Source organism: Pristiophorus japonicus, chromosome 4 (genome assembly GCF_044704955.1).
Source record: "Pristiophorus japonicus isolate sPriJap1 chromosome 4, sPriJap1.hap1, whole genome shotgun sequence".
Taxonomy (NCBI): domain Eukaryota; kingdom Metazoa; phylum Chordata; class Chondrichthyes; family Pristiophoridae; genus Pristiophorus; species Pristiophorus japonicus.
In genome coordinates, this window is record NC_091980.1 from 133,366,908 (window position 1) to 133,438,242 (window position 71,335).

Sequence of the window (71,335 nt, forward strand, 5' to 3'; positions counted from 1 at the left end):
CTTATTCACCAAGAAACTGCTCACCTGCAGACTGTGGACAGTTTGGGTTCAGCCAGGACCACTTGGCTCCAAACCTCCTTACAGCTTGGTCCAAACAGGGACAAAAGAGCTGAATTACAGAGGTAAGGTGAGAGTGACGGTCCTTGACATCAAAGCAGCATTTGACCGAGTGTGGCATCAAGGAGCCCTAGTACAATTGAAGTCAAAGGGAATCAGGGGTGAAACTCTCCACTAGCTGGAGTCATACCGAGCACAAGAAGATAGTTGTGCTTGTTGGGAGTCAATCATCTCTGTCCCAGGAGTTCCTCAGTGCAGTGTCCTAGGCCCAACCATCTTCAGTTGCTTCATCAATGATATTCCCTGCATCATAAGGTCATAAGTGGGGATGTTCGCTGATGATTGCAGTGTGCAGTTCGATTTGCAACTCCTCAGAAAATGAAGCAGTCTATGCCCACATGCAGCAAGACCTGGAGACATTTGTGCCACACAAATGCCAGGCAATGACTATCTCCAACAAGGGAGTGTCTAATCACCTGCCCTTGACATTCAACAGCATTACCATCACTAATTCCCCCACCATCAACACCTGGGGGTCACCATTAACCAGAACCTTAACTGGACCAGCTGCATAAATGCAGTGGTAACAAAATTGGGGGAGAAGCTGGGTATTCTGCGGCTTGTGTCTCACCTCCTGACTCCCCACAGCCTTTCCACCGTCTACAAGACACAAGTCAGGACTGTGATGGAATACTCTCCACTTGCCTGGATCAGTGCAGCTCCAACAACCCTCGAGAAAGTTGACACCATCAAGGACAAAGCAGCCCGCTTGATGGGCACCCCATCCACCACCTTCAACATTCAGTGCCTCCACTACCGGCGTACCATGGCTGCAATGTGTAACATCTCGAAGATGCACTGCAACAACTCGTCAAGGTTCTTCAGCAACACCTGCCAACCCGCGAGCTCTACCAACCAGAAGGACACGGGCAGCATGAGCATTGGAACAACATCACCTGCAAGTTCCGCTCCAAGTTACACAGCATCCTGACTTGGAAATATATCGCCATTCCTTCATCATCGCTGGGACAAAACCATGGAACTCCATCCCTAATAGCACTGTGGGAGTAGCTTCACCACAAGGACTGCAGCAGTTCAAGAAGGTGTCTCACCACAACATTCTCAAGGGCAATTAATGATGGGCAATAAATGCTGGCCTTGCCAGTGGTGCCCACATTCCGCAACAAATAAAAACGACATTAACATGGAAAGACTAAAGGAGACAATTTAATTGCACCCAGTGCAGTTCTCAGCAAAGTTCTTAATTAACTTGTAAACACTGGATTATTGCAGCTCCAGCAGCAACAACATTTGAATCCATTCATGAACGAGAAGGGGACAAATGGAGATCCAGTAGGATTTGGAAAGGATGATTGCTATTTGTATGAAATGTACAATGGAACAAAATACACATGGATATATTTATGAAGGAGCTGCTGGTATGGGTTATAAATTGATGGAAAAGGCATGCAAGGTGTAGTTGGGGAGGGGAAGAGTTTCAGGAGAGAAGTATCTATTTAACTTGGGAGTTTTCCTTTATGCATTTAAGGAAATACATTTACTCAATCCAGGAGGATTATACATTGTTGGAGTACAGTCCCACATGTATTGTTTGCCCAATTCCTTATTCATGTGGGAGACTAGTCAGTGAGTGTTGGCAAGTTAGTCAACCATGAGATGAGGTGGGAGGGGTCACAGAAACAAGCCCAATACGGTATCCTATGTGTGGTATGATAGAATAGTGGTTATGTTACTGGATAATCCAGAGGCCTGGACTAATGATCCAGAGACAAAGGGCCCAAGTTTCGGGCTGCGCCGTTTCCTGGACGCCCGTTTTTCGCGCCAGAAAGTGCGCCTAAAAAAACTTACCTATTCTCCGGCTCCCTGCAGGTCCTCTGGAGCCGGGCATGGCGCAGCACGAACTGTGGGGGCGGAGCCAGGTCCCTGCGCTGAAAACAGTGCCGGGACCTCTGCACATGCGTGCTACAGTGGGCGCGCATGTGCAGTAGCTGCAGGCGCCCAAAACTGTGGGAGGAGCCCGAAGCACGCAGCCCCTAGCCCTGGCTGAATGGCCTCACTGGGGCTGCGTGAATAAGGCTCCTCCCACCCGACCGGACCCAACCCGACCCTCGCTCGCCGCCCCCCCCTCTGGCGAACCGACCTCCGCACCCCCCCCCCCCCACCCCCCGGACCTCCGTGACTCTCCACCCCGGCCCCCGGATCTCCGCGACTCTCTCTCTCCCCCCCCCGACCTCCGCGACTCTCCCCTCCCCAGACCCCCGCGACTCACCCCCCCCCCCGCACCTCCGCGACTCCCCCCCCCACCCCCAGACCTCCGCGACCCCCCCCGAGACCCGACGCCAGCTACCTGTAAATCCAGGCGGAAGTCTTGGGCCTGGCCATTCAGCCTCCTTCTCTCCCTTTCCCCCCCTCATCTCTCTTTCCTTCCCTCCCTCCCTCCTCTCTCCTTCCCTCCCTCCCTCCTCTCTCCTTCCATCCCTCCCTTCTCTCTCCTTCCCTCCCTCCCTCCCTCCTCTCTCCTTCCCTCCCTCCTCTCTCCTTCCCTCCCTCCCTCCTTTCTCCTTTCCTCCCTCCCTCCTCTCTCCTTCCCTCCCTCCCTCCTCTCTCCTTCCCTCCCTCCATCCTCTCTCCTTCCCTCCCTGCATCCTCTCCCCTTCCCTCCCTCCATCCTCTCTCCTTCCATCCCTCCATCCTCTCTCCCTTCTCCCGCGCTCCCCCCTTCTCCCCCTCCCTCCCCTTCTCCTCACCCCTCCTGTCCTCCTCCTCCCCCTCCTCCTCCCCCACCCCCCCTCCTCCTCCCCCCCTTCCTCCCCCACCCCACCCACCTCTACCGCCACCCCCCACCCCACCCCGCTCTACCTCCCTTCTCCTTCCTCTCCCTCTCACCCCACCCCCCTTCTCCCTCTCCCCCTCCCACCCCCTTCTCCCCCTCCCCTCGCTGTGAGAAACACAGACACTGACAGACAGAGAGTGAGGGACACACACACAGAGAGACAGAGAGATAGAGACACTGACAGAGACACACTGTGGGGGCCGTCCCAGCACGCTGTTGGAGGAGTCCCGGTGCTGCAGTCGGTAAGTAGAAAATGTTTTATTTATTGATTTTTTAAATTTTTTTTATTTTTTATTAATTTTTTTTGATTGATTTATTGGTTGATTTATTGATGTATTTATCATTTATTATTGATGATGACTCTTTATTTGTAAAACTGAAGTGTTTAATGTTTGTAAACTTCCCTTTAAACCCCCCCCCCCATTCCCTACGCCTGATTTGTAACCTACGCCTGATTTTCTAAAGTGTCGACAAGGTTTTTTCGAACGTACAAAAATCTTCACTTACTCCATTCTAAGTTAGTTTGGAGTAAGTTTTCACTGCCTAAACTTTGAAAACAGGCATAAGTGGCTGGACACGCCCTCTTTTGAAAATAAAATTCTGTTCCAAAGTGAAACTATTCTAACTGACTAGAACTGGAGCAAACTAAATGCTGAGAATTCAAATTTCTAAACCAGTTGCTCCAAAAAAACAGGAGCAACTCAGGCTGAAACTTGGCCCCAAAATCCCAGCACAGCAGCTGGGGAATTTAAATTCAGTTAATCAATTAAATACATCTGGTATAAAAAGCTAGGCCTGGTGATCATCTGAATCACTAATCTCCTTTAGGAAAAGTAATAAGAACATAAGAAATAGGAGCAGAAGTAGGCCATACGGCCCCTCGTGCCTGCTCTGCCATTTAATATGATCGTGGCTGATCCGATCATGGACTCAGGTCTACTTCCCTACCCACTCCCCATAACCCCTTATTCCCTTATCGGTTAAGAAACTGCCTATCTCTGTCTTAAATTTATTCAATGACCCAGCTTCCACAGCTCTCTGAGGCAGCAAATTCCATAGATTTACAACCCTCAGAGAGAAGAAATTCCTCCTCATCTCAGTTTTAAATGGGCAGCCCCTTATTCTAAGATTATATCCCCTTACCCGGCAGTAATCTGCCGTTCTTACCCGGTCTGGCCTATATTTGACTCCAGACTCACAGCAATGTAATTCGCTCTTAACTGCCCTCTGAAAAGGCCCAGCAAACCACTCAGTTGTACAAGGCTGCTTACCAACACCTTCAAGGGCAATTAGGGATGGGCAATAAATGCTGGTCTTGAGCTCAGACATTACTCGGGAGCAGCAAAGCAACATTACAGATGGCTCAAGGCTGAGGTCCAACAAAAAACCCGGGACTTAAAGAACAGGTGGTGGATGGAGAAAGCACAGGAGATCTAACAACTGGCCAACAGCCACGATATGCGAGGATTCTTCATCGCAGTCAAGGCCACCTACGGTCCAAACTCCCAAGGCCCCACCCCATTGCTGGCCAAGAATGAGGAAACACTCATCAAGGACACCGAGGCAGTCAGGGCTCGCTGGAAGGAGCACTTCGAAGATCTCCTCAATTGAGACTCTGCCTTTGACTCGAGTGTTCTCGACTCCATCCTGCAGAATGTGACCCGCCACTACCTCAGTGAAACCCCAACGTTGCACGAGGTAGGAAAAGCCATAAAACAGCTCAAGAACTACAAGACTGCAGCAGCGGATGGAATTCCTGCTAAGGCGCTAGAGTATGGCGGAGCGACGACACTGTTGGCGCAAATTCATGACTTCATCTCTCTCATCTGGAGGGAGGAGAGCATGCCGGGAGATCTCAGAGATGCAGTGATCGTGACCATCTTTAAAAAAGGGGACAAGTCCGACTGTGGCAACTACAGAGGAATCTCCCTGCTATCAGCCACTGGGAAAGTCGTTGCTAGAGTCCTCCTCAATCGTCTTCTCCCCATGGCCAAGGAGCTCCTCCCAGAGTCACAGTGCAGATTCCGTCTCCTATGGGGCACAATGGACATGATCTTTGCAGCACGACAACTGCAGGAAAATGCCAGCCCTTATAGATGCCATTTTTCGATCTTACAAAGGCCTTTGACACTGTCAACCACGAGGGTCTATAGAGTGTCCTCCTCCGTTTTGGATGCCTCCAAAAGTTTGTCAAGATCCTTCGTCTGCTCCACGACGACATGCAGACCGTGATCCTTACCAATGGATCCATTACAGACCCAATCCACGTCTGGACCGGGGTCAAGCAAGACTGCGTCATCGCTCCAACGCTTTTTTCAATCTTCCTCGCTGCCATGCTCCACCTCACTGTCAACAAGCTCCCCGCTGGAGTGGAACTAAACTACAGAACCAGTGGGAAGCTGTTTAACCTATGCCGCCTCCAGACCAGGTCCAAGATCACCCCAACCTCTGTCGTTGAGTTACAGTATGCGGACGATGTCTGCGTCTGTGCATGTTCTGAGGCTGAACTCCAGGATATAATCGATTTACTGAAAACATGAAAACATGGGCCTTACGCTAAACATCCATAAGACAAAGTTCCTCCATCAGCCTGTCCTCGCAGCACAGCACTGCCCCACAGTCATCAAGATCAAGAGGCTCTCGAAAACGTGGACCATATCTCGGGAGCCTCGTGTCAACAAAAGCAGACATTGATGCGTAGATTCAACATTACCTCCAGTGCGCCAGTGTAGCCTTCGACCACCTGAGGAAAAGAGTGTTCGAAGACCAGGCCCTCAAATCTACCACCAATCTCATGGTCTACAGGGTTGTAGTAATACCCACCCCTCCTGTATGGATTAGAGACATGAACAATGTACAGAAGACACCTCAAGTCGCTGGAGTTATATCACCAACGATGTCGCCGCAAGATCCTGCAAATCCCCTGGGAGGACAGGCGCACCAAGATCAGTGTCCTCATCCAGGCTAGCATCCCCAGCATTGAAGCGCTGACTACACTCGATCAGCTTCGTTGGGCAGGCCACATAGTTCATGTTAAGTATGGAAGAACTCCACCAGACTGAGTACTGTGAGCTAAAACTGATGTGACCTTAGTCTCTTTAATACAACTCCAGAATGCCTAAGCAGCATGGCACACAACCTTTTATACTCCCTTGCACGAGGTGTGCAGGTGACCCTTGGGCCTCCAACAGTTGCGCCCTCTGGTGGCAAGTCTTTCACAGTTACAATGTTTACATACATAACATCACTCCCCCCGCCCCCCCCTCCCAAAGTCTTTGATACAATTTATTTACAGGGTCCTATGCTCCCTGGTTGATCGTCTGAGTTTAAACTCTAGCATAGGTGAGTTGGTCGGACAATTGCTGCACTGCAGTGCAGCTGGTGTGACAGGACTGATGGGAATGGTGGGTTCATCCTCTTGATTGACAGCGAAGTCGATTGCTGGTTGGGTGTGTATTGGTGGATCGATGATAGTGATGTCCTCTTCAGGTTGTTCCTGGTTGTCGGTGAACCGTAGTTTGGTCTGATCCAAATGCTTTCTGCACATTAGTTCATTCAATAGTTTGACTATAAACACTCTATTCCCCTTCTTAGCCAAGACAGTGCCAGCGACCCATTTAGGACCATGACCATAATTAAGGACAAACACAGGGTCATTAACAGCAATGTCACGCAATACAACCGCGCGATTGTTTTGCCAGTGACGCCGGGTTTCCACATGATCATTTGGATCCGGGTGGACTAGGGAGAGCCTGGTTTTGAGTGCTCTCTTCATTAACAATTCTGCAGGGGGAACTCCAGTGAGCGAGTGGGGTCGCGTCCAGTAGCTGAGCAGAACTCGAGATAAGCGGATCTGCAAGGAGCCTTCCGTCACATGTTTCAAGCTCTGCTTGATAGTTTGGACTGCCCATTCCGCTTGACCGTTGGATGCGGGCTTAAACAGGGCAGACCTGACATCATGATGCCATTGCGGCTCATAAACTCGTTGAATTCTGAGCTGGTGAAATACGGTCCATTGACACTGACAAGGACGTTGGGAAAACCATGGGTAGCGAACATAGCCCGGAGACTTCAATGGCGGCAGTGGATATACATGATTACTCATCATTACTGGATGACATGATTACTCATTCAATCATTTTAGAGTAAGCGTCCACTACAACTAAAAGCATCTTTCTCAGAAAGGGGCCAGCAAAATCTACGTGGATCCTGGACCACAGTTTGGAGGGCCATGACCACAGACTCAATGGAGCCTCCCTTGGTGCATTGCTCAATTGTGAGCATGTGTTGCACTGGTGTACGCATGACTCTAAGTCCGAGTCAATGCTGGGCCACCAAACACTCTACCTGGCTATAGCCTTCATGATGACTATTCCTGGGTGGGTATTGTGTAGGTCGCTTATAAACGTTTCCCTGCCTTTTTTTGGCAAAACTACACAATTACCCCATAAGAGACAATCTGACTGGATGGACATTTCATTTTTGCGTTAGTGAAATGGCTTAATTTCATTTTGCATTTCCCCAGGAATGGCCGACCAGCTCCCATGAGGACGCAACTTTTTACAAGTGATAGCACAGGATCCTGGCTGGTCCAGGTCCTGTTCTGGCGAGCAGTGACGGGCGACCCCTCGCTCTCAAAAGCATCCATGACCAGAAGCAAGTCTGCAGGCTGCGCCATTTCCATCCCGGTAGTGGGTAATGGTTGCCGACTGAGGACATCAGCACAGTTCTCCGTGCCTGGTCTGTGGTGGATAATATAGTCATAGGTGGACAATGTTAGTGCCCATCTTTGGATGCGGGACGAAGCATTGGTGTTTATACCTTTGCTTTCTGAAAACAGTGAAATGAGCGGTTTGTGGTCGGTTTCAAGCTCAAACTGAAGTCCAAATAGGTATTGGTGAATTTTCTTAATCTCGTATACACATACTAACACCTCTTTCTCGACCATACTGTAGGCTCTTTCAGCCTTACACAGAGTTCTAGACGCGTATGCAACCGGTTGAAGTTTGCCCGATACATTAGTTTGCTGTAACACACAGCCGACCCCGTACGAAGATGCATCAAAAGCTAGCACTAATCGTTTACACGGGTCATACAGTACAAGCAACTTATTAAAACAAAGTAGGTTTCTGACCTTCTCAAAGGCTGTCTCTTGAGATTCACCCCAAACCCAGTCGTCACCTTTACGTAGCAACATGTGCAACAGTTCCAGAAAATGCTTAACCCGGGTAGAAAGTTACCAAAATAGTTGAGGAATCCCAGGAAAGAACGCAGCTCCATCACATTCTGTAGTCTGGATGCATTCATGATCGCCTCTGTCTTTGAGTCCGTGGGTCTGATGACGTCTACCGCAATCTTTCTCCCCAATAATTCGACCTCTGGCGCCAGGAAAACACACTTGGAGCATTTCAGCCTGAGTCCCACTCTGTCTAGTCGACGTAGAACCTCTTCCAGGTTGTGGAGGTGTCCGGTGGTGTCACGACCGGTGATCAGGATGTCGTCTTGAAACACAACGGTGCACGGAACAGATTTCAGCAAACTCTCTATGTTCCTCTGGAAGATGGAAGCAGACGAGCAAATCCCAAAAGGGCACCTGTGGTATATAAACAGTTCTTTGTGCGTGTTGATGCACGTCAATCTTTTCGCAGATTCAGCCAGCTCCTGTGTCACGTAGGCGGAGGTTAGGTCCAACTTGGTGAACGACTTCCCCCCCGTAACGTTGCAAACAGGTCATCCGCCTTGCATAGCAGGTACTGGTCTTGTAACGAGACTCGGTTGATCGTTACCTGGTAGCCTCTGCAGATTCTGACCGTGCCATCGCTTTTCAACACTGGAACAATCGGACTGGCTCACTCGTTGAACTCGGCTGATGATATGATTCCCTCTCATTGAAGTCTGTCCAGTTCGATCTCGACTTTCTCCCTCATCATATATGGAACCGCTCGAGCCTTGTGATGAACAGGCCTTACATCGGGGACTAGATGGATCTGCACCTTGGCGCCTGTGAAGTTGCCGATACCTGGTTCGAATAGCGACGGAAACTTGCTCAGCACTTGGGTGCATGAGGCATCATCCACTGAAGATAGTGGGACTGCCTATGATGACGATGAGGGTATAGCAGTTAATTGCCCTTTGCTCACTCAGCTCAACAGGAAGTCTATAGCAGCAGTGGTGCGTTTAGTTTACTGAGCTACCCACAGTAATAACTCTGAATGCAAAGAACACAGATGCATTTAAGGGGAAGCTGGATAAATACATGAGGCAGAAAGGAATAGAAGGATATGCTGATAGGTCTAGATGAAGTGTAGTGGGAGGAGACTCACACGGTGCATAAACAACAGCATGGGCGAGTTGGACCAAATGGCCTTTTTCTGTGCTGTAAATTAGATGTAATTCTTAAAACACGGGCACCTGGGAAGTTTTTCACATCGAGTGAGCTGGAGACTTTGTCAGAAACATGAAGCCGTCAAACCCATCAGCACGCAAACCCCAGCCAACTCGTGGAATTGTGGCTCATCAATCTGTGAAATCTTGTGACATCGATACCCCAAAAGTGCCTTTGAGAGTTGCAAAGACATTAACATGGAATGGATGAAGATGGCAATTTAATTGCACCCAATTCATTTTCTCAACTAAATTTTAAAACTAACTTGTAAACACTGGATTATTAAAGCTGTAGCTGAATCGGGGTGAAGGCGAGAAAGGGAGATCCAGCAGGATTTGGACAGATTAATTGCTATTTGGTATGAAATACAAAATGGGACTAAATATAAATTGATACATTGGGTTGATGAATTGAGGGATTAGGCTTTGGGGTCTGGGGTTTGGGGAGGGGGGAATGCTTTTCAAGATAAATGTGTTTAACTTTTGGGCCTTTTGCTTTGGTCATTTAATGAAATACATTTATTCCTTGCAGAAGGATAATATGTGTTGGAGTACAGTTGCACAAGTATTCCTTCAATACCTTACCCAATTCCTTATTCATGTGTGAATCTAACTTGTGTTAGTAAGTTATTCAACCATGAGGGGAGCGGGTGGAAGAGAATCTGTCCCAGAACCACCACACTCGGGTATCCACACTAACCAATGAAGCTGTGACAGTAAGCTGATGGCAGCTGTTGCTTTCCCTCCTCACCCAATTGTAGTCCCCGGGGTTCAATGCACTCAGACATTACTGGTCTGTACAGCAGTTGGAGCTCTGCCTATAAAGCTTAACAGAAAGTCTACAGCAGCAGTGATCGGTTTAGTTACTGAACAACCTGCAATAATAACTGAACAGAATCGGCAGCAGCTGCTGAATACAAACTGCTAATTCCAGGGCCGATGCAGTTATTAAATAGGATGCTAATCCAGGCCTGAAATGGTGTAACTGTAAATCATTCCCTGTGTTTAACACGTGTTACGGCAACTTGTATTTTGTCGTATGGAGTTTTCATTTATGTAAGAGCAGAGAGAATGTTCACTAGTGGGAACAGGTATTTTTATTCAGCTGTCTTGAGCAAGCTCTGGAGTTCCCTTCCTAAACCTCAGTACCTCCTTTATTACACTTCTTAAAAACCTACCTCTGACCATGCTTTGTCCCTCGTCAATAACGCATGTGGCGGTCAATTGTCTGAACATTATAGATCTTACAACATGGTTCCGAATATCCAACATTACACCAGAGGAAACACAAAATTCTGAGGGGAGAGGATCAACAGCCAGATTTGATGGTTCATGTCGGGACCAACGACATAGGTAGAAAGAGGGATGAGGTCCTGCAGGCAGAGTTTAGGGAGCGAGGAGAGAGATTAAAAAGCAGGACTTCAAAGGTAGTAATCTCCGGATTACTCCTGGTGCCACGAGCCAGTGAGTACAGAAATAGGAGGATAGAGCAGATGAATACGTGGCTTGAGAGATGGTGCAGGAGGGAGGGCTTTGCATTCCTGAGACACTGGGACCGCTTTTGGGGGAGATGGGATCTGTACAAGCCGGACCGGTTGCAGCTCAACAGCGCCGGGACCAATATCCTCGTGGGGCGGGCTGGTGGGTGGGGGATGATGGTTGCTAGTGCTGTTGGAGAGGGTTTAAACTAGCTTGGCAGGGGGATGGGAACCTGAGAATAGAGTCAGTAGGGAGGGGAGTGATAGAGAATTTAAACAGGCTGCATTTAGACAGAATATGAAAAAACACATGAACCATCAAATCTGGCTGTTGATCCTCTCCCCTCAGAATTTTGTGTTTCCTCTGGTGTAATGTTGGATATTCGGAACCATGTTGTAAGATCTATAATGTTCAGACAATTGACCGCCACATTTAGTCATCAATCAACTTGACATTTTCAGACCTTGGGTAGCGAGCCAATTAAAACGTTAAAAGACTTTCAATTGAGCCAATAAGGTCAAAGAAGGCGAGTTCTTTTCTGTAAATTGATCCAGGTATAAATACAGCCATTTTGACCATGTGGTTTCAGTAAGACAAAGGAACTGGCAATCAGCCAGCAGCTTGTTACTCTCTGCCAAGATTAAAAAGTTAAAACTACCATCGGAGTTCGTATTTCAATGGAAATTAAGAGATCTAACAGGGACTAAAGCTAGAATTGGAAAGCAAAAATGTAGAGTTAATTTTAAGGACAGAGGAAACAAGCAGGAAAAAATGGTACAAAAATTTTAAAAGCTCTTGGTCTAAATGCAAATGCACGTAGCATTCATAACAAAATAGATGAGTTGACGGCACAAATAGATACAAATGGGTATGATCTGATAGCTATTACAGAGACGTGGTTGCAAGGTGACCAGGACTGGGAACTAAATATTATGGGGTATTTCACAATTCGGAAGGACAGACAAAAAGCAAAATGAGGTGGGGTAGCACTGTTAATAAAGAATGAGAACAGTGCGTTAGTGAGAAACTATATTGGTTCAGAGAATCACGATGTTGAATCAGTTTGGGTGGAGATAAGGAATAATAAAGTGAAAAAGTCACTGGTCGGCCTAGTCTATAGGCCCCTTAACAGTAGCTACACTGTTGGACGGAATATAAATCTAGAAATAATGGAGGCTTGTAATAAAGGAACGGCAATAATCATGGGCGATTTTAACATTCTTATTAATTGGTCAAAGCAAATTGGCCAGAGTAGCATTGAGGAAGAATTCATAGAGTGTATCCTGGATTGTTTCCTTGAACAGCACGTTGCAGAACCAATCAAAGATCTGTTACTGTGTACCTGAGGCAAGGGTCCAGGGACACCTCGGGCCAGCCCACACTGCGATATGTGTGCACACTTGGCCCCTGCAGCAGAGCTGGTCTCCAGTCGTCTTGGGTAATCCTTGCCACTGGACCAAGACCTAGCTCTGTCAATCCAGTGTGATGGCTGGTGTGCAACGGCCACCACATAGTTAAAGAAGTTCAGGACCTGGAACGTCCATGCACAGGCATCTTCCATGCTTCAAGATGTAGTTTGGGATCTGGAATATTAGGTCCTTCATTGAACACATCCTTTTTTGTTGTGGAAGCAAGTCATCCTCGTTTCAATGCCTTTGATGGTGACTGTGTAATGAGACAGGATTAATAAATGATCTCATAGTAAAGGATCCTCTCGGAAGGAGTGACCATAACATAGTTGAATTTTAAATTCAGTTGGAGGGTGAGAAAGTTGGTTCTCAAACCAGGGTCCTATGCTTAAATGGTATGAGGGCACAGTTAGCTAAAGTGGATTGGGAAAATAAACTAAAGTATGGGACGGTTGATAAGCAGTGGCAGACATTTAAGGAGATATTTCATAACTCGCAACAAAAATATATCCCAATGAGAAGGAAAGACTGTTAGAGAAGGGATCACCATCTGTAGCTAACTAAGGAAATAAGGGCATACAATATGGCCAAAACTAGTGGGAGGCTAGAGGATTGGGAAATTTTTAAAAGCCAGCAAAGAACGACTAAAAAAATGATAAAGAGAGGGAAGATAGATTATGAAAGTAAATTAGCACGAAATATAGAAACAGATAGTAAGAGTTTCTACAGGTACATCAAAAATAAAAGAGTGACGAAAGTATATGTTTCTATGTAAACAATATTAGCTCAGAGGATCAGGATGTTGAATCAGTTTGGGTGGAGATAAGGAATAATAAAGGGAGTGCAGCGAAGGTTCACTAGACAGATTCCCAGGATGGTAGGACTGACATATGAGGAGAGACTGGATCGACTGGGCCTGTATTCACTGGAGCTTAGAAGGATGAGAGGGGATCTCATAAAATTCTGACGGGACTGGACAGGTTAGATGCAGGAAGAATGTTCCCGATGTTGGGGAAGTACAGAGCCATGGGACATAGTCTAAGGATAAGGGGTAAGCCATTTAAGACTGAGATGAGGAGAAACTTCTTCACTCAGAGAGTTGGTTAACCTGTGGAATTCCCTACCGCAGAGAGTTGTTGATGCCAGTTCATTGGATATATTCAAGAGGGAGTTAGATATGGCCCTTACAGCTAAAGGGATCAAGGGGTATGGAGAGAAAGCAGGAAAGGGGTACTGAGGTGAATGATCAGCCATGATCTTATTGAATGGTGGTGCAGGCTCGAAGGGACGAATGGCCTACTCCTGCACCTATTTTCTATGTGCACTAGAGGATGAGACTGGGGAATGAATAATGGAGAACAGGGAAATGGCAGAGACGTTGAACAAATATTTTGTATTGGTCCTCACAGCAGAAGACACTAAAAACATCCCAATAGTACATAATCAACGGGCTATCGGACAGGAGGAACTTAATACAATCATTATCACCAATGAAGTAGTACTCAGAAAATAATGGAACAAAAGGCGGACAGGTCCCCTGGACCTGATGGCTTACATCCTAGGGTCTTAAATGAAGTGCTTGCAGAGATAGTGGTTGTAATCTACCAAAATTCCCTGGATTCTGGGGCGGTACCAGCGGATTGGAAAACCGCAAATTTAATGTCCCTATTTAAAAAAGGAGGCAGACAAAAAGCAGGAAACTATAGACAAATTAGCCTAACATCTGTCGTTGGGAAAATGCAGGAGTCCATTATTAAGGAAGCAGTAACGGGACATTTGGAAAAGCATAATTCAATCAAGCAGAGTCAGCATAGTTTAATGAAAGGCAATTCATGTTTGACAAATTTGCTGCAGTTCTTTGAGGATGTGATGAGCAGGGTGGATAAGGGGGAACCAGTGGATGAGGTGTATTTGGATTTTCAGAAGGCATTCGAAAAGGTGCCACTTAAGACGTTACTGCACAAAATAAAAGCTCACGGGGTTGGGGATAATTAATTAGCATGGATAGAAGATTGGCTAACTAATAGAGAATCAGGAGAAATGGGTCACTTTCCGGTTGGCAAACAGTGATGAGTGAGGTGCCACAGGGAATCGGTGCTGAGTCCTCAACTATTCACAATTTATATTAATGACTTGGATGAAGGGACCGAGTGTAATGTGATCAAGTTTGCTGATGATACAAAGATGGATGGGAAATTGTGAGGAGGACACAAGAAATCTGCAAAGAGATATAGACAGACTAAGTGAATGGGCAAAAATTTGGAAACATAGAAACATAGGGGCCAAGTTTTGGCCTGAGTTGCTCCTGTTTTTTTGGAGCAACTGGTTTAGAATGGAGTATCTTAGAAATTGCAATTCTCGGCATTTAGTTTGCTCCAGTTCTAGTCAGTTAGAACAGTTTCAGTTTGGAACAGAATTTTTTTTAAAGGGGACGTGTCCGGCCACTTACGCCCGTTTTGAAAGTTTAGGCAGTGAAAACTTACTCCAAACTAACTTCGAATGGAGTAAGTGTAGATTTTTGTACGCTCAGAAAAATCTTGTCCACACTTAGAAAATCAGGCGTAGGTTACAAATCAGGCATAGGGAAAGGCGGGGTGGGGGGGGCGGTTTAAAGGGAAGTTTACAAACATTAAACACTTCAGTTTTACAAAAAGAGCCATCATCAATAATAAATGATAAATACATCAATAAATCAACCAATAAATCAATCAAAAAAAATTAATAAAAAATAAAAAAAAGTTTAAAAATCAATAAATAAAACATTTTATACTTATTGACTGCAGCACCGGGAGTCCTTCAACAGCATGCTGGGACGTCCCCGCCCCGTCTCTCTGTCAGTGTCTCTATTTCTCTGTCTGTCTGTCTCTCTCACTTTCTGTCTGTCAGTGTCTGTGTTTCTGACAGCGAGGGGTGCAGGGGAGGGGGGGGAGGGGGAAGAGGGTGAGTGGGGGAGGGGGAGGAGGGGGGGAGGATGGAGTGGGGAGGGGGAGGAGGTGGAGGGGAGTGGAGGGGAGGGGGTGGAGGGGGGGTGAATGGGGAAGGGGGTGGAGGGAGGGGGGAGTAGGAGGGGTGGGAGGAGGGGGGTGAGAGGGGGAGGGGGATGGGGGGAGGAGGGGGGGTGAGAAGGGAGGAAGGGGGGAGAGAAGGGAGGCGGGGGAGAGAAGGGGGGGGATGTCGGTCGGTCGGGGGGGGTGTCGGTCGGTCAGTCGGAGGAGGGGGTCAGGGGTCAGTCGGTCGGTCGGGGCGGGGGGTTGGTCGGTCGGCCGGTCGGGGGGTGGGGGGGAGAGGTCGGGAGCGGAGGTCGGTCGGGGGTTGGGGGGGGGTTGGGAGAGGTCGGTCGGGAGCCGAGGTCGGTCGGTGGGGTGCGGGGAGAGGTCGGTCGGGAGCGGAGGTCGGTCGGGGGGTGGGGGGGAAAGAGGTCGGGAGTGGAGGTCGGTCGTGGGTGGGGGATGTTGGGAGAGGTCGGTCGGGAGCCGAGGTCGGTCGGTGGGGTGGGGGGAAGAGGTCGGTCGGGAGCCGAGGTCGGTCGGTGGGGTGGGGGGAAGAGGTCGGTCGGGAGCCGAGGTCGGTCGGGGGTGGGGGTGGAGAGGTCGGCAGTGGAGGTCGGTCGGGGGTGGGGGTGGAGAGGTCGGCAGTGGAGGTCGGTCGGGAGCGGAGGTCGGTCGGGAGTTGGGGGAGAGATCGGTCGGGAGCGGAAGTCGGTCGGGGGTGGGGGTAGAGAGGTCGGGAGTGGAGATCGGTTGGGAACGGAGGTCGGTCGGGAGGTGGGGGAAGGGGTGGGGGAAGGGGTGGGGAGAGGTCGGTTGGGGGCGGAGGTCGGTCGATCGGTCGGGGAGGGGGGGGTCGGTCGGGGGGGGCGCGGAGGTCAGTCGGTGGGGGAGAGGTCGGTAGCAGAGGTCGGTCGGGGGGGCAGAGGTCGTGAGCGGAGGTCGGTCAGGGGAGGGGGGGGGGAAGAGGTCGGGAGCGGAGGTCGGTTGGGGGGGGGGAAGGTCAGGAGCAGAGGTCGTGGGGGAGGTCGGGAGCGGGGGAAGCGGAGGTTGGGTCGGTGGGGGGGGGTGGTCGGGTGGGGGAGGGGAGTGGGAGTTAGGTCGGGTCCCGGTCCGGAGGAAGCAGGAGCTGGGTGTGGAAGGCAGCCTTATCGACGCAGCCCCAGTGAGGCCATTCGGCCAGGGCTAGGGGCTGCGTGCTTCGGGCCCCTCCCACACAGTTTTGGGCGCCTGGAGCTACTGCACATGCGCGCCCACTGTAGCGCGCCTGTGCAGAGGTCCCAGCACTGTTTTCAGCGCGGGGACCTGGCTCCACCCCCCCGCAGCTTGTGCTGCACCGCGCCCAGCTCCAGAGAGCCTGCAGGGAGCCGGAGAATAGGTAAGTTTTTTTTAGGCGCACTTTGTGGCGCGAAAAACAGCGTCCAGGTCGGGGCTGCGCCGTTCTAGGCGCGGCCCGAAACTTGGGCCCACAGAAAATAGTTGCAGAAGTGGGCCATTCGGCCTTTCGAGCCTGCACCACCATTCAATATGATCATGGCTGATCTTTCAACTTCAGCACCCCATTCCTGCTTTCTCTCCATATTCTTTGATCCCTTTAGCCGTAAGGGCCACATCTAACTCCCTTTTGAATATATCTAACGAACTGGCCTCAACAACTTTCTGTGGTAAAGAATACCACTCGTTCACAATTCTCTGAGTGAAGAAGTTTCTCCTCATCTCGGTCCTAAATGGCTTACCCCTTATCCTTAGACTGTGACCCCTGGTTCTGGACTTCCCCAACATCGGGAACATTCTTCCTGCATCTAACCTGTCCAATCCCCTCTCATTCTTCTAAATTCCAGTGAATATAAGCCTAATCGATCCAGTCTTTCTTCATATGTCAGTCCTGCCATCTGTCTGGTGAACCTTCGCTGCACTCCCTCAATAGCAAGAATGTCCTTCCTCAGATTAGGGGACCCAAACCGTACAAAATATTGAAGGTGTGGCCTCACCAAGGCCCTGTACAACTGCAGTAAAACCTCCCTGCTCCTATACTCAAATCCTCTCACTATGAAGGCCAACATGCCATTTGCGTTCTTCACCACCTGCTGTACCTGCATGCCAACTTTCAATGACTGGTGTACCATGACACCCAGGTCTCATTGCACCTCCCCTTTTTCTAATTTATCACCATTCAGGTAACATTCTGCCTCCCTGTTTTTGCCACCAAGTGGATAACCTCACATTTATTTACATTATACTGCATCTGCTATACATTTGCCCACTCACCTAACCCATCCAAGTCACACTGCAGCCTCTTAGCATCCTCCTCACAGCTCACACTGCCATCCAGCTTAGAGTCATCTGCAATCTTGGAGATATTGTATTCGATTCCTTCATCCAAATCATTAATGTATATTGTAAATAGCTGGGGGCCCAGCACCGAACCTTGCGGTACCCCACTAGTCACTGCCTGCCATTCTGAAAAAGGACCCGTTTATTCCTACTCTTTGCTTCCTGTCAGCCAACCAGTTCGCTATCCACGTCACTACATTATTTCCAATACCATGTGCTTTCATTTTGCACACTAATCTCTTGTATGGGACCTTGTCAAAAGACTTCTGAAAGTCCAAATACACCACATCCACTGGTTTTCCCTTGTCCACTCTACTTATTACATCCTCAAAAATTTCTCGAAGATTTGTCAAGCATGATGGAGTATAATGTGGGAAATGTGAGGTTACCCACTTTGGCAGAAATAATAGAAAAGCAAATTCTAATTTAAATGGAGAAAAATTGCAAAGTGCTGCAGTACAGAGGAAAGGAGTTGGGGGTCTTTGTGCATCAAACACAGAACGTTAGCATGCACGTACAGCAAGTAATCAAAGGGGCTAGAGTATAAAAGCAGAGAAGTCCTGCTACAACTGTACAGGGTGTTTGTTAGGCCACACCTGGAGTACTGCATACAGTTTTAGTCTCCGTATTTAAAAAAAAAGATACTTGCATTGGAGGCTCTACAGAGAAGGTTCACGAGGTTGATTGCGGAGATGAGGGGGGGTCGACTTATGAAGTATAGGCTCAACCTATCTGCATTAGAGTTCAGAAGAATGCAAGGTGATCTTATTGAAACATAAGCTAATGAAGGGGCTTGATGATGAGGTAGATGCAGAGAGAATATTTCCACTCACAGGAAACAAACTATGGGACATAGTCTCAGAATAAGGGGCTGTCCATTTAGATCCATGATGAGGAGGAATTTCTTTTCAGAGGATTGTAAATCTATGGAATTCTCTTCCCCATAGAGCAATAGATACTGGGTCATTGTCTCTCTGCCTTAAAAGATATTTAGACTTTTGAATGATAAAAAGGGAGTAAAGGGTTATGAGGAGCAGGTAGGGAAGTGGAGTGGAGTCCATGATCAGATCAGCAGGCTTGAGGGGCCAAATGGCCTGCTCCAATTTCTTGTATTCTTAAAATTTCAGAATCCCATAACTGTTACACAGCTCAGTGCAATTCTTCATTGATGCAAACCAAGTTAGGTTAATAGAAAATAAGCAACCACTCAAACTTAGACAAATCGCAGTCCAATTTTGAACAGTTTATTTATAGTTATGTTACATTTCACATCAAGAGCCCGGGTAACACAGCTCTTCGTACAAAGCCACAAGCCATCATTCGCTACAGGACAGGGACCCTAATTATATAAATACAAGTACTAAACACAATAAACTTGATCCCTTCAGTCAGTTTAGTCACTCTCCCCCAGCATGTGCTTGTCAAACAGGTACACTCCCAGGCCATTCTCAGGGGCTCCCAGTCTCTTCAGGTTGGTGATGTGATCTCCAAGCTTCTTGATCATCTTCACTTGTTCATCCAAGTAGTGGGTCTCCAAGAAGTCACACAACTGAAAGAGGGAAACTAGTTATGTCCAGCAGCAGATATCAAGGAATGTCAGCTTCCGCTTCAGAGTTTGGATTTTAATCCACTTAAACTGGAGGATAATCAAGTGGTGCAATTGGGATTGATGGAATTACTGCAACATTAGATTAAACTTACTGCACAATTTATGGTATTCATATCCTGGGACATATTTACTAGTCTCTGTCCACAGTAGACCAACTTCCCCCATCCCTTCCCACTGCTAGCCAAAATAAAACAAAGACACAAACAAAGCTATTGGGCATGGAGATCGTTATAATTAGGCTCAAGGACAACAAGGTTCCACAATCTCAGCCCAAATTAAGGCATTAGGAACTTACATGAGGGTCTGTCCTCTCAATGGAGTGTTTGTGCAGATCCAGCAGACTCTGGTTCACATTCTTCTCCATCTGCAGAGCTCTCTGCATCAGCTCCAGACCATTGCTCCACTCATCCTGCTCTGGTTTCTGGAAAGGAAATTCTAACAGTTCATTTACAATGGATTAAATAAACATTTGAAGGAAATTATGGGTGCAATAAAAAGTCTACTGTACCATTAACTCATGTTAGCTTAATGGCAATTTTACATTATATCGCAACCACAGGAATCACGCTGATGAGGCAAATAGCTCAGATATATTTAGGGGAAGCTAGGCAAGTGCATGGGGAGAAAGGATTAGAACGATATGCTGATAGGGGGAGATAACACTCATGTGGAGTATAAACACTAGCAAAGAACAGCTTGGCCAAATGGCCTGTGTGCTGTAAATTGGAACCAATTGCTTCAGTATGTATGGGAACATTCAGTCTAAGGGGAGCCAGACAGCAGGCCACTCCTTTATTGAATCCAACCTTGATGTCCGCCAAGATGATCCGTCCTCCACGGCGATTCTGGAATTCCATCAGTTTCTCAGCATGCTCACGTTCATGTGACTGCTCCTTGAAGAACTCAGCAAAGTGACGCAGGGCAACATCATCCCGGTCAAAGTAGAAGGACTGCAGAGAGATCAGAAGAGTAGTTGGGTATTACATGGCAGATCCATCATCATGGTTATAGTACATAACTTCAAGCTCAATATTTTGCTTTCTTTCAAGGGTTCAAAGTGTGACTGAACTTGTATGTACATTGTCATGGAAACAATCTTTTGATACCCTTACCCAATGACAAATCTTGACCCAACATCAATGCTTGGGGAGAGCGGGGGGGTGAAAGAGAGAAAGAGCTGTAGAAGGATGGGAAAGTAAGTGTTCCAGATTTCCACCACACTTCCAGAAAAGAATACTTCCTGACTTCCCGCCTAAAATGTCTTAGCTGTAATTTTATTACATCCCCTCATTGCAAAGGCAAGGTAGGAAAAGTGCATGCAATGATTTAGAATGAGAATTCTGAATTCCATGCATTGAATGCAAAATGTATTCCAAATAAACTTCAACAAGCAGCTGAAAAGACTCAGGAAAGTGAGACATTTAGATTCAAGATACTCAAAATAGGTGGGCTGGGTACAGCACAGAATTTAGTAAATTCACATTACATCGTCTCCATTGTGAAGTGGCAAAAAAACACAAAACTCACCATAGAGAGATAAACGTAGGAGGAATATAGCTCCATGTTGATCTGCTTGTTGACAGCATCCTCACAGTCTGGTGGTAGCTCTGACGCACTTGAGCAGCCATCTTTATTCTTTTTTACAAATCTAAACTTTGTTGAAACAACAAACTGAAATTTAGCCAACTTCAAACTCCTGTATTTATACTGCTGGATAATCCAGGGCTTGACAGCCTAGAGGATGAGTGACAGTCCTCATTATCCAATCAGAAGTTGCAGCCTCTCAGAGCACCAATCAAGTAATAGGAGGAGGGGAGATGGGCTCCCAGAGCCAGTCAGATCTTTGAAGAATGAGCATCATTGGCTGACAACTCAATGAGGATCTCAATTGTCCGAAACACAGTTCAAATATCCAGAATCACAGCTTTAAATGAATCCTCTACTCTTTAGGCTAATCAATTGGGTAAACTTATAAGTGCCCCTTTATGAGGGGGAATAAACTATGTTACAAATCTGACAAAACTAACATAAAAACTTTTCAAATTATAATTTAATTTCCTGTATGCATTCCAGTCCCTCTGGTGCCCACCGGTCACCGAAAGCCTCAAGCATACTGGCAGATACCGCATGCTCGCTCTCCAAGGACAGAACATAAGAACATAACAAATAAGAGGAGTAGACCATTAGCCCCTCACGCCTGCTCCGCCATTTAATAAGATCATGGTTGATCTGATCTTGGGCTCAGTTCCATTTCCCTGCTCGCTCCCCATAACCCTTGACTCCCTTATCATTCAAAAATCTGTCTATCTCCACCTTAAATATATTCAATGACCCAGCCTCCACTGCTCTCTGGGACAGAGAATTCCACAGATTTACGACCCTCTGAGAGAAGAAATTCCTCCTCATCTCCACTTTAAATGGGCGGCCCCTTATTCTTAAACTATGCCCCCTAGCTTTAAATTCCCCATTGAGTGGAAACATCCTCTCTGCATCTATCTTGTCAAGCCCCCTCAGTGTCTTATATATTCCAATAAGATCATGGTAGACTGGTCATGAAGGTTAAAGCCCATGGGGTACAGGACAAAGTGTCAAGTTGGATCCAAAATTAGCTTGGAGGTAGGAAGCAAAGGGTAATGATTGATGGCTGTTTTTGTGACTGTCGGATGTTTCCAGTGGGATTCCACAAGGCTCAGTACTAGGACCCTTGCTTTTTGTGGTATATATCAATGATTTAGATTTGAATATGATTAAGAAGTTTGCAGACGACACTGAAATTGGCTATGTGGTTGATAATGAAGAGGAAAGTCATGGGCTGCAGGAGGATAGAATCTATTAGTCAGGTGGGCAGAGCAGTGGCAAATGGAATTTAATTCAGAGAAATATAAGATGATGCACTTTAGGAGGACTAATAAGGAAAGGGTATACACATTAAATGGTAGGCCACTTAATAGTGTAGATGAACAAAGGGACCTTGGAGTGCTTGTCCACAGATCCCTGGGAGCAGGCCAGGTGGATAAGATAGTTAAGAAGGCATACGGAATGCTTGCCTTTATTGGCCGAGACATAGAATATAAGAGCAGGGAGGTTATGCTTAAATTGTATAATAATTTGCTTAGGCCACAGCTGGTGTATTGCCGACAGTTCTGGTCGCCGTATTATAGGAAGGACATGATTGCACTAGAGACGTTGCAGAGGAGATTTACTAGGATGCTGCCTGGAATGGAGAATCTTAGTTATGAGGACAGATTGGATAGGCTGGGTTTGTTCTCATTGGAACAGAGGAGGTTGAGAGGAGACCTCATTGAGGTGTACAAAATATTGAGGGGCCTGGACATAGTGGATAGTAAGGGTCTATTTCCATTGGTGGAAGGGTCTATTACGAGGGGGCATAGTTTTAAGGTGCTTGGTGGAAGGTTCAGAGGGGATTTGAGGGGGGCTTCTTTATTCAGAAGGTTGGGGGGATCTGGAACTTGCTGCCTGGAAGAGTGGTGGATGCAGAAATCCTCACCACTTTTAAGAGATGGTTGGATGGGCACTTAAAGTGCACTAATCTACAGGGTTACGGACCGAGAGCTGGTAATTGGGATTAGACTGGATGACCTTTTGTTGGACGGAGCAGATATAATGGTAAATACTGCAGGGAATAGAATACGGCCAGGGTGATCTCCTGGCCTCGGTTCGATCGCCTGGATGGGTCGTAGAGGAATTTTCCCAGATTTTGTCTCCCTAAATTGGCCTGGGTTTTTATCTGGTTTTTGCCTCTCCCAGGAGATCACATGGCTCCGGTTGGGGTGGTGTGTAGAATGTTTTAGTATAAGGGGTGTCACAGTTGTGGTGAGGTGGATTGGTTGGGCTGGGTGCTCTTTGCCTTTCCGTCATTGTTCATAGGCTTATATGTAATCTTTAGGGTTGCTGACCAAGGGCCGTGTGGCTCTTTGTCGGCCGGCGCGGACATAATTGGCCGGAATGGCCTCCTTCTGCGCTGTAAATTTCTATGTTTCTATCACCTCTCATTCTTCTAAACTCCAATGAATATCGGCCCAACCTACTCAAGCTATCTTCATAATTCAACCCCTTCATCTGATCTCTGAGCTCAGAGTGAGGAATGCCTGCAGCTGAATCACATCCGTGTTCAGCATGTTAAATTTGTATAGAACCTTGGCTAGACAACACTTGGAGTACTATACGCATTTTTGGTCTCCACAGAATTATATAGAATCACAGAATAGTACAGCACACAAGGAGACCATTCGGCCCATCGAGGCTGTGCCGGCTCATTCGAAGAGCAATCCAGTTAGTCCCACTCTGAGGTTCTTTCCCCAAAATCCCTGCAATTTTTTCCCCTTCAACTATTTATCTAATTCCCATTTTGAAGGCTACTATTGAATCTGTTTCCGCCACCCTATCAGGCCGTGCATTCCAAATCCTAATCACTCATTGAGTTAAACAGTTTTTCATTATGTCACCTCTGGTTCTTTTGCTAATCACATTAATTCTGTGCCCTCTGGTTCTTGACGCTTCAGCTTTTGGAAACAGTTTCTCTTGATTTAACCTTCATGGTTTTAAACACCTCCACCAAATCGATCAAATCTCATCTTAGCCTTCTCTGCTCTAAGCAGAATATTACAAATAGGATGTAGAGTATTGACGAAGCTGCAAAAATGATTTACAAGAATGGTACCAGAACTGAGACGTTATACCCATTAGGTGTGACTGGACAGGATGGAACTCTTTTCTTTAGAAAAGGGAAGGCGGAAGGGTGACCTGACAGAGATCTTTAAAATTATATAAAGGTGTTTTGATAACATAGGCGTAGATAAAATGTTTCCACTTGTGGGGGAGTCCAAAACTAAGGCCGATCAATATAAGATAGTCACAAATAAATCTAAGAGGGACTTCAAGAGAAACTTCTTGTAAGGGATATAGCAGGCAAAGAGCAGACAGATAGGTAATCAGAACACAATGCTGAAGGTAATGAACTGATCAGTATTAGGCAGGTCTGAGGAATTGGTGATGATAATTGCGTATTGTATGTAACACTTGCTTATGTTGGTATAGCTCACTTATAATGAATTAAAGCTGTATGGGTAATTCATCCTTAACCTTAGTAACACTTAACAAAACAGCCGAAGTCAGCAGTTACAATTTTGATTCGAAGTCTCTGAGAGGAAGAGAAAGGAAAGCCAATATTTTGGAAGAGTTACTTCAGGCGCCATATAGACTATGGCACAGTGCAAATCACGGAACAAACACAATTGACATATGATGGAAGATGGACAATTGCATGTACCACTCAGAGCCAGTCTGATAAGAGACGACAAATCAATGTAACTCCGCTGATAGCAATAGACATATCGATGATTTTGTAGGAGGGTAGCCCCTCTCCAAAACCTGTATAAATTATACTCGAAACCTCTTGTATTTTGAAGGTTCCATGATTGAACTTGCCCTTGCTCGAAATAAAGCCAGTTGAACCTAAGGTTTCATTTGTTTGATTCCGTGGTCGTTATACCGAGGGCGAAGGGCGAGGTGTCGATTACCTATATCAGGTAATCCACCCAGAGGAAGAGAAGTCTTTCTTTTACCCCAACAGAAGGGCAGGTGTCAACTACCTATATCAGGTAGTCCGCCTCGAGGGAGAGAAGTCTTCCTTTTACCCCAACACTTCTTCAGTGGTTAGAATGTGGAACTTGCTATCAAAAGGAATAGTTGAGGCACAGAGCATAGATGCATTTAAGAGGAAGCTGGATAAAGACATGAAGGAGAAAGGATTGGAAGGATATGCTGATAGGGTTAGAAGATGATGGGTGGGAGGAGGCTCATGTGGAATATAAACTCTGGCATGGGCTGAATGGCCTTTTTCTGTACTTTAAATTCTTAAACCACAGGCACCTGTAAAGTTTTTCACATCGAGTGAGTTGAAGAATTTGTTTTGTCTGAAACATGAAGCCGTCAAACCCATCAGCATGCAAACCCAGGTCGGCTTGTAAAATTTTGACTCATCAACGTATGAAATGTGGTAACATCGATACTCCAAAAGTACTATTGAAAGATACAAAGACTACGGTAAGGCTGGCCAGACCCACCAGGGGTGACAGCACAGTGGTATACAATCGGGAGGGAGTGGCCCTGGGCGTCCTCAACATTGAATCCAGAGCCCATTAAGTCTCATGGCTTCAAGTCAAGCATGGGCAAGGAAACCTCCTGCTGATTACCACCAACTTCCCTCCCTCAGCTGATGAATCACTACTGCTCCATGATGAACATCACTTGGAGGAAGCACTGATAGTAGCAAGGGCACAGAATGTACTCTGGTTGGGGGACTTCAATGTCCATCACTAAGAGAGGCTCAGAAGCACCAATACTGACCGAGCTGGCCGAGTCCTGAAGGAATGGTCTGCCAGATTGGGCCTGCGACAGATAGTGAGAGAACCAACAGAAGGGAAATACCTATATGACTTCGTCCTCACCAACCTACCTGTCACAGACACATCTGTCCATGACAGCATTGGTAGCAGTGACCACCACACAGTCCTTGTAGAGAAGTCCCAACTTTACATTGAGAACACCCTCCATCGTGTTGTGTGGCACTACTACCGTGCTAAATGGGATAGATTCACAACATATTTATCACCCCAAATGTGAGTATCTATGAGGTGCTGTGGGCCATCAGTAGCTGCTGATTTGTATTCCACCATAATCTGTAACCTCATGGCCCAGCATATCCCTCACTCTAGCATTACGTTCAACCAAGGGACCAACCCTGGTCAATCAGGAGTGCAGAAGAGCATGCCAGGAATAGCATCAGGCATACCGAAAAATGAGGTGCCAACCTGGGAAAGCTGCAACACAGGACTACATGCAGGCTAAACAGCAGAAGCAGCCTGCTATAGACAGAGCAAAACAATCCCACAATCAACGGATTGTTGATACTGGATTCTTTTCCCTTCAATCTGTTTCAGCGAATTCACTGACACACGAACACTTTTAGTCTTAGCAACATAAGACCTTTATTAGAGAATTAGAGAATCTCCCGGCCAGGACCTGTTAAGATAAAGGGGAACCCACTCGAGTCGAGTTTGTCCACCTCTGTCCTGACAAGCTACGTAACAGTACAAAAGCTCAACACTTATACACTGTTAAAGCAGAACACATTTGAGTGACACTCAGTTTATACAATCATTGGTCGATTTCCCCCATAGCATACCCAATTGCAGGCTAACAACTCTTTGACATAGGGCGGGCCCTATGGATATGTTTACAATTTCGGTCTTAACAGCATTTCCCTATTTCATGGCTGGATATAGCAGCCCCTTGTCTGACTCATGTCTAACTTTTGCTTTTTCGCGTAACTCGTGTTTGACCACAACTCTGAGTCGTCCTTTGTTTGTGTCGACAGGGCAAATATCGCAGCTGGACAATTTCTCTTGGCCATTTTCCCATGATCCCTTACTAACACATTCGCAAACCTTCTATCTACATTCTGATTCCCCCCTTTTATCATTCCATGATAAATCTGGTGATTATTCCAGGAGCATCACATTCAGCCGTTCGCATTCTTGTTTCTCATACTCTTCTTGATTCTCGAGTAAACCTTTAGTTTGTTCAACCAAATTCCGGGAGCTCGTGACTGTAAGAGTTTGCTCCAATTTCGCCATCATCACCTTACAACAGACATTAAAGCAACCAATGATCAAGCAACAGGTAACTATTATTACAACGAGAATGACTGCTCCATGCATTAAATAAGATCCCCAGGATCCTCCAAATAATCAATCCAACCAACCATCTCCTTTCTTTGGGCCCTGCCTAAACTCATCAAGCTGCTTTTTTATGGCATCAATGGCCTGGGTGATATTGTACAATTCGTCCGTGACATGTGTTATACATTTGTCCCCTATAATTGTGCATACTCCTCCTTGTTGGGCCAGCTGATAATCCACGGCATAGCGGGTTTGCTGCGTATACAATCTTAGTTCAGACAGCTCTCTGTTGATGGCATCCAGTCCCTTAGACGTGCTATTTCCCAAAATGGTCAATCCGCAAATAAGGTAGTTCCTATTTTTGGCACTAATTACCCCCGCTGATTCCCCTACAGATAGGGCCCCAAGGAACCCGTAGCCGAGTGATGACCCCAGCGTGATAGGATCCTCCCAATCAGCACAGAACTCCTTGCTGATGGCCCGTGTTACTATCCTTCTCTGGGTATGCCCCCTTTTGGGACATGGGACAGTGAGTGGTCCTATAGTTTCTACTGCAAAGAGGACCGGGAGGGTCGGTGTGGCTGTCTTAAAGGTACCATTAAGGAGGAACACAAATCCTTTCTTAGCTCTATAACACTTTACGTTAGTGTTGCTAACACTCGTGAACTGCTTATACCACCAATTGCTAGGTTCCCTTGAATTTGAGCTTGATCCTACCAATTGGTAAGCATCAAACGGGTATGCCCATGTTTCTGAGCTGACATGAGTTCCGTTACACTGACCGCAGACAACTTGCCTTCCTGCGGTCACATTCAGGCATCTTTGCTCGTTACAGGTACAGGTAAACTGGCCCTTACGCACTCGACAGTGCTGATGGGCACACTGCGTCTGCACACAGGTGGCATTCCCGGGGACCAGGACATATACACAGCCCCACCCGGGTAGCTTGCAATGTCTGAGCATACCGCTCCGTTCTTTCCCTGGGATCCTCTGCACTCAGGATTCATGGAGTCTATTAATTCCACACATCTTCCCGGTATACCCTTTCTATATTCGCCTGTTTGTCCCTCACAGGGTGCATCCGAGGTATCTGCCGTATATAAGTCGTGGGGAGTCCACCCAGGGGTAGCCACGAACAGGGCCTCTACTGATTGGGCTAGTGGGTAACACACAGTTCGATTGCCATGCAATCGGGTATGGGTCTGATAAAATAAGTTATCCTGTAGCCCTTCCAGTTCAGCTAGGATAGTACAAGATAGCACAATTATACCTGCTAGCTTACACATGTTTAGATAATTTTAGACGATACTATACATTAGTTAACAATAGGATAAGGATGGATCAGAAAACAGCTAAGTCTGCTTGTTCCTTTCTCTTGCCGTGTTCTTGCCGTTTTTCTTCCTGCCCCAAGGATGTGGTTTATTCAGCTATGGAGGAGAGGAAGTCTGGAACAGAAACAAGGGTTAGGACGACCAGTGGGAGGCTCATTATGAAGTAATAAGTTTACAGTGGTGCAGGTGAACCCAGGCACTGCTCCCTTCAACCTTAACTGCAGTGGGGGTAGTGAGTAACACCTGAAAAGGCCCCTCCCATTGTGGCTCTAGTCCCTTTCGAATCCATCAGGACATACTTCCCTGGTGCCACAAGAGATGATTCGGGTAACACTGGGAGGTCGAGGTGAGCCTCTCGAACCTGGTTGTGAGCTAGTCGCAGAGCCCGAGTCAGAGAAAGAACATAGGTGGTCATCAGTCGAGCTGGAATACCATATCTAGGAACAATTTCCCTTATTAACACCTTAACAACAGTTTGAGCCTTATTGTCCAGGGTAGGGTAGGCTTCGATCCATTTACTAAACACATCAACTATTACTAACACATATTTGTAACACTGAATTTTTTGCAACTCAATGTAGTCCAACTGCAAAGTCTCAAAGGGGCCCTCTGGTAGAGGCGTCTTACCCCAATTACAGGGGACTCCCTTCCCTGGATTATGCTGTTGGCAAACAAGGCAACGACTACTGATGTTCTGGGCTAGCATCTGGAGTCTAGGGTGCCACCAAGTGGCCAAAAGCGTGTCACTTGTTGTCCTTGCTCCACAATGAGTAGCAAAAATGCATACATTCAATAACCCAGAGAGCCAACTCATCAGACATGCAAGTCTGTTCCGCGGAGTTTAGAAACATTGTCATAAGTACATCCATAATCTTTCCACAACAGTTTATCTTTTTCAGGAGCGTCCTCCTGTGCTTTAATGACATCTTGGATGGTTGGCATTGGTTTTTCCGAGGCTAACTTATCCTTGGCAGGACTTTTAGTTTGACTCATCATTCTAGGCACCACCATTTGTTGTCCACAAGAGGCCTGTATAGCCTCTCGGTCAGCACGGCGGTTTCCTATATTGACCGGAGAGTTTCCGGTAGTGTGGGCAATGCACTTAACAATAGCAATACGTTTAGGGAGCATGAGGGCTTGCAACAAATCAGATACTAGTTGCTTATGGGATATCTCGTTTCCCTGTGAGGTCAGGAATCCCCTATTTTTCCATAACTGTCCGAAATCATGGGCTACCCCAAAGGCATACCTAGAATCGGTATAGATATTGACTGAGGTCTTTGGCCAAGATACAGGCTCGGGTGAGGGCGAATAGTTCAGCTTGTTGGGCAGAATAGGCGGTTTCAAAGGCGGCAGATTCCAAGACTTGATCCTCCTGGTTTACTATGGTGTATCCTGAGATTCATGTACCTTCTGGATTAATAGAAGAACTTCTGTCAACATACATAATATAGTCTGGGTCTTCCATTGGTACGTCAACTAAATCTTCCCTGACCGATGAGGCCTCCTGAATTAAAGATAAACAATCATGACTGGGTTCTTCCTCATCTTGGGGTGGCTCAGTAAGAAAACAGGCTGGATTAATGGCAGTACAGTGCCGAAAAGTCAGCTTAGGATTATTCAGTAGGTAGATCTCATATCTGCTTTGACTGGCCATGGTAAGGTGTTGAGTCTGCAGTTGGCCCAGGAGGGCGGCTACGGAGTGGGAGGTGTTAAGATAACCGTAGCACAGTCTTTCAGGATTGTACAATACAGTTGAAAGGGCCGGTCATGGAGGGGCCGGCTCAAAGCCAGAGCTTGCAGCAGGGCTGTCTTTAGTTCCTTAAAGGCTTGAACGTTTGTGGCTTCTATTTCAAAGCTGCCTTCTTTAGTTGTGTACGGTGTGAGGTGCTTAGTCATCAGGGCAACGTTAGGGATCCAGGATCTACAGTAATTGATCATCCCCCACCACTGTCGCATTTGTTTAGCCGTGCTAGGGACTGGAAACCAGCAAATCGGTTCGTCATCCGGGGAGGTTCTCTGTACAATCAAGTTACGTAATCGGGGGAATGGTTGGCCAAAGGGGTTGTTCTGGGAGAAGTTAGTGTAAGATCCCCGTCCTCTTCCCCCCTTGCTCCCCTCCTCTTCCTCTTTCGTGCCGACAGGAGGGACACTCTCTACTCCAATTTCCTTCTTGCCCACAATTAAAGCATTCATCTCGTCTCTCCCATCCTCGGCCTCTTCCCATACCGGGCCGGGGACAATAGGGTGGTCCGTAATTAGCAGGGCCCGGGCCATTCGGGTGTTGGGTATATCCGTATCCTTGGTTATCCACCCAACCCTTTACACAGTACTGTGGTTCCATCTGGTATCCCCTCAGGTTGGACCAGGGTCCTCTCCGTGGGGGTTCTTCCTTTCTAGTCACATTCGGTTTTGACCCGGGTCAGGGGTGTGCCTCCTCCTTCCCCTCCTTTCTTCTCCTGCCAATAATATTTATCTTTAACTCCTTTCGCCGGAGTGTAAGGTGGAGGGGGATGGGAAAGAGGCTGTGACAAAGGGTCAGAGGCTGCAGGAGGTGCCATTGGGCGCGGCTGTGTCCATTCATCAATTTCATCATCAGCCTCGGTCAACGCAAAACCAACCATTCGACTACGTAGTCTATCTGTACCCTTCTCAGAGGTCCCAGGGGAACTCTTAGTACGTTTCTCGTGCGTGCACTCTACAGTTTTAACATGTCCTCCTTCTGTCAAGGACAGCCCTAATTTAATGGCGTTTTCCTGCCAGCTTGACAGAAGGGACTCATCTTTCAGCTTTTGACAGTACTGTCTCCATTTGGCTATTAAATCCTTTTTTAACCACCGGGACCATATATATATATTTTTTTTACTCAACAAACCTATCCTTTGTGCATTTCCTGGCTCCGTAACTTATCATCGACTATACGTAATTCAATAAGGTTCACACTCTTAAACTTCCCACATACAGGACAACACTACGAAGGGTTAAAAAAACTTTCACTGTTTGAAAAAGTGGGTGGAGCTAAAGCAAACCACAACTCCCCGGTCTCCCCAACACAAGCTTTCTCATCCACAGTAAAAATCATACAAGCATTTAAAACAGACGTTCACAAGAGTCTTTTTTTTTTGGATCCATGACCTTTCAGGGAATTCATAGTTTTATCTAAATTACCCATCCTTGTGTCGCCGCACGTTGGATCGGGGTCCTAATTAATCCGAATCGTCCCCCACGCCGCCCCGTGGTATTCTCAGTTTAGCTTACCTAGAGCCTAGGTGGACCAAGTGATATACAAGATCGACACCGCACCTGGCGTAAGTACAATTTAAAATTTACGCAGTCCCGTGTAGTCCCGCAGCTTAATTTTACGTAATTCCCTAACCTTCGCGTTTCCCTACGCGGTTCGCGCGATTCTCTATTTACTTGGGCCTCGAACACACACAGCCTGTTCGTGACGCCGCACGACAATCCTTACTTTTTCTAGGTTTCCGATTTAAATCCCATCAGTGCCTAGACGGGCCAAGTGATATACAAGGTCGACGTCACACCTGACTTGGACACTTATTTTCTAAGTTTAAAACGTGTTCGCCAGATTGACCTGGATCTCGTTCAGACACCACCTGAGAACCAGCGAGTGGCTAAACTTTCCTCAGACTTTTGAAACCGGAGGAAACTGGAGCAGTATTGAAATTATACTTACTCCAGTGGCCATTTCTCTCTCGTCTCGTCCAAGGCTAGTCTGGCTCTTAATTCGCAAGTTTTCGGCAGTCGTCCGTTGAGATCCCACTTCTGACACCAAATGTTGATACTGGATTCTTTTCCCTTCAATCTGTTTCAGCGAATTCACTGACACACGAACACTTTTAGTCTTAGCAACATAAGACCTTTATTAGAGAATTAGAGAATCTCCCGGCCGGGACCTGTTAAGATAAAGGGGAACCCACTCGAGTCGAGATTGTCCACCTCTGTCCTGACAAGCTACGTAACAGTACAAAAGCTCAACACTTATACACTGTTAAAGCAGAACACATTTGAGTGACACTCAGTTTATACAATCATTGGTCGATTTCCCCCATAGCATACCCAATTGCAGGCTAACAACTCTTTGACATAGGGCGGGCCCTATGGATATGTTTACAATTTCGGTCTTAACAGCATTTCCCTATTTCATGGCTGGATATAGCAGCCCCTTGTCTGACTCATGTCTAACTTTTGCTTTTTCGCGTAACTCGTGTTTGACCACAACTCTGAGTCGTCCTTTGTTTGTGTCAACAGGGCAAATATCGCAGCTGGACAATTTCTCTTGGCCATTTTCCCATGATCCCTTACTAACACATTCGCAAACCTTCTATCTACATTCTCAGGATCAGATCAAGGTCTGCAGACTTACCACATCTCGTTGTGAATGATGGTGGACCATTAAACAACTAACGGGAGGAAGAGGCTCCATGAACATCCCCATCCTCAATGATGGAGGAGCCCAGCTCATCAGTGCAAAAGACAAGCCTGAAGCTTTTGCAACCATCTTCAGCCAGAAGTGCCTCATGGAGGATCCATCTCAGCCTCCTGCTGAGGTCCCCACCATCACAGAAGCCAGTCTTCAGCTAATTCAATTCACTTCACGTGATATCAAGAAACAGCTGAGCCCACTGGATACAGCAAAGGCTATGGCAGTCGTGCAGAACACTTGTGCTCCAGAACTGCCCAGGTATGTCCTGTCCACAAAAAGCAGGACAAATCCAATCTGGACAATTACCGCCCCATCAGTCTACTCCCAATCATCAGCAAAGTGATGGAAGGTGTTGTCAACAGTACTATTAAGCAGCACTTATTCACCAAGCAGCTTCTCACCTGTGGATAGTTTGGGTTCCACCAGGACCACTCGGCTCCAGACCTCCTTACAGCTTGGTCCAAACAAGAGAGCTGAATTACAGAATTACAAAAAAAATCAAAAATCAAAAATCAAAGAGCATGTTATTATTTAAATGAAGAAAGTCTGCAAAGTGCTGCAGTACAGCAGGACATGGGGGTACTTGTGCATGAGACACAAAAGGATAGTATGCAGGTACAGCAAGTGATCATGAAGGCCAATAGAATCTTGGCCTTTATTGCGAAGGGGATGGAGTATAAAAGCAGGGAAGTCTTGCTACAGCTATACAGGGTATTGGTGAGGCCATACCTGGAATACTGCATGCAGTTTTGGTTTCCATATTTACGAAAGGATATACTTGTTTTGGAGACAGTTCAGAGAAGATTCACTAGGTTGATTCCGGAGATGAGGGGTTGATGTTTGAGGAAAGGTTGAGTAGGTTGGGCCTCTACTCATTGGAATTCAGAAGAATGAGAGGTGATCTTATCGAAACGTTTAAGATTATGAGGGGGCTTAACAAGGTGGATGCAGATTGGATGTTTCCACTGATGGGGGAGACTAGAACTAGAGGGCATTAGAATAAGGGGCTGTCCATTTAAAACAGAGATGAGGAGAAATTTCTTCTCAGGGGGTTGCAAATCTGTGGAATTCGCTGCCTCAGAGAGCTGTGGAAGCTGGGACATTGAATAAATTTAAGACAGAAATAGACAGTTTCTTAAACGATAAGGGGTTATGGGGAGAGGGCAGGGAAGTGGAGCCGAGTCCATGATCAGTTCAGCCATGATCTTATTGAATGGCAGAGCAGGCTCGAGGAGCCGTATGGCCTACTCCTGCTCGTATTTCTTCTGTTCTTATATTAGGTAAGGTGAGAGTGACTGCCCTCGACATCAAAGCAACATTTGACCAAGTGTGGCATCAAGGAGCCCTAGTACAATTGAAGTCAATGGGAATCACAGGGGAAAATGTTCACTAGCTGGAGTCATACCTCACACAGGAAGATAGTTGTGGTTGTTGGAGGTCAATCAGGGCAGTGTTCTAGGCCCAACCAACTTCAGCTGCTTCATCAATGACATTGCCTGCATCATAAGGTCAGAAGTGGGGATGTTCACTGATGATGGCACAGTGTTAAGTTCGATTTGCAACTCCTCAGAAGATAAAGCAGTCCATGCCCACATGCAGCAAGAGCTGAACGACATTCAGGGTTGGGCTAATAAGTGGCAAGTAATATTTGCGCCACACAAGTGCCAGGCAATGACTATATCCAACAAGTGAGTCGAATCACCACCCCTTGACATTCAACAGCATTACCATCACCGAATCCCCCACCATCAACAACTGGGAGTCATCATTAACTAGAAACTTACTGGACCAGCTACATAAATACTGTGGTAACAAAGGTGGGTAAGAGGCTGGGTATTCTATGCCGAATGTCTCAGCTCCTGACTCTCCAAAGCCTTTCCACCATCTATAAAGGCACAAGTCAGGAGTGTGGTAGAATACTCTCTACTTGCCTGGATCAGTGCTGCTCCAACAATACTCAAGAAGCTCAGCACTATCCAGGACAAAGCAGCCCACTTGATTTACACCCCATCCACCACCTTCAAAATTCACTCCCTTCACCACCAGCCAACATGGCTGAACTGTGTACCATTTACAAGATGCACTGCAGCAACTTGCCAAGATTCTTCGGCAGCACCTGCCAAACCACAAGCTTTACCAACTAGAAGGATACAGGCAGCAGGCACATGGGAACACCACCTGCATGTTCCCCTCCAAGTTACATACCAACCTGGCTTGGAAATATATCAACATTCCTTCATCACCGTTGGGTCAAAATAATGGCACTCACTTCCTAACAGCACTGTGGGAGTACTTTCATCACAAGGACTGCAGTGATTCAAGAAGGTGGCTCTGCTCAACCTTCTCACGAGCAATTAGTGATGGGCAATAAATGCTGGCCTTGCCAGTGGCACCCACATTCTTCAAATAATAAAAACGACATTAACATGGAAAGACTAAAGGAGACAATTTAGTTGCACCCAGTGCAGTTCTCAGCAAAGTCCGTAATTAATGAGTAAACACTGGATTATTGGAGCTTCGGCATCAACAACATTTGAATCCATTCATGGACATGATCCAGTAGTAAATGCTATTTGGTATGAAATGCACAACGGAATGAAATACAAATTGATACATTGGGTTAATGAATTGAAAAATTAGGCAATGGGGCCCATACTTTGGCAAGGGGGGGGGGGGGTGGGGGCACGGGACAGGGAAAGAAGGAAATGCTGAATGTGTTTAACTTCTTGAGCATTTGAATGAAATACATTTACTCCTTCCAGAAGGATTATAATTTTGTTTGAGTACAGTTGCAGAAGTATTCCTTCAATACCTTATTCATGTGTGAAACTAAAAATTGTGTTAGTAAGTTATTCAACCATGAGCAGAGCAGGCAGAAGAGAATCTGCCTCAGAACCACACCCACTAGGGTATCCACACTAACCAATGAAGCTGTGACAGCAAGCTGATGCCACCTGTTGCTTTCCCTCCTCGCCCAATTGTAGCCCCTGGGGTTCAATGTACTGACATTACTGGACTGTACAGCAGTTGCTGCTCTGCCTACAAAGCTTAACAAAGTCTACAGCAGCAGTGGTGAGTTCAGTTACGGAACAACCTGCAATATTAACTGAACAGGATCTGCAGCAGCCACTGAATATCAACAGCTAATTCCAGGGCCAATACAATTAAGGACTTTTTCCCTTCATCTGTCAGAAATGGAAAACTGTCATTTCTGTGCTTAATACATGCTGTAGCAACTTGTAATTTGTATGGAGTTCTCTTATGGAAGTGAAGAGAGAATGTTCACTCATGGTACAGTTTTTTTTTAATTCAGCTGTCTAGAGCAAGCTCTGGAGTTCCCTTCCAAAACCTCAGTACCTTCTTTAAGACACACAAAACCGACCTCTGACCATGCTTTGTCCCTCATCAATAACAAATATGGCAGTCAGTTGTCTGAACATTAGATCTTGCAATATATGTCCAACATTACACCAGAGGAAACAAAACTCCCCCCTCAAACAGTTGCAGAGCTGTAATTCTTGATTTATGTAAACCAAGTTAAAAATTGTATCAATTGAAAAAGCAAATACTTAAATATACAAGGAGACAAAACCCAGTCCAATGCTGAACAGTTTATTTACAGTTATGTTACATATCACATCAGGAGCCCAGGTTTCAACTTTGTGCAAAGTTACATGCCATCATTCCCTACAGAACAGGGGTCTGATTATATAAATACAAGTACTAAACACAAGAAGCTTGATCCCATCAGTCAGTTTAGTCTCTCTCCCCCAGGGTGTGCTTGTCAAACAGGTACTCTCCCAGGCCATTCTCAGGGGCTCCCAGTCTCTTCAGGTTGGTGATGTGATCTCCAAGCTTCTTGATCATCTTCACTTGTTCATCCAAGTAGTGGGTCTCCAGGAAGTCACACAAGTGAAAGAGGGAAACTAGTTATGTCCAGCAGCAGATTTCAAGGAATGTCAACTTCAGAGTTTGGATTTTAATCCTCATGAACTGGAGGATAGTCAAGTGGTGCAATGGAGATCGATGGACTTACTGCACAATAGGTCCTCAGATCCTGGGACATATTTAGTTATCACTGTCTACAGTAGGCCAACTTTCCCCCATCCCTTCCCACTGCTCCCAAATTTTAAAAAAAAATATGACACCAGCACAAAGCTATTGGGAATGGAGATCTTTTAGTTAGGCTCAAACACAGCAAGGTTCCACAACCTCCAACTTATCCAAAAGCCGACATTAAAATTAAGAACTTACATGAGGGTCTGACCTCCCAGTGGAGTGTTTGTGCAGATCCAGCAGACTCTGGTTCACATTCTTCTCCATCTGCAGAGCTCTCTGCATCGCATCCAGACCATTGCTCCACTCATCCTGCTCTGGTTTCTGGAAAGAAAATGGTAACTGTTAGTTGCAATGGATTAACCAATCAAAAGTCTACAATACCATGAATCAATATCTTATATTATAAAATTGCCATTAAGCCATCACAACTTGTCATATCAAGGAGGAAATAGCATATTTAAGGGGAAGCTAGGCAAGTGCATGAGAGAAAGGAATAGAATGATATGCTGAGGGTAAGGAGCGAATGTTTATATGTGGAGTATAGACACCAGCTTGGCCAAATTGCCGGTTTGTGCTGTAAATTGGAATAAATTGCTTCAGAATGTATTGGAAACAATCAATCAGTCTCAGGGGAGCCAAACAGAAGGCCCCTTGTTTATTGAGCCAAACCTTGATGTCTGCCAAGATGATTCGGCCTCCTTGCCGATTCTGGAATTCCATCAGTTTCTCAGCATGCTCACGTTCCTCATGTGACTGCTCCTTGAAGAACTCAGCAAAGTGACGCAGGGCAACATCATCCCGGTCAAAGTAGAAGGACTATGGAGAGATCAGAAGAGTAGTTGAGTATTGCATGGCAGACCCATCATCATTGGTATTGTACATAAAGCTAACCTCAATATTTTGCTTTCAAAAAAAGGTTCAAAGTCTGTGAATTGTATGTATATTGGAATGAAGCTTGCACACCTACTTAGCTAGTGGATAATCTCCCCTCTAGCAATAGGGAAACTTGCAAATCACAGTTTCCATTGGCCAAAGAACCAGAGGAATTTTTATGAACGCATGCATGGGTTGAAAGGGTGGTAGAAGCAGATTAAATGGCAACACTCAAATGGAATTTGTATAAATACGTGACAGGGCCACGAGAACACGTAGGGAGTGGATAAGTTGTATAGCTCCTCCCAAGAGTCAGCAAGGTGCAGAATGATGGCCTCCTGTGCGGCATCATTCTACAATTACCAAACTAGAACCTTAATCTTGACAAATATTCAATTGTAGGTCTGGAAATTAGTGAAAGAGTTTTAACAAAATTGAGACCCTACTGGTCATTATCGCTCATCAGTTTTTAGTAACCCAGATCGATTTTGTACAATCTAGTTAAGGGCCGCTATTGGAACTCTAAGCAAACACCTTAAATTATGCAATCTGGTCACAGTGCACAAGTCATAGTATATAAAAAAAAAAAAAAGAGAAAAACTGAATGAGTTTGACTGGCTACATTCATCCTAATGAACCCAAAACTACCACAAGCAGCATTAATTTGGCACCATCAACACGAATCAGAGGAGAACCCGATACCAAGGAATAGAAGTGATCAGAGGTGAAGAAGGTCACAGGGTAGGAAGGCAGAGAGACAGAGATAGAGATCCACTGCGTTGGGACACAATTACTAAAAGCTTTACCACACTAAAGCAAAGGGAGCCAGAGAAGGGTACAAACTGGTACGTGGATAAGGACACTAGGAACGCGAGTAGGCCATTCAGGCCCTCAAGCCTGCTCCAATATTCAATTTGATTATAGCTGATTTGTAGATCAACTCCATTTACCCATATAAGCGCCATATCTTTTGATATTCTTATCCAAAAAACCTTAGCCCAGCATCCCAAGCCTTTTTTTTTGGTAGGGTGCAAAAGAGGATGAGAAAGAAAGTGTACCAGATTTCCACCACCCTTGTGGGAAAGAAAACTTCCTGATTGCCCTCCTAAATGGCTTAGCTCTGGTTTTAAAAATTTACATCCCCATCGAAAAGGCAAGATAGGGAAAGTCCATGCAGTGATTTAGAATGAGAATACAAATTGAATTATAGGAAAGTGAGTGGTTAAGATTCAAGATACTCAGAATAGGTGGGCTGGATACAGCACAGAATTTAGTAAATTCACATTACATAGTCTCCATTGTGAAGTGTTCAAAAATACAAAACTCACCATAGAGAGATAAACATAGGAGGAATAGAGCTCCATGTTGATCTGCTTGTTGATAGCATCCTCACAGTGCTGGTGTAGTTCTGACACACTTGAGAAGCCATCTTAATATGTTTTTAGATGTTTAAACTTCATTGAAGTACCAAACTAAAATTTAGCCATTTTCAAACTCCTGTATTTATACTGCTGGATAATCCTGGGCATGGCAGCCGAGATAATGAGGGACAGTCCTCATTACCCAATCAGAAGTTGCAGCCTCTCAGAGTACCAATTACGTAAAGGGAGGAGGGGAGATGGACTCCCAGAGCCAGTCAGATCTTTGAAAAATGAGCACCATTGGCTGAGAACTCAATAAGGATCCCAATTGACCTAACTTTCCTCAAACACAGTTCAGATGTCTACAACTATTTTAGTATAATGTAAAATCAAGCACCCCCTTCAGGCGAGGGCACCAGAACCAATACATTTCAAATTAAACTTTACCAGTAACAAATTAAATTTTAGTTTCCGGGGGTGATGATGCACTCCAGTCCCTCCAGCACCTCAAATATCTACAAGCTTGGGCTTTTCCTTAAATACAATAATTTGTAAATTCAATTCAATCCTGTGCCCCTTGGTAAAGGGGCTCAACCACTAGTATCTGCAAACTAACCAAAAATGTCAAAGAAAATCCTAACAAATCAAATTAAAATTTGGTTTCCGGGAATGATGATGCACTCCAGTCCCTCCAGTGCCCACTGATCGTGAAAGGCCTTGAGCGTATAGGCGGGCTCCGCGTTCTCCATCTCCAGGGACACCAGGGCGTGAATGTCGCCGCGGAAGAAAGGCGGGCAGTCAGGCCAAATGACCTCTTCGAACGCCCGCTGCCTGGTCCTGTTAATGGTCATCTTGGACCTTTCAACTACAACACAACTTGCATTTATCAATGCCTTTAACGTAGTGAAACATCCCACGGTGCTTCACAGGAGTAGTATGAGATTTTAAAAATTGACACCGAGCCACATAAGGAGAAATTAGGGCAGGTGACCAAAAGCTTATTCAAAGAGGTAGGTTTTAAGGAGTGTCTTGAAGGAGGAAAGAGAAGTGGAGAAGTTTAGGCAGGGAATCCCAGAGCTTAGGGCCTAGGCAACAGAAGGCACAGCCACCGATGGTTGAGCGATTATAATCGGGGGTGCCTAGGAGGGCAGAATTGGAGGAGCACCGACATCTCGGGGGTTGTGGGGCTAAAAGAGAGTACAGAGATAGGGAGGAGCGAGGCCATGGAGGGATTTGAAAACAAGGATGATTATTTTGAAATCGAAGCGTTGCTTAACCGGGAGCCAATGCAGGTCAGCGAGCACGGCAAATGGGCCAAAGGCGGGCAGAGAAAACATTACAACGACACCCTCAAAGCCTCCCTGATAAAGTGCGACATCCCCACTGACACCTGGGGGTCCCTGGCCATAAACTGCCCTAAGTGGGGGGAGTGCATTCGGGACGGCGCTGAGCTCCTCAAGTATCGTCGCCGAGAGCATGTAGAAATCAAGCGCAGGCAGCGGAAGGAATGTGCGGCAAACCAGGCTCCCTGCCCACCCTTTCCCTCAACAACTATCTGCCCCACCTGTGACAGAGACTGTGGTTCTCATATTGGATTGGACAAGTACCTAAGAACTCATGCTAAGAATGGAAGCAAGTCTTCCTTGATTCCGAGGGACTGCCTATGATGATGATGATGGGTGAGCGGGACTTGGTGCGAGTTAGGACACAGGCAGCCAAGTTTTTGATCACCTCTAGTTTACGTCGGGTAGAATGTGGGAGGCCAGTCAAGAGAGCATTGGAATAGTCAAGACTAGAGATAACAAAGGCATGGATGAGGGCTTCAGCAACAGATGAGCTGGGGCAAGGGTGGAGACTGGCAATGTTACGGAGGTGGAAATAAGCGGTCATGCTTTCGTACATTACAACAGTGACTGTACTTTCGAAAGTACTCCACTGGTTGCAAGGGAGGGGGAGGGGGCTTTGTGACGGTCCCAAATGCGTCACTCCCACGCACCCTTTTTTCCAACAGCTTTACAACTATTTTGTTGCAAAACAAGAAAAAATAAATAAATCAAGTGCCCCCTTATTAAAGGGGGGGGAGCACTCCAAACAGTTTTCAAATGCCCTTTTTTGTTTTTTTGTGGGGTTTTTGTGTTTTTTGAAGGCACTAAAACCACAAATTTTCCAAGTGCCCCCTGTCCCGCGTACACTGGCAGTGAGCAGACGGTTCCACAATGCCCTGCGCGCGCAGGTCCAAGATGGCGGCTGTGAAAGTGCTCTATCCGGGCGGCAGCCGGACGGCCGGCCCCAGGGTGCAGCGGGCGGAGCGGGAGGCAGGTTCAAGATGGCGGAGGGCGAGAGGGTAGCGGCGGCGATAGGGCGCTCGGAGGCCGGCGAGGGAGAAAGCGAGGCCGAGGCGGCGGCGGCGCTGGACGTCAGCTCGCCGCACTTTGATCCGTACCTGGCGCTGTACAGCCGTCGGCCGCCGCCGCTGCCCTTCCCCAACGTGCGCACCTTCAACAACCTGGCCGAGTACTCGTCCTTCCTGCAGCGGGGCCCGCGGCGCCCCGACCCAGCTCCCACACAGGCCGGCGGCCCCGCACCCCCAGCTCGAGCCCGAGCCCGAGCCCGCCGCGGCGCACCGACTCCCCCCGACCCCCACAGGATCGAGCGCCTCAAGAAGCTGATGGTGGCCAACACGAGCGGCGAGGACCGGCCGCGGCCCCGCAGGAGGGACCGGGCCCCGAAAAATGTGCTGACCAGGATGGCCCGTGAGTCGCTGAGCCCCGGGAGGAGGGGAGGGAGATGGGGAGGCATAACATAAAAATAGGAGCAGGAGTAGGCCATACGGCCCCTCGAGCCTGCACCGCCATTCAGTAAGATCATAGACTCAGCTCCACTTCCCAGCCCGCTCCCCATAACCCTTTCCTTCCATTCTCTCTCAAATATCTCTATCTCCATCTTAAATATATTCAATGACCCAGCCTCCACAGCTCTCTGCGGCAGAGAATTCCACAGATATACAACCCTCTGAGAGAAGAAGGGTTCTCCTTTTTAAATGGGCGGCCCCTTTATTCTGAAACTACGTCCCCTAGTTTTAGTTTCCCCCACGTGTGGAAACATCCTCTCTGCATCGACCTTTCAATAAGATCAGTAGCTGAGGGAGGGAGAGCGTCCCCCAAAGCCTGGGGGGTGTCCTCTGGGGGTCAGAGACCCTCGCTGGGACTGTACTATAGAATCATGTCAACTCTGGGCAGAGCAGGAGCCAGGGCACAACACTTGTGGATGACACCAAATAAGGCAGTGTAGTTAATACACCAACAACTTGCAGTTATATAGCACCTTTAACCCAGTAAAACATCCCAAGTTGCTTCACAGGAGTGATTATCAAACAAAATTTAACTGCGAGTTACATATTAGAGCAGGGGACTAAAAGCATGGTCAAAGAGGTAAGTTTTAAGGTTCGTCTTAAATACAGTGGAGGAGGAGGACTGCCAAAAAACAGGAAGACATTAAAAAATTTGCAGAATGGACTTGTAAATGGCAAATGAACTTCAAAATAGATAGATTTTGGTAGGAAGAATAAGGAGGTCACATATTCTGTGGAAAATAAGTGTCTAAATGGGGCAGAGGAACAGTGATCTGGGGGTACAGATACAAAAATCATTAAAAGCAGAGACACAGGTTAATAAGGTCACTGGGATTCATTTCCAGAATATTGAAAAGCAGGGAAATTATGTTAAACTTGTATAGAGCATTGGTTCGACTACACTTGACAGTTCTGGCCTCTGCATTATAAAAAGCGATATAGAGGCACTGGAGAAAATGCAAAAAAAATCACAGGGATGATACCAGAACTGAGAGTTTATAATCCATCAGGCAGGCTGGGGCTCTTTTCTTTAGAAAAGAGAAGGCTGAGGGCTGACCCGATAAGAGTTCTTTAAAATTATGAAGAGATTTGATAAGGTCGACGTCGAGAAGATGCTTCCATTTGTGGGTGAGACCAGAACTATGGGTCTTAAATACAAGATTGTCATTAATAAATCCAATAGGGAATTCAGGAGAAACCTCTTTACCAAGAGAGTGGTTAGAATGTGGAACTCGCTACCACAAGGAATAGTTGAGGTGAATAGCATGAATGTTTTGAAGGGGAAGCTGGATAAACACATAAGGGAGAAAGGAATAGAAGGGTATACAGATGGAGTTAGATGAATTAAGGTGGGAGGAGGCTCGTGTGGAGCGTAAACACTGGCATGCATCTATTGAGCCAAATGACCTGTTTCTGTGCTGTATATTCTATGTCATTCCAAGTTTTGCTCCAGGAAGTTACGAGTGAGGGACCGGATTATAATCAAACTTCAGATATATCCCAGTGTTTTGTGAAACCCTAATTATTGCTCTGGCAAGTGATGCACCTAATAATAATAACCATAAAATACATTCAACATTAGCAAACCCTCAGTGGTTTCCCCAAGGAGAATATAACTCCTGGGGGAGCAGACGAGGGTCCATAACCTTGCCCAACCTACCTCTGGAGCCTCCTCCCCCCCAACGTTGGCACCCACACTTTTCAATCCCCTAACTTTGGTCTTTTGTGAATCCTGGTTCCTAACCAGTTGTTTAGTCCAGTTCGTTGGATATATTCAAAAGTTAGATGTGGCCCTTACGGCTAAAGGGATCAGGGGGTATGGAGAGAAAGCAGGAAAGGGGTACTGAAGTTGCATGATCAGTCATGATCATATTGAATGGTGGTGCAGGCTTGAAGGGCCGAATGGCCTGTTCCTGCACCTATTATCTATGTTTCACCTACTACTCATGGTAGTTGATTCATCTGCTTTGGAGTTTCCATTCTTAACCCTTTCCACTTTTCTCTCCACTTGGAAAAATTCTCTGAAACCCCAAGCTTATGGTCTCCTCTTGAAACTCTGGTTCCATAGCTCAGTTTACCTGTTTCTCATCTTGGAATTTTTTTGTGTTAACGTTGTCATCGTCTGTCTCTCCAATAACTTGGTTCAGTTGGTAGCACGCTTGCTACATTGTCATTCGCATGGAATACTAAACCAAAGCCTCGTCTGTAAGTTACGGTGGTTCAGGTTGAATGTGCTATGTTCTTCCAGAAAACCATCAAAAAACAGATTAACTGGTATTCATCGCATTGCTTTTTGCTAGATTCATCTGTATAAAAATAATGATTACACTTCAAAGTAATTGTATTGTATGTTAAAGTCTCATTAAAGTGAAGTGAATTTAGAGGCCAGGAATAATTGCATTGGATCATAAATACATAGACATTTATAGCACAGAAGGAGGCCATTCGGCCCATCGTGTCTGCGTGGGATTTAAATGTTGGACAAAACACCAGGGAGAACTCCTCTGCTCTTCGAACTAGTACCATGGAATATTTTATGTCCACCTGAGAGAACAGACGGGGCCTCGGTGTAACGTCTCATCTGAAAGACGGCACCTGCGACATTGCAGAACTCCCTCAGCACTGCACTGGAGTGTCAGCCTAGATTTATGTGCTCAAGTCTCTGGCGTGGGACTTGAACCCACAACCTTCTTACTCAGGCGAGCGTGCTAACCACTGAGCCAAGGCTGACACAATTCAGTTTCCATTTTAAAGTTTTACATTCTGTCCTTATTTTACATTTTCATAAATTTGTATGTCCACGTTTATAATCAGCTGCAGCATGTAAATTAGTCACACTGTAATTGCAACCTCTCTACATTGGTGGTGCACTGCCTTCACTGGGGGGAGGGTATAATTGCAGTGTAACACATTTACATACAACTTCCATTATAAATGTGGACATAACGATTTACAATGGAGAATTTTGGCAGGAAGTGCATGTCGACATAAGATTTATATCCCACAAGAGCACTGTACTGACCAAGATACTGTTCCCTTTGGGAAGACGATGATATGCTTATAATTGTAAAAATAATATTCATATCAGCTCTAGATATTAATGCAACACTCGCCCTTGAGGAAGGAGTCCTGAACGTATAATCAGATAACGTGAAACTTCTTTTTATCCAATATAGTAAAATAAAGCAGTCATTCAGCATGCAGCTGTGATAGAAACATAGAAAATAGGTGCAGGAGTAGGCCATTCGGCCCTTCGAGCCTGCACCACCATTCAATAAGATCATGGCTGATCATTCCTTCAGTACCCCTTTCCTGTTTTCTCTCCATACACATTATAAAATATTAATGATGCCCCTCAAATGGACCCAATCATAGAATTACAGAAATTTACAGTGTGGAAGGAGGCCATTTCGGCTCATCGTGTCCGCACCGGCCGACCAAGAGCTATCCAGCCTAATCCCACTTTCCAGCTCTTGGTCCATAGCCCTGTAGGTTACGGCAATTTAAAGTGCACATCCAAGCATTTTTTAAATGTGGTGAGGTTTTCTGCCTCTACCACCCTTTCAGGCAGCGAGTTCCAGACTTCCATCACCCTCTGGGTGAAGACATTTCCCCTCAAATCCCCTCTGAACCTCCTACCAAGTACTTTAAATCTATGCCCCCTGGTTATTGACCCCTCCACTAAGAGAAATAGGTCCTTCCTATCTACTCTAGGCTCAAATGTTATATAAAAGCTAAATTCACTCCCAATATATAATAAACCACCTCAAATCCTTCCCAATGTGGGGTGAGGGAAAGAAGATTGTGATGTGTTAATATTTATATAATAAAACCTAATTATATTTTGATGTCACTAGGTGTATTTAGCAGCTACCTCAACTCTACTTTCCTGCACTATCCCCATATCGCTTGATTCCCTTAATATCCAAAAATCTATCGATCTCTGCCTTGGGTATACTCAATAACTGAGCCTCCACAGCCCTCTGGGGTAGAGAATTCTAAAGATTCACCACCCTCTGAGTGAAGGAATTTCTCCTCATCTCAGTCCCAAATGGCCGACTCCTTATTCTGAGACTATGATCCCTGGTTTAGGACTCCCAAGTCAGGGGAAACATCCTCCCTGCATCTATCCTGTCCAGCCCTGTAAGAATGTTGTATGTTTCAATGAGATCACCTCTCACTCTTCTAAACCTAGAGAATATAGGCCTAGTCTACTCAATCGCTCCTCATAGGACAATCCCCCAATCCCAGGAATCAGTCTAGTGAACTTTCGTTGCACTCCCTCAATGGCAAGTATATCCTTCCTTAGGTAAGGAGACTAAAACTGTACACAATACTCCCGATGTGGTCTCACCATAAAGATGTTATTAGCTGAGATGTACTCAGCCGATGATGCTTTGCTCTGCCAGGCCCTGAAACAGTGTGCATGCGTGCGTGTGAGTCAGAGTACATGTCTGTGTGGGGGAGAGAGGGAGATGTGTTGATCTCGAAGCCCTGACCTTTGCTCTTTGTTTCCCTGTAGGAGCAGCTCGCCTCCTCCAGCCAAGAGCGCAGTATTGTGTGGGCCATGGAGACCTCCATGACCGCCGTCAGGCCTGCTTCGTTATTGATCAACGTGAGGTACGCATGTAGCAGGGCAAGAGCGAGCACGCTAGTTTTAATAGTTTGTGACAACAGTTTGTTCCCATCTCTCCATTTTTAAAATGGTATGTTTGGAAATTGAAATTCTAAACCGTAGTTGGATTTCTACATCACAGTACATTTTTTTAATTGTTTGTCTGTCGCCATGGCTCAGTTGGCAGCAATTTCATCTCTTGAGTCAAAAGGTTGTACATTACCTAGGCTGACACTTCAGTGCAGTTCCGAGGGATGGTTTTCCCATTTAGAGGTGCTATCTTTCAGCTGAATCTGCCTAATCCATTGGACATAAACGATACCACGGTCATTTTTCAAACAGCAGGGGAGTTCTCCTGGTGTTCTGGCCAACAGTCGATCTCTCAAAACACCACCAAAAGCAGATGTTCAGGTAATTTAATCTCATTGCTGCTTGTGGGATCTTGTGCACAAATTGGCTGCTGTGTTCCCTCCAAAATAAGTGACTACACTTCGAAAGTGAATCATTGGCTCGGACTACTTTGGGACATCCTGAGGATGTGAAAGGTGCTATGTAAATGCAACTTCTTTCATTCAGATTTTAAAATATTTCTTTTAAATCTTTGTTTTCCCCTCATTCCCCATCTCTCCAAGAAGGCTCCAACCTTTCATCGCTATCCCACCTCCAGCTGTATTCCCAATGCAAAATTTACCCATGAAGTAGAGCTACAGGTCAGCCAAGATCCAGTTGAATTACTGAGCAAAATCAAGGGGCTCTTGTTCCCATGTTTCCCCATAGGAACAGTGCACATTGTTTTACCTGTAACTTGTCATTGGCATTGCGACCAGTTGTAGTAGCCTTACATCACCCTCGTTAACTGAGCATGGATTGGAGATTGGAGGCGAGGTCTTTGTGGTCTGCATGGTTGAACTAGCAAGAACCAATGTCGGATCCGTTGTGTTTTTGACCAGGGGTAATCTTGCTGTAATCTTGCTGTACTGCAACAGTAGAAAAAGTGGAGCTTTGTTGACCTCCAGTGGCAGCAAGCAGTAATGCAGTCTTTTTATTTTGTGTCGCACTGTTGCCCTCTCTCTGCTGTGTTGATAACTGGAAATATGTTATTTTGTGCACAGTTCATGAAGGCAGCCCTCTGGGCGAACTGTATCGCTGCGTGCAGGACAGGATAAAGATCAGCGTCCACATTCGGACTTTCAAAGGACTGCGGGGTGTCTGCTCAGGATTCCTAGTGACGTTTGACAAGTTCTGGAACATGGTAATATGTGCTGCAAGCAAATCCCAATCCCTCCCTCCCCTGCACCAAGATTGAGTCAAAGCTATCGTATTCACAAACATTAATTCCCCCCCCCACCTCCCGGCCTCTTTCCCAGTTTACATCCTCTCCTGAAGGTGCAGTCCTACAGGCTTTCTCCAGCGCCTCACCCAAATTTTGCAACAGTCAGTATTGGCAGGCTATTTTAACCATGAGAGCCACACAGCTGAGCCCAGTTTAGTCTTCACCCAACATCCATTTGCAGCTACCAGCAGGAGCCATGGGAAACGGTGATCAGGATCAGGAAACTCAAGACCACACTTTGAGTATTGTCCATTTCTGGTCACTGAGACACAAGGGAGACCTTGAAGCCCTGGGCACAGCTCAGACAAAAGTCACAAGGCTGGTCCCCAGTATCTGATAAATCTGGAGTAACCTGAACCGTTCATCATTGAAAGGAGCCAATAGATGTATAAATGGTACAGAAAGATGTAAATCTAGACAATGACTGGCAAGTGAATGGGGACCCAGATTCAGGCTAGTGAAATGTAGATTTACAACCGATGGCGGAGTGTGCTTTTTTACACCAAGTGATCAACACGGAGTGGATCCTTGGATCGATGCTGTGGTGGGGGTACTATAAGGGCTTTCGGAAACGATGAGGTAAGATGGGCCGAATGGCCTTCCTTGTCTTCTCTTACCGTGTGATCTCCGACTTAAGTTACGTTACCGGCTTCACATTGCTGAGAAGTCAAAACTTCTTTGCATCGATGCGAAGCTGGTGTAACTGGCTTTAATTCTTCTTAAAAATTCCAGAAGCCTGCTGTTGTCAGGTTTTAAAATGACATTGTATGTAGTTCCATACAAAAATGTCAGTGGTTCTGTACAAGATGTATGCTGATCGTAGCGTAAAGTTGCATTATTTGATTGTTAGTCTACAGGTCCCAGTTTGAAACATCTCAAAGGTGTTTTCTTCAACCCAACACCCAAGAGGTTTAATTGTTTCAATGTCAAAAAAAACCTCCCAAGATGTAATGAGGGGCAACAATTAAGAACTGACTCGTATAAAATGCATTAACTGTCAATTATTTTAAACTTGATGTACATTTTCCCCACAGTACTGTCTTAAATTATGTCATCGACCTTCATGTCAGCTGTGGCTCAGTGGGTAGCACACTTGTCTCTGAGTCAGAAGGTTGTGGGTTCAAATCCCACTCCATAGACTTGAGCACATAAATCTAGGCTGACATTCCAGTGCAGTGCTGAGGGAGTGCTGCATTGTCGGAGGTGCCGTCTTTCGGATGAGACATTAAACCGAGGCCCCATCTGCTCTCTCAAGTGGACGTAAAAGATCCCATGGCACTATTTCGAAGAAGAGCAGGGGAGTTATCCCGGTTGTCTTGGCCAATATTTATCTCTCAATCAACATAACAAAAACAGATTATCTGTTCATTATCACATTGCTGTTTGTGGGAGTTTGCTGTGCGCAAGTTGGTTGCACCGTTTCCCACATTACAACAGTAGCTACACTTCAAAAAGTATTTCATTGGCTGTAAAGCGCTTTGAGACGTCCAATGGTCATGAAAGGCGCTATATAAATCCAAGTCTTTTTAATAGCGTTGCTGTTCGTAAAGCCCCAGACTGCTGCCAGTATAGCAGAATGAGGGTGTTTTTGCAGCTTCCTTGTGCTCTCGGACTTAAGCGAACACCCAACCACGTGAGATGAATCACTAATTCTGTGTTAACTTGTCTTCTCTGCCACCATTATTCCAGGCACTTGTTGATGTGGATGAGACCTTCAGGAAACCCATCCTCGGGAAAGCCTTTTACAACGAGCCAACGTTAACCATCAGCAGGGTAAGTAGAGGCCTCAAATTTCCTCCCCACTTCCTTGCCCCAAAGATGCTGACTCGCAGGCACCAACTGCCCTCTGGTATATCATGCGTGATTGCAGATCCTGAGTGCAGCAGGGCCTCCGCCCTATATTCATCCTCCACAGTTTAAGGGGAAGCTAGATAAATACATGAGGGAGAAAGCAATAGAAGGGTTATGCTGAACGAGTTAGATGAAGTTGGGCGGGAGGAGGCTCGAGTGGAGCATGAAAACCGGCACAGACCAGTTGGGCCGAATGGCCTGTTTCTGTGCACTACGCGCTATGTAATTGTAGAATTCAGGTTGCTCTAGGTGAGATCGCCTAACTAGTTCAGTGACAAACTGGTCACTGTATTTACCCCACTAGTTGTTTAATGCTTTAACAAAGTGGTGAATTCATCATTCCTGTTGCAGACCCTGTCCCAATCAATCATTATGCAGTGTTATGATTCTATGATGAGTTAAAGGCCTTTCGGTGCATATGTGCTTACCCAATCCTTTGCTGGATCTTAGCCCTCCCCTACCTGCTGGGATAGGCCCCAATAATTAAGCAAATTCAGGAGTCTGTTAAAAATATCCTCTCTGATCTCTCATTGGTGATCGCCCCTTCGATATGCCATGATCACTAAGATCTGGATCACAGGTCGCACACAGATTACCCAAAGGGTCTTGGGAGTCATAAGTTGTTTTATTAAGGAGCAGCAGTTCAAATATCATCAAAAACAACATGCCATTAGGACAGCTATAGTAGACATACAACCCGTAACAGATGAGAACGGTTTACGGCCCCGGTATGGACGGACATACGTTGAGGCAGAACGATGATCGGATGCCTGTGGCAGTGGCCTCTTCCTCTTCGTCTCCCGAGCTGGCGCGCCGAAGCTAACATGAATCTACCCCGGGAAGCTCTTCCCCTTGCTGCCTGTTTATATATCTTATTTCGGGGGGTGGGGACGGGTGGATACCTCGCGTTGATCATTGGTTTAATCGCTTTTACCCATTCAATTGTCCAATTACAGGGGAATGGGTACGGCAGCCCCCTCCCAGTCTCGTGAGATCATTCCCCTGCTTATATCTTGTTTGGACATCTTGCTACCATCTCCTAGACAGTTTGTTTATCATAAGGCTCCTTATTCGACCTTTTACCAGGCCCAGCTATGCCCACCCGAAGGCCTGTTCTGTGTTCCCTCCTTGTAACGACCTCAGCTCTTTGTGCAACTCCTTATCTGGCGTGATTGAGATTCTTCTGTGTCATCAACTTCTCCTGGCTGCTGAGCTCGGCAAACCCATTTCTTTTCTAAAACCATTATTTATTTTACAGTTCCCACTTTCTTCCAATTCACAATTTCTTGCATCCTCATTGTCCAAAAATACAACTGGCACGTTCTTGAAGGATTGCCCAGAGGAGTATAATCCCATAGGTCACATCAGCAGCAGTGAAGCTGCACAGGCTAAATATTGATAGTGATGAGAAACGGTGTATCTCAAAACACTTGTCTTCACTAACTACATAATTCACAGTTCAAATTCAATCCAATTCTCAAAGGTTTCAAAGTTCTAATTAAAGGCAGCCAATTAAAAATGTATCTGATCGTATGATTACCTTTTATTTATGAGCGTCACGTATTGCAACTTCAGCATTAAATGAGCATTTTAACTACCATTAAAGCTGTGATTTGGTAAAGTAACATGTTGAGACTCATTGTTTGGGACATTGCTCTGCATCTAACCCATGCTGTACCTGTCCTGGGAGTGTTTGATGGGACAGTATAGAGGGAGCTTTACTCTATCTAACCCGTGCTGTATTTAGTTTATAATTCAGCTCCATGTAGATTATATTGTGTTCACTCGATTTTATTTTTAAATGCAGCTTTTTAACCGGCTTAAGCTACAAGAAGGGTCCATGGGTGATGAACCTGATGCCAAGACGATGGAACAAACAGGCTCTTTATCGAAGAAGTTTGAGGGTGGTCGAGCTGGACTGGATGACAGCAAGAGTGTGAGCTGTGTCGTTAAAACAGCACGTGCACAGGTAGCCCCAGATACCTTCAAGCTCTCTGCACAGATTGAAGTTCTGGACCTTGCTCGATCGAAGAGGAGCTTGGAACAAATGAGCTTGGAGCCCAGGACTCCAACAGGAGAAAAACGGAAAGGCAGACCCAAGGTGGATTATCAGCAGGTTTCTCAAAGACATGTCAAACAACTCTTCATCCGGGGAGAGAATATTTTACTGATCAGTTTAATGCAGTGATGAATACAGAATGAGTGAGGGACAATTTGCCAACCACTGCCAGCACCTTGGCAAAAAGGGACTTCGTGGAGTATTGTACCAGGAAGGTAATGGGAAGGCAAGAGGCGGCAAACGCACCATTTGTTCTGTGCAAAACTTCAACTGTCTGGAAATCTGTCTGTTGACGGAAAATAAAATGAAATATCTGAATTGATGGCGTGATTGAGCAGAATTTCTACTGAATGGATTTTGTTTTTTTTAAGTGTTAGCTTCAAGTTTCTGGTTTGGCAGCTGATTGGCTCCCGGTTAAGCAACGCCTCAATTTCAAAATTCTCATCCTTATTTTCAAATCCCTCCATAGCCTCGTCCCTCCCTATCTCTAATCTCCTCCAACCCCACAACCCCGAGATGTCTGCACTCCTCTAATTCTACTCTCTTGAGCATCCCTGATTACAATCGCTCAACCATTGGTGGCCGTGTCTTCTGTTGCCTAGGCCCCAAGCTCTGGAACTCCCTAAACCTCTCTGCATCTCTTTCCTCCTTAAAACATAGCTATTTGACCACCTGTGCTAATTTCTACTTATACAGCTTGGTGTCAAATTTGTGTCTCATAATACTCCTGTGAAGTGTCTTGGGACGTTTCGCTACATTAAATGCGCTATATAAATACAAGTTGTTGTTGATTCTGCCTTAGCTGGAACCTGATTGACAAAAATGTTTTTCTGTGCACTGTCTTGGCTGTATTGCTGGATATTAAATTGCCCAGGTGCTGGATTGAATGGTGTGTTTTTTACACGATCTCTTGATTGCTGTGCTCCAGTAAATGGCTTGTTTCAAAACTTTGGAAATGGGACAAAAAGTGCCAAATAGCTGGTTGTGGCGGTGTTTCTTGTAATCCTCTGTCTACAGGGACTATAAATGGGGTTGTGTTAAAAGGAACCTGGATGTGTGTGCTGTGGGGGGCAAACAGCTCACAATTGTCCAAGGGAGAGCAAGCACTCTATTGCTGACTGCAGTGGGTTTGAGATTTAACCGTATCATGAGGCTTGGCACACAAGTTGAGAAGTTAAAGGTTGTGCCTTGTACCAAAGGTGTGTGTATTCATTTATAATCTGATTCCGAGGGAGCTGAGCAGCCATTGCAGAAGATAGTTACAGAACAGTACTTATAAGCAACCTTTCCTTTTAAACTGCGCAACCATGGGCCGGCTTTTCTGATAAATTTTGCGCATGTGCGAAATTGAATGGGCTGCACACTCAAAAGAAAATTGGGGTAACATTGCTTGTAAGTTGCAAAAAGGTTTCTGAATGAAGGCAATGATAGAGAAAAGGAAGAATTACTTAATGGGGGTGTGGGGTAGGAAGTTCTCTAGGTTATTTTGTTTTGTCTAATACATCACAAGCAATGAGGAATTTCCCTGGAATTAGCATCACTAGTGGTTGAGAGTGGTGGTGAATGAGGTAACACCATCTAGTATAAAGAACATTGATGGGCCTTAATAGAGCATCCCAGACATTGATGAGTTTACTTTTAACACGCACAGGAATATAAAGGGAGTTATCTTCAGTGTCCTGGCTAATATCAACATCGCTAAAACAGATTAGTCATTATCACATTGCTGTTTTTGGGAAGTTGCTGTGAGGAATTGGCTGTCACATTTCCTCCACTACAACAGTGACTACACTTCAAAAGTGACCCTGAGCTTCTTAGCACTTTAATTTTCCACTCCACTCCTACTCTGACCCCTCTGTCCTCTGACTCCTCCACTGTTCCAATGAAGCTCAAGAAGCAGCACCTCATCTTTCATTTAGGCACTTTACAGCCTTCTAGATTCAACATAGAGTTCAGCAATTTCAGAGCATAACCTCTTCCCCATCTTTGGCTCCCTTAAGAATGTACTCTTTTTGAATATTTGGCAGTTCTGACGAAGGGTCGTTGACCCGAAACATTAACTTTGTTTTTCTCTCCACAGATGCTGCCTGACCCGCTGAGATTTCCAGCATTCTCTTTTTATTTCAGATTCCAGCGTCTGCAGTATTTCATTGGCTGTAAAGCGCTTAAAGTATATCCCGAGGTCTTGAAAGATGCTATATAAATCCGTCTTTTTTTTTCTTTTTCTTCTAATTATCTCGTATTCTCCCTTCCCCATGGAAGTGCATGCCAAGTGCAGACAGCTGTGATACTGCTGCCAGTGACCTAAGCTGCCACACTTACGGCTTTAACTTACACAAGCGCTGGTTATAGGACCCAGAGGGAAAATTCAAATCACACCATTCAATAAATTTGGTAACTTGTGGGCTCGCACCAGCTTGTCATAACATAACTGGATCACTAATGTACTTCATGGTCAGGAACCTGACCCCTCTACCCAGTCTGCCCTGTGCCATGACCCAGAAAGGGTCAATAAAAGTACAAACTGGGAATGGGCAATAAATGCAACTGTGTCGTGACAATTTAAAAAGAATACACAAAGGCTGAGCTAAAATACCTCGAGTGACTCGGGTGTATTTAATAATGGCCCAAACATTCACAGACTGCAACAACGCTGACTGGCTCACAACTACAGATTTCCAATGAAGGGGAATATTTGCACAGCAAAGGATACAGAGTCGAAACAGATTTAAAAATAAATTCGATTGTGGTGATAGGACAAGTTGAGAAGGCAGTTAAAGAAGCAGATGGGATCCTTGGTTTTGCAAATATAGGCTTGGAGTACAAAAACATGGAAGTTATGCTAAATCTTTATAAAGCTCTGGTTAGGCCTCAGCTGGCCTATCGTGTCCAATTCTGGCCATCACGCTTTCGGAAGGATGTCAAGATATTGGAGAGGGTGCAGAGTAGATTTACTAGACAGGAATGAGGGAGTTCAGTTATTTGGAGAAACTCGGGTTGTTCGCCTTAAACCGGAGGTGGTTAATGGAAGTTTTAATAGGTGTTCAAAATGAGGGGTTTTGCTAGAGTATATAAACGGGAATTGTTTTCAGTGGTAGGAGGGTCGGTAACCAGAGGACACAGATTTAAGATAATTAGGAAAAGAACCAGGAAAAATTAGAATTTTTTTTTTTTACTCAGCAAATTATCATCTGGAATGCACTGTCTTTAGAGTAGTGGAAGCAGTGGAAAGAGTAACTTTCAAAAAGGAATTTGCAGGGCAGCAAAGAGCAGCAGAACAGGACTAGCCAGGACAGGCGTGTTGGGCCGAATGGCCTCCCTCACTGCATTGTATGATTAATGGACAGAACTTCAATACCATGTCAGCTCATTTTCAGTGGGCCTGGCCAGAATTTCCTGTATCTGAATATTCCAGTTAATTATCAAATGAGTTATTGTGGTGGAAACTAACTATCCCAAGTCCCTCATCACTCCTACTGGAAAAGATAGCTGAAAGATCTTTTGTAATTCCTGGCCAGTACACAAACTGAATGATCCTTTCTGATAAATAAAAACTGCGAGGCTGGTAAAATAGCAGGTCCATCAGCCTCGATAAAGAGAGAAGATGTCTCTTCAGAACATTAATCTGCATTGACTCTCGGATGCAAACAGATTTGTGATTTTCCAGAGTGATTTGAATCCTTTCATTTCTGTGGGACAAATACATTTTCTGTGAAACATTGAAAAAAATGACATACATCCATGCTGAGCCATTGCCTGTGCAACATCCTCCAGCACCAAAAGCAAGCAGCACATTAAAATTTGAAATGCTAATACTATGCAAATCAAAACCTTAATGTACTAAGTATGCTTTTATTAGCATTTCAGTGGTTCTTAATTTAAATGGAATATGACATTTGCCTCTTAATATTCGATTACTTATTTAACTAATTGGGTCATTCTTGCACTAATGTGCCTCTGAAAGCACATAAGATTCTGCAGCCATTTGGCGCTCAAGCATACTTGGAAAGTTGAGTTATGGAGTGTCCTCGTTTCTAGGGTGATAGATTCCTCAAATGTAATACAGTAACATGCAACTCTGATAGAGCTGGGCAGTTAATGTGTTGTCCGCAGGACTTCAGTATAATGGGCATGTGAAATTTACAGAGTACTGTATGTCCACTTAAGACAGTGAAAAACAGTCAGCAGTAAAGCCGCATTCTTCCCAGAGACAACCATTTGAATGAGGTAACAGTAGGCTGAGGTAGTGGTGTTAACAGTTCTGTCAGTCATAAGAGCAATGAGAGGTGAATACTGACATCCATTACTTGTCACATAAGCATTCTGGCACAACTGCATGGTTTCCTATAACATTTTTGTTGCAATTTCTAAAATAAGCCCAGTGAACACAAATTTCATTTATGCACTAACTTCCATATCTTATGTAGATAGGATCCCAGCGAGTTAGGGACTGGAGTGCTGCAGCTCAATGGGACAGTACAGGGGTCATGTACTGGGATGGAAGCAGCTCGATGTGACAGGATGGGGTCAGGTACTGGGGGAATGGGGGGGGGGGGGGGTTTACAACTCGATGGGACTGTACGGGTGTGGGGGTGGTTAGGTGCTGTGGGGCTACAGCTTGATGTGACTACACGGGAACAGTGGGGGGGTAGCAGTTCGCTTGATGTCTTCGGGGGGAAAAAGTCCAGTAAACAAGCCAGAAACATTTCATCTATCCAAATATCCTCCCACTGCTAATTCACCACTTCAATTCTATTTGACAATGATGATTTACACTACGTTAACTCCAATCCCAGTAATGGCTGACAAAGATATTTTTCCTATAGGTACTAGATTATTAATGAATGAGCTCCTTTTTGAGCAGGTGCATGTTCATTAGATTGCCAGCTGCAGGGGTACCAGATGGTAAATGTAACTATCCGCTCCTCACAACATATCTGCCTCCACGAGTACCGTGTCCAATTTAAGAGCTGGTTAATTACTGAGCTTTGTGCCGTATGGCAGGGTTTTTTTTAAATCACATTTCTCAGCGACTGGCCCAACTAAATGTCAAGTAGTAAAATGTGATGAACATTACCTCAGTGTTTCTCCAAGCTAAAATATTACAAAAAGATGTTGATATGCTATTTGCATTTCGTAGAAGAGCATAAATGACTGAGAAATCAACGAGAGAGAGAGAAATAGAATCAATAAAATGTATTTTGAGCTTTTGAATCTAGTCCTTAGACAAAATTAACAGGCTGGGGGCTGATGGAACATAAGTGCACAGCAGATTGTTCTACATTGGAAAGGGAAAGACGTTAACATTTTGGGTGAAGACTGTTAGAACTGTACCTGAACATTACCTGTCAGATGCAGACAAGCCATGTGTACATTTCCAACCCTTTCTATTCTTATTTCAGATTCACATCATTTCCTGGTTTCAATAAAGTATTGTTTCAGAATTTTACACTGATTTACGCAAAATCACATTTTTTCTTAACCAGTATTTACAGTCTGAGAGGGACTCTTGATTGTCTCCTTCCTCTTGGGTTTCCATGGCGCTACTGCTGTTGCTAAAATCTATGGGGCCCGAAATTGGTCAATACCGATGGTCTGCTCATTTCTCGGCGGTATATCGTTTCATACCGCCGAAACTGAAGGCGGCAAAATTGGTGAAAAAATTTTTTGCTGTTATTTTGGCGGTAAGCATCTTAGTAGTCGATCAAGATCGACTCGCTGTTCGATGGGCGATGCAGTATGGAACTGCGCATGCGCAAAAAAAAAATCCGATTTTTTTTTTTTCCACAAGCGTTTTACCTGCGATTTCGGGGGTCAGGGGTCACCCACGCATGCGCAGTTAGTTGAGGAGGAGAGAATGAGGAGCAGCAAGGTAGTCGAAGGCCAGTGAGTTTGAAAATAGATACCACAGTGGAAATAAATTGGTAGCAACTAATAATTATTCAGTTTCAACACAAGAACAGATACTTAAGAAGGGAAAATTAATATCCAGAAAAAAATTATGTCAATGTTAAAGAAAACATTCAAGCGCAGGAATATCGAAAAGGAAGGGAGGTTGAGGACACCTGTCTTCGATGAGACAGAGTTACCTGCCCTTCTGTAGCACATCACAGAGAGGTATTCCGAGCTAACCATGGGTGGTTGTGGAAAGCCCCTCCCAAAGGAGTACAACCGAATTTGGGACAAGATCAGGGAGGCTGTGTCCTCAAAGTATGATGGTACGCACTGGAGAAAGGTGTTGCAAGAGTAAGTAATGATTTTATTTATGCCCCCACCCCCGCATGTGCTATGTACCATGTAAATGTGAGTTCAGTGTCACACGGATGATGTTACTTATCTTAAGGTTACGGCAATGTATTTGTGCTTTTCAGGAAATGACAAGAGGATCAACTCCCAGATCTGAAGCCTCGCCTTCCACAGCACGAGCTTCCCCTGAAGCCCCAGTTATTACGCCTGCAATATTTCCCCCCACCCCCCATGACAGCAACGGCACTTGGGGTGCAGTGCTGGACACTGGCTTGGTATAAACCCGGGGAGGTCCATACCATGGGCACTGGGAAAGGGAAGGCGGCAGTAAGAAAGGGAGGAATAGTCCCATGGGTGGTGTACCACATGGCCGTGGAAGAGGCAGAGGGCGTGGGCGGGGAAAGTAAAGGGTTTGTTATTAAAGTTATAAAATTTTGTTAAAGTAGGTACTAAAGTTTTGTAAGTTTTGTTAAAGTTGTAACAGTTAATTTTTACAAAGTTTTGAAATTGTTGTATATTTTTTAAATTTTCAGATAAACATTTGAATTGAATTTAAGCACTCTTGTACAGTGTCAAACTTTTGGGGCAACAGTCATGAGGGTCCTAAAACGCAGCTCTCCACGTTCAAGTAAAGCGTTCATTTGAGCTGCTGATGTAACAATTTTGCAGTGGCATACACTTCACGTGCCCTCCGCTGTGGTGTTGGGGGTGGTGCCATGGGTTCATCGGCAAGCTCCTAGTCATCCTCCTGCCTGCCCCTCATTGTCCTCTTATTCCTCCGTCTCCTGCACTCTCTCCTCAGGTGGTCCTGCAGTCCCCTGTGCCAATTCCTGTCCCCGCATGATTGCTAAATTATGCAAGGTGCAGCACACCACTGTGAACTTAGCAACCTGCTCAAGGTGGTATTGCAGCCTGCCTCCAGAGTGGTCCAAGCATCGAAAGCGCTGCTTCAGCACTCCAATTGTCTTTTCAATAATGTTACGTGTGGCTATATGGCTTTTATTGTGTTGTTGCTCGGGTTCTATGTGAGGGTTCCGTACGGGGGGGGGGTCAAGAGCCAGGTGACGAGGCCGTACTCTGTCGCCCAGCATCCACTTTGTGACTCAGACTTCAACAGTTTGGCCAGTGCTCTCCTGCAAGATATGCGCATCATGGATGCTCCCTAGAAAATTGACCTTCACTGCCATTATCCGCCGTGTATGGTCGCATACCAGCTGCACATTGAGGGAGTGGAATCCCTTACGGTTTTGGTACACCGCCTCCTGTAATGGTGCTCACAGAGCAATATGGGTACAGTCAATAGCACCCTGCACCTTGGAGAAGCCGGCAATGCGTGCAAATCCCAAAGCCCTGTCACTCTCAGCCTCTCTGCTCATTGGGAAGCTTATAAATTCTGTCCGGTGTGCATAGTGCTTCGATTACCTGTCGAATGCATCGATGAGTAGTGTGCTGAGAAATAGAGCATATGTCTCCAGTTGATGATTGAAAAGACCCACACGCATAAAAGGAAAGTGCTGCAGTCACCTTCATCTCGACAGCGTGTACAATAACGTTGGTGGCACTGGGCTGCAGGTCTGCCTTAATGAGCTGGCAAATGTCAGTCATAACCTCTTTTTGAGAGTGCAGCCTTCAGACACAGTTGATCGGTCAGGTCCAAGTATAAACACTTCTCCCTGAAGATCCTTTGTGGGTAAGGCCTCCTCCTCCTCATTCTGCAACCTCTTCCATGAGCATTATAACTCTGCTCAATAAACTTCCTCACATCTGGTTCCTCCATTAGACAGGTTGTCATCAATACAGGCTGAGATAACACAGGCCCCATTCTTTTTAAATCTCCACAATATTTTTCCATTAAAAAAATTATTAATAAAATGCCTTTCTATCTTAATTTACTCAGTAATAGTAAATATAAATAAAACAAAGGTTGAGAGAGGAAGAGAGACTGGAGATTAGAGAGCAGAGATGGTCAATCACATTTTCTCTTGTATTTTGTCTTAAGAATATGATGGGTGCAATCATAAGGCCAGAAGTGGGAATATTCACTGATGATTGCAGAATGTTCAGTTCCATTCGCAACTCCTCAGATAATGAAGCAGTCCGTGCCCACATGCAGCAAGACCTGGACAACATTCAGGCTTGGGCTGATAAGTGGCAAGTAACATTCACGCCCCAGTAGTGCCAGACATTGACGATCTCAAACTAGAGACTCTAACCACCTCCCCATGGCATTCAATGACATTACCATTATCGATCCCCCAGCAACATCCTGGGATCACCATTGACTAGAAACTTAACTGGACCAGCCTATAAATACTGTGGCTATAAGAACAGGTCAGAGGCTGGGTCTTCTGCGGCAAGTGACTCGCCTCCTAACTCCCCAAAGCATTTTCACCATGTACAAGGCACAAGTTAGGAGTGGGATGGAATACTCTCCACTTGCCTGGATGGGTGCAACTCCAACAATACTTAAGAAGCTCGACACCATCCAGGACAAAGCAGGCCGCTTGATTGGCACCCATCCACCACCTTCAACATTCACTCCCTCCACCACCGGCGCACCATGTCTGCAGTGTGTACCATCTACAAGATGCACTGCAGCAACTCGCCAAGGCTTCTTCGACAGCACCTCCAAAACACGCGACCTCTACCATCTAGAAAGACAAGGGCAGCAGGCGCATGGGAACATCACCACCTCCAGGTCACACACCATCCTGACTTGGAAATATGTCGTGTTCCCTCATCGTCACTGGCTCAAAATCCTGGAACTCACTAACCAACAGCATTGAGGGACAAGGACTGCCCTTCCCAAGGGCAATTGGGGATGGGCAATAAATGCTGGCTTTGTCAGAGACGCCACATCCCGTGAATGCATTAAAAAAAGTCTCACCTTATCACAAAAATATTTAAGTCTTGAATGCCACTTAGTCTTTAAGGATTGTTCAGTTGGTGAGGGCAAAGTGCTCATCCCTGAAGAGGGAACCAAGAGTAGCAGCACTCAGATGGAGAATGCCAATGTTAAGCGTCACTGGATGGTACTTTTGATTTTCAATTACTTTGCTTGTAAAGTTATCTGGATTCTATTAGACATGGAGAATTCTGCGTGGTTTATGAATTTATACTAAAGGGAGAGAAGTGTGTTTTATATAATCAAACTTACAATAGGTCTGCTCATGGGATTAGGCACAAATGTTTTGTTAAATTACAATTAAATAAAAACCACTGATGGAAAAATGCCATTACATTTTAAAAGCCGCTATAAAAACCATTAACCATCCAGACTTTCATTTAAAATCAGGTAAGTCATTTATTTTTAATAGCAAGATCGAGAGGAAAGGCAAATGTAAATCAATGGTTAATACAAAAGTGACGAAGACCACGTAAATATATTCGGGGAAAGAGGTACACATAAGAAATAGGAACAGAAGTAGGCCACCTGGCCCCTCGAGCCTGCTCCACCATTTAATATCATGGCTAATCTGATCATGGACTCAGCTCCACTCCCCTGCCCGCTCCCCATAACCCTTTATTCCCTTATTGCTCAAAAATCTGTCTATCTCTGTCTTAAATATATTCAATGCCCAGCCTCCACAGCTCTCTGGGGCAGAGAATTCCACAGATTTACAAACCTCAGAAAAAAAAATTCCTCCTCATCTCAGTTTTAAATGGGCAGCCCCTTATTCGAAGACTATGTCCCCTAGTTTTAGTTTCCCCTATGAGTGGAAATATCCTCTCTGCATCCACCCACTCATCTTATGTTTCAATAAGATCACCTCTCATTCTTCTAAACTCCAATGTGTACAGGCCTAACCTATCTTCATAAGTCAACCCCCTCATCTCCAGAATCAACCTAGTGAACCTTCTCTGAACAGCCTCCAATGCAAGTATATCCTTCCTTAAATACGGAGACCAAAATTGTACACAGTACTCGAGGTGTGGCCTCACCAATACCCTGTACATTGTAGCACGACTTCGCTGCTTTTATACTCCATCCCCCTTGCAATAAAGGTCAACATTCCATTTGCCTTCCTGATTACTTGCTGTACCTGCATACTAACATTTTGTGTTTCATGCTCGAGGACCCCAGGTCCCTTTGTACTGCAACACTTTATAATTTTTCTCCATTTAAATTATAATTTGTTTTTCGATTTTTTTTCTGCCAAAGTGTATAACCTCACATTTTCCCACATGATATACTCCATCTGCCAAATTTTTGCCCACTCACTTAGCCTGTCTATATCCCTTTGCAGATTTTTTGTGTCCTCCTCACAATTTGCTTTCCCACCCATCTTTGTATCATCAGCTAACTTGGCTACATTATACTCTGTCCCTTCATCCAAGTCTTTAATATAGATTGTAAATAGTTGAGGACCAGCACCGATCCCTGCGGCACCCCACTAGTCACCATTTGCCAACCAGAAAATGACCCATTTATCCAGACTCTTTGTTTTCTGTTAGCTAGCCAATCCTCTATCCATGCAAATATATTACTCCCAACTCGGTGAACTTTTATCTTGTGCAGTAACCTTTTATGTAGGGATTCAAATTCCTGGGGCATTGGAACCGGTTCTGGGGGAGGTGGGACCTGCACCTGGGCAGGACCGGAACCAATGTCCTAGGGGGAGTGTTTGCTAGTGCTGTTGGGGAGGAGTTAAACTAATATGGCAGGGGGATGGGAACCAATGCAGGGAGACAGAGGGAGACAAAAAGGAGGCAAAAGCAAAAGACAGAAAGGCGATGAGGAAAAGTGGAGGGCAGGGAAACCCAAGGCAAAGAACAAAAAGGGTCACTGTACAGCAAAATTCTAAAAGGACAAAGGGTGTTAAAAAAACAAGCCTGAAGGCTTTGTGTCTTAATGCAAGGAGTATCCGCAATAAGGTGGATGAATTAACTGTGCAAATAGATGTTAACAAATATGATGTGATTGGGATTACGGAGACGTGGCTCCAGGATGAGCAGGGCTGGGAACTCAACATCCAGGGGTATTCAACATTCAGGAAGGGTAGAATAAAAGGAAAAGGAGGTGGGGTATCATTGCTGGTTAAAGAGGAGATTAATGCAATAGTTAGGAAAGACATTAGCTTGGATGATGTGGAATCTATATGGGTAGAGCTGCAGAACACCAAAGGGCAAAAAACGTTAGTGGGAGTTGTGTACAGACCTCCAAACAGTAGTAGTGATGTTGGGGAGGGCATCAAACAGGAAATTAGGGGTGCATGCAATAAAGGTGCAGCAGTTATAATGGGTGACTTTAATATGCACATAGATTGGGCTAGCCAAACTGGAAGTAATACGCTGGAGGAGGATTTCCTGGAGTGCATAAGGGATGGTTTTCTAGACCAATATGTCGAGGAACCAACTAGGGGGGAGGCCATCTTAGACTGGGTGTTGTGTAATGAGAGAGGATTAATTAGCAATCTCATTGTGCGAGGCCCCTTGGGGAAGAGTGATCATAATATGGTGGAATTCTGCATTAGGATGGAGAATGAAACAGTTAATTCAGAGACCATGGTCCAGAACTTAAAGAAGGGTAACTTTGAAGGTATGAGGCGTGAATTGGCTAGGATAGATTGGCGAATAATACTTAAGGGGTTGACTGTGGATGGGCAATGGCAGACATTTAGAGACCGCATGGATGAATTACAACAATTGTACATTCCTGTCTGGCGTAAAAATAAAAAAGGGAAGGTGGCTCAACCGTGGCTATCTAGGGAAATCAGGGATAGTATTAAAGCCAAGGAAGTGGCATACAAATTGGCCAGAAATAGCAGCGAACCTGGGGACTGGGAGAAATTTAGAACTCAGCAGAGGAGGACAAAGGGTTTGATTAGGGCAGGGAAAATGGAGTACGAGAGAAGCTTGCAAGGAACATTAAGGCGGATTGCAAAAGTTTCTATAGGTATGTAAAGAGAAAAAGGTTAGTAAAGACAAACGTAGGTCCCCTGCAGTCAGAATCAGGGGAAGTCATAACGGGGAACAAAGAAATGGCAGACCAATTGAACAAGTACTTTGGTTCGGTATTCACTAAGGAGGACACAAACAACCTTCCAGATATAAAAGGGGTCAGAGGGTCTAGTAAGGAGGAGGAACTGAGGGAAATCTTTATTAGTCAGGAAATTGTGTTGGGGAAATTGATGGGATTGAAGGCCGATAAATCCCCAGGGCTTGATGGACTGCATCCCAGAGTACTTAAGGAGATGGCTTTGGAAATAGCGGATGCATTGACAGTCATTTTCCAACATTCCATTGACTCTGGATCAGTTCCTATCAGGTGGAGGGTAGCCAATGTAACCCCACTTTTAAAAAAAGGAGGGAGAGAAAACAGGGAATTATAGACCGGTCAGCCTGACCTCAGTAGTGGGTAAAATGATGGAACCAATTATTAAGGATGTCATAGCAGCGCATTTGGAAAATGGTGACATGATAGGTCCAAGTCAGCATGGATTTGTGAAAGGGAAATCATGCTTGACAAATCTTCTGGAATTTTTTGAGGATGTTTCCAGTAAAGTGGACAAAGGAGAACCAGTTGATGTGGTATATTTGGACTTTCAGAAGGCTTTCGACAAGGTCCCACACAAGAGATTAATGTGCAAAGTTTAAAGCACATGGGATTGGGGGTAGTGTGCTGACGTGGATTGAGAACTGGTTGTCAGACAGGAAGCAAAGAGTAGGAGTAAATGGGTACTTTTCAGAATGGCAGGCAGTGACTAGTGGGGTACCGCAAGGTTCTGTGCTGGGGCCCCAGCTCTTTACATTGTACATTAATGATTTAGACGAGGGGATTAAATGTAGTATCTCCAAATTTGCGGATGACACTAAGTTGGGTGGCAGTGTGGGCTGCGAGGAGGATGCTATGAGGCTGCAGGGTGACTTGGATAGGTTAGGTGAGTGGGCAAATGAATGGCAGATGAATTACAATGTGGATAAATGTGAGGTTATCCACTTTGGTGGTAAAAACAGAGGGACAGACTATTATCTGAATGGTGACAGATTAGGAAAAGGGAAGGTGCAACGAGACCTGGGTGTCATGGTACATCAATCATTAAAGGTTGGCATGCAGGTACAGCAGGCGGTTAAGAAAGCAAATGGCATGTTGGCCTTCATAGTGAGGGGATTTGAGTACAGGGGCAGGGAGGTGTTGCTACAGTTGTACAGGGCCTTGGTGAGGCCACACCTGGAGTATTGTGTACAGTTTTGGTCTCCTAACTTGAGGAAGGACATTCTTGCTATTGAGGGAGTGCAGCGAAGATTCACCAGACTGATTCCCGGGATGGTGGGACTGACCTATCAAGAAAGACTGGATCAACTGGGCTTGTATTCACTGGAGTTCAGAAGAATGAGAGGGGACCTCATAGAAACGTTTAAAATTCTGACGGGTTTAGACAGGTTAGATGCAGGAAGAATGTTCCCAATGTTGGGGAAGTCCAGAACCAGGGGTCACAGTCTAAGGATAAGGGGTAAGCCATTTAGGACCGAGATGAGGAGAAACTTCTTCACCCAGAGAGTGGTGAACCTGTGGAATTCTCTACCACAGAAAGTAGCTGAGGCCAATTCACTAAATATATTCAAAAGGGAGTTAGATGAAGTCCTTACTACTCGGGGGATCAAGGGGTATGGCGAGAAAGCAGGAAGGGGGTACTGAAGTTTCATGTTCAGCCATGAACTCATTGAATGGCGGTGCAGGCTAGAAGGGCTGAATGGCCTGCTCCTGCAGCTATTTTCTATGTTTCTATGTTACCTTATCGAATGTCTTCTGGAAATCCAAATACACCACATCCACTGATTCCCCCTTATCCACCCTGCTCGTTACATCCTCAAAGAGCTCTAGCAAATTTGCCAAACATGATTTCCTTTTCATAAAATCATGCTGACTCTGCTTGATTGAATTATGCTTTTCCAAATGTCCTGCTACTGCTTCCTTAATAATGGACTCCAGCATTTTCCCAACGTGGCTAACCGGTCTATAGTTTCCTGCTTTTTATCTGCCTCCTTTTTTAAATAGGGGCATTAAATTTGTGGTTTTCCAACCCGCTGGAACCACCTCAGAATCTGGGGAATTTTGGTAGATTACAACCAATGCATCCATTATCTCTGCAGCCACTTATTTTAAAACCCTAGAATGTAAGCCATCAAGTCCAGGGGACTTGTCCACCTTTCGTCCCATTATTTTACCGAGTACTATTTCATTAGTGATAGTGATTGTATTAAGTTCCTCCCTCCCTAAAGCCCCTTGATTATTTACTATTGGGATGTTTTTAGTGTCTTCTACCTTGAAGACCAATACAAAATATTTGTTCAATGTCTCTGCCATCTCTCTGTTCTCCATTATTAATTCCTCATCATCCAGGGGACCAACATTTACATTAGCCAGAGTATTATGTACCTGTAGAAACTCTTACTATCTGGTTTTATATTTCATGCTAGTTTACTTTCTTCTATCTTCCCTCTCTATCAATTTTTTTTGGTTGTTTTTTGCTGGCTTTTAAAAGTTTCCCAATCCTCTGGCCTCCCACTTGTCTTGGCCACATTGTATGCCCTTGTTTTCAATTTGATACCATCCCTTATTTTCTTAGATAGCCACGGATGGTTATCCCTTCTCTTACAATCTTTCCTTCTCATTGGGATATATTTTTGTTGCGCGTTATGACTACAAGAATACTTAGCTTATCAAGTTTTTAGGACCTTTAGCATAATTTTGTTTGGTACTAGTGCACGATAGGAAACAAAAATCGTTCTGCGCCAATCTTGTGCAATGCCACTGGTTTGCAGAGACTGAATAAGTCAAATATTTCCCAGATGGTTTGGGGATTATATTCCACAATTCTGCGCAAATCACAAATCTTGCTTTTGCTTTTAATTCATCACCTTCAAATTGCGTTTTCCAACCTCTCCCCTACCAAATGACAGACCTGTAACCATCTTAGTGTTACACAAATCAAAATACTCTCTCCAAGCACAGCCCAACATTGTCAGGACAAAATCTCATTGTACTGTTTGGTGCTTCTTTCTCTGCACTCTCCTTCCTCCAGCTCAAGTGGGCACAGTACGAGAACTTCACATACCCACCATTGTGCTTTACTGAAATCCCAGAAGAAGAAAAACCATCCACAGAGAATCATGTTAATAATTTTGCACACGCCAGTACGTTTCATTGAAATGCTCAGGATAAGAACGTTAATACTGTAGAAACATTTGTAGCCAGACCAGACTTAAAATATTAAATCTGGAATGGGAGAATGCCAGAAAAAAGCTTCACACTTCTTTGGAATTCTCTGTCTGTATCAAACCACCTAACTTTGAGTTATTTGTAACCCAATTAAAAGCAGCTTATACTCAATCAAAATAAAAGTAGTTTTAGGAGTAGTTACAAGGAAATCATTTAGAAGACTACAGGAAAAAGAAACAACCGACAGCTTGAAAGCTACTGAAGCGTGTATTGATTATTTTGATGTAACTATACATGAAAGCTTTTATTCTTTGATCCCAATTCAAACACATTGAATTGCTGAATGATTAAAAAGTGCAGACTGCTAATTACATCCTCTCATTTCTTATTTAGGAAACAAATCACTTTTCATTATTCTATACTTGAAGCACATTAATTTATGCCTAATTATAAATGTTGTAGATAGGAGAATTGGCAAGGTTTAGACGAGGTCAACGCATCTTCCCTCTTTACATTTTGAGTGCTGAATGTCTTTTGTTGGAAAAGGGACAAATGCTAAAAGTCATTAAGGCAATGTGAATTATTCATTAAAAAATTACTTTCACAATTATTTTTTTTCAAAGTCTTAATACAAAGTCAGAGAAAGGGCACAAAAAGAAGATTTTAAGTAACAGATTTTAATGAATAGTTTGCTGTAATACATAACAGGTCATGAGTACAATTGAAACACATTTTTTCCCTCTCTGGCTTGTTGGGGAGGAGAAAAAAAGGTGGAGGGCTTGACTTTTGCATCACTAGCAGCTTGTGTCTCTTCTCAGTGAAGTTCCCATCCAACAAGCAGTTAACATGGTTTTACATTACAGAACACCGTGTCATGATTCACCAGTCACCAAGGCAAAAAACTTTCAAAAACCAGAGAGAGAGAAAAGAAAAGATGGACAGTGTACACATTTTTAGAAGAAATGGGAAACTCTTTTCACCTGCGCCACCTCGGAAACCAGGGCAAGTTTAGCATTAATGCTAGTTTCTGCGAAGAGCAGAGGAATGTCTTGGGTATTGCACACTTGCAGGGTTCGTTCGGCTGAGGAGGGAAAGAAAAGGGCACACGTGTATGTTTGCGTGCGTGTAAAAAATAGTTGGATTAAGGTGACCAGTAACCTGTGCACTCACCTATTATCAATGTGAGCTGCCCTTCCTTTAACCCACATCATGAAGTCTCACCACTGCAAAGGAAATATGTAGCTGAAATTTGCATTTCAGTACTAGACAGTGACTATTAAAGAGGGAGTGTGGAAAAGAAACAAAAACAAAAGCTGCAACTACCACCATTTATTAATTATTAATAAAGACATTTTCATGATAAAAAGATTTTAAATTTCCTCTATTAAGACTGGAACATATCACCAAACTATTTACATTCCAGTAATCGTTTTTTTTTTTGGTACCTTTACAAAGACCTTTAATAGTTTTGCATTCATTTGTTACATAAAGGATATTTACACAAGCTGATTATCACACTGCTGGAGAGAATGATTGTGTCCAGGTGAAGAACAACAAAACTTTTAATGATTATACTCTGGATTTTAATGATTTTGTCGGGGACCTGACTTAAAGGCCATTAAGATAGGTACAAAAATTACTTTTGATATGAACCGCTTTGCCCAACCCATGTAATCCTCCCTGCCCTGTGATTTCAGTAGAGTTAAAATTCATCTACATTTAAAAAGGCTTTCAGGTGTATCTCGCAAACAAGGTGCCAATGAAAGGGATTTTACTTAAACAACCTCTGTTAGGAGACAGACATACACGTTCAATAGCACAGATCTTGCCAATTACTAGATTTCTCCCCAATACAAAATATGCCATATTCTCCACAAAACTTGTTCTTTACAGCTATAAAAATTTAAGACAACCTATCTTCACGTGTTTCAAGTACTATTTTGTGCAGTCTTCACAACTTCATCTAGTTATTGGAGTCTTTCCAGCCTTCTCATTTGCTAAAGTTTGCAAAATTGGCAAAGGCATCTTGCTTGGATTGCACCATTGTAGGCGTCATGCTGGCATTGAGACCCATGACGGGAGCACCCATTCCCATGGAACCTGTCATGGCCATGCCAGCTGGAGCCATTCCCATGCTCATTCCCATCATTCCTTGGTTCATCACACTGCTCTGAGGTATACCCACAGGATTCATCCCTATGGCACTGGTCCCCATCATGTTTTGCATCCCCATGCCCAAAGGAGACGCGACTGGAGGTCGTGGAGGCATCATGTTGGTTGGCGAGTTAATGGATACAGTTGAAAAGCTTTGGGCCACCAAGTTTATTGGTTGCTGTGTGCCTGCGAAGAAGAGAACAGATAAGTGTTTTGTTTTTAAAACGCCTTCCACAATTTTCTCTCCTGCTCTCCTAATGCGGCCAATTAATGGTATGGTAGGAATCCATGGGTGTCAAGCCTCTGAAGGTTGTGGTAATTCTAAATGGATCAGCCAGCTATTTAACAGTGAGAGGCATGACAGTCAAAGCCAACTCTGCCCTCATTTGAAATCTACACATGCACTTTTCCAGTCACTAGATAGCAATGCAGAGAAGAAATACCGGATGATTCCCCAACATCGCCCCCCCCACCACCCTCCCTCCCTCCCTCCCTCCCGACTTAACCAGAGACACGGAGGCCAATTGTAGCATCCCCAATAAAACTATAGAAATTTAAATTCCTGCTTTGTGTAACACTGTACAATATTCTAACTTGGACGAATATCGCACGCATTCCTTCATTGTCACTGGGTCAAAATCCTGGAATTCCCTATCCAACACCATTGTGGGAGCACCTTCACCACAAGGACTGCAGCAGTTCAGGGCAACCTATCATCGTCACATGGCTTCGAGGGATGAGCAATCAATGCAGCTTTTCCAGTGTTGCTCACATCCGAAGATGACTTTTGAAAATGCATGAAATAGTGATACTTGAAGATGGTTAATTATCTTTGGAATCGCACTAAGCAAGTCATGCTGCCATTTGGTATTGAACCAACAGACCACTGGATTGAGATTTCCAAAACCCATTCAACTTTGGACCCGCAACACAACAACAAAGAAAAATTGCAATGTGGCCTGTTGAAGATCAGCCTTCATCTCATCCATCTACTGCTCCCTGGAGACTGCAGTAGCAGTGACGGTCTACCGACAGATATAATGCTTACGAAACAAGCTAAGAGATAACAAGGACAAAATGTTACTAATCCATCACTTGGACAATGGACATAAAACCAGATAGAAACAGAAAAAGGGTCACCTCGGCAGTTCAGTTTCCACCCAGAAGACAATTTAGAATTTTACATGTTTGTAGATGGATGGAAAAAGATAGATATTAAAAATAAATGCAAGTGAAGATCAAGAATAGTATGTTCCCGACCCTCCTCAGCCCATGTTCCTGATCTCCCCCCGCCGACCCCAAGTACCTGACATTTATGCCTCCACCCCCAACGATGGGGGCATTGTGTGGGGTCACAGATTGTTAACAGCTTTATTGGGTATGAAGTGAACAAGTCGTGACTTCCGAATTTTGTCCACTCCAATAATGTCACTTGTCACACACGGGATCTATCTTCCCCTTCTCTCTCCCCACCGAGTCCCGCTCCCTCCACCCTTCTCTCTCACCGTCCCACCCCGCTGCCTCAGTCTCTCGCTCTCTTTCCCCTCCCCCGAAAGTCTCTCTCTCGTTTTCTCTCTCTCTCTCTCTCTCTCTCATTCCTTCCCCACCCCCCGTCTCCCTCTCACCCTCTCCCCAACCCCGCCGTCACACACACTCTCTCTCTCTCTCTCCCCCCCACCAGCCCCGTCTCTCGCCCCCAACCCCCCCGAGCCCAGTCTCTCTCTCTCTCTCTCCCCCCCCCCAGCCCCGTCTCTCTCTCTCTCTCCCCCCCCCGCCAGCCCCTTCTCTCTCTCTCTCTCCCCCCCCTCCAGCTTCGTCTCTCTCTCTTCCCCCCCCCCCCGCCCCCAGCCCCGTCTCTCTCTCTCTCCCCACTGCCCCCAGCCCCGTCTCTCTCTCCCCCGCGCCCCCAGCCCCGTCTCTCTCTCCCCGCCCCCAGCCCCGTCTCTCTCTCCCCCGCGCCCCCAGCCCGCCTCTCCCCCCCGCCCCCAGCCCCGTCTCTCTCTCCCCCGCCCCCAGCCCCATCTCTCTCTCTCTCTCTCTCCCCCCACTCCCATCTCTCTCTCTCTCTCTCTCTCTCCCCCCACTCCCATCTCTCTCTCTCTCTCTCTCTCTCTCTCTCTCCCCCCACCCCCATCTCTCTCCCCCTACCCCCATCTCTCTCTCTCTCTCTCCCCCACCC

At 45.4% G+C, this 71,335-nt stretch overlaps 4 protein-coding genes across 8 annotated transcripts in view; 1 reads left to right on the forward strand and 3 right to left on the reverse strand.

The window, feature by feature from the left end:
• Positions 1–18,892: 18,892 nt before the first annotated feature.
• Positions 18,893–25,689, reverse strand: LOC139262685 (ferritin heavy chain-like). The gene is made up of 5 exons (XM_070877837.1): positions 25,592–25,689; positions 20,641–20,761; positions 19,920–20,063; positions 19,409–19,534; positions 18,893–19,053 (listed from the first exon to the last, which is right to left on the reverse strand). The coding sequence occupies exons 1-5, from the start codon at positions 25,687–25,689 to the stop codon at positions 18,898–18,900; spliced, it is 645 nt and encodes a 214-aa protein (XP_070733938.1). The 3' UTR covers positions 18,893–18,897.
• Positions 25,690–36,347: 10,658 nt separating this feature from the next.
• On the reverse strand, positions 36,348–39,735 carry LOC139262686 (ferritin heavy chain-like). The gene is made up of 5 exons (XM_070877838.1): positions 39,587–39,735; positions 38,852–38,939; positions 37,320–37,466; positions 36,842–36,971; positions 36,348–36,517 (listed from the first exon to the last, which is right to left on the reverse strand). Exons 1-5 carry the CDS (start codon positions 39,733–39,735, stop codon positions 36,348–36,350), a joined length of 684 nt encoding a protein of 227 aa, XP_070733939.1.
• Positions 39,736–41,172: 1,437 nt separating this feature from the next.
• lsm11 (LSM11, U7 small nuclear RNA associated) lies at positions 41,173–52,475 on the forward strand. Its single transcript, XM_070878587.1, has 4 exons — positions 41,173–41,637; positions 47,463–47,602; positions 49,373–49,456; positions 51,342–52,475. Exons 1-4 carry the CDS (start codon positions 41,211–41,213, stop codon positions 51,720–51,722), a joined length of 1,032 nt encoding a protein of 343 aa, XP_070734688.1. The 5' UTR covers positions 41,173–41,210; the 3' UTR covers positions 51,723–52,475.
• Positions 52,476–55,190: 2,715 nt separating this feature from the next.
• The window catches only part of clint1a (clathrin interactor 1a), a 215,066-nt gene continuing 198,921 nt past the window's right edge, over positions 55,191–71,335 (reverse strand). For 3 of the 5 annotated variants that reach the window (XM_070878582.1, XM_070878583.1, XM_070878584.1), the window contains one exon: positions 67,660–69,342. In XM_070878582.1, coding sequence (XP_070734683.1) covers positions 68,993–69,342 — 350 coding nt within the window. In that variant the 3' untranslated portion in view covers positions 67,660–68,992. Of the gene's footprint in view, positions 55,283–67,659; positions 69,343–71,335 lie in introns of those variants that run through there. The other 2 variants (XM_070878585.1, XM_070878586.1) reach the window with 1 other exon arrangement.

Coding starts and splice junctions, on each gene's coding strand:
- LOC139262685 (XM_070877837.1), bottom strand. CDS start 25,689: ATGGAGGGTGTTCTCAATGTAAAGTTGGGACTTCTCTACAAGGACTGT. Junction 20,064..20,640: donor CCTACGTTTATCTCTCTATG/GTGAGTTTTGTG, acceptor ATCTCTCTGCAG/TCCTTCTACTTTGACCGGGA. Junction 19,535..19,919: donor TCATCTTGGCGGACATCAAG/GTTGGATTCAAT, acceptor TTTCCTTTCCAG/AAACCAGAGCAGGATGAGTG.
- LOC139262686 (XM_070877838.1), bottom strand. CDS start 39,735: ATGACCATTAACAGGACCAGGCAGCGGGCGTTCGAAGAGGTCATTTGG. Junction 37,467..38,851: donor CCTATGTTTATCTCTCTATG/GTGAGTTTTGTA, acceptor ATCTCTCCATAG/TCCTTCTACTTTGACCGGGA. Junction 36,518..36,841: donor GAGGTCAGACCCTCATGTAA/GTTCTTAATTTT, acceptor GGACATAACTAG/TTTCCCTCTTTCACTTGTGT.
- lsm11 (XM_070878587.1), top strand. CDS start 41,211: ATGGCGGAGGGCGAGAGGGTAGCGGCGGCGATAGGGCGCTCGGAGGCC. Junction 47,603..49,372: donor TTGACAAGTTCTGGAACATG/GTAATATGTGCT, acceptor CCATTATTCCAG/GCACTTGTTGATGTGGATGA. Junction 49,457..51,341: donor CAACGTTAACCATCAGCAGG/GTAAGTAGAGGC, acceptor TTTTAAATGCAG/CTTTTTAACCGGCTTAAGCT.